This window comes from Balaenoptera acutorostrata, chromosome 15, assembly GCF_949987535.1.
Source record: "Balaenoptera acutorostrata chromosome 15, mBalAcu1.1, whole genome shotgun sequence".
Classification (NCBI taxonomy): domain Eukaryota; kingdom Metazoa; phylum Chordata; class Mammalia; order Artiodactyla; family Balaenopteridae; genus Balaenoptera; species Balaenoptera acutorostrata.
The window spans coordinates 81,939,138-82,003,128 of NC_080078.1; the positions used below are offsets into that span (position 1 = coordinate 81,939,138).

The 63,991-nt window shown below is 43.2% G+C and overlaps 2 protein-coding genes across 3 annotated transcripts in view; one reads left to right on the forward strand and one right to left on the reverse strand.

Annotated features, from left to right (window-relative positions):
• Window positions 1–2,136, reverse strand: part of LOC103015403 (1,25-dihydroxyvitamin D(3) 24-hydroxylase, mitochondrial) — an 18,564-nt gene extending 16,428 nt beyond the window's left edge. Inside the window, exons 1-2 of the mRNA XM_007185278.3 lie at window positions 1,446–2,136; window positions 1,037–1,227 (exon numbers count right to left, since the gene is read on the reverse strand). Coding sequence (XP_007185340.1) covers window positions 1,037–1,227; window positions 1,446–1,703 — 449 coding nt within the window. The 5' untranslated portion in view covers window positions 1,704–2,136. The remainder of the gene's footprint in view (window positions 1–1,036; window positions 1,228–1,445) is intronic.
• A 26,819-nt stretch (window positions 2,137–28,955) lies between these two features.
• PFDN4 (prefoldin subunit 4) lies at window positions 28,956–38,369 on the forward strand. 2 transcript variants are annotated; one of them, XM_007185277.2, is made up of 4 exons: window positions 28,956–29,184; window positions 35,262–35,369; window positions 36,198–36,338; window positions 37,978–38,369. In XM_007185277.2, exons 1-4 carry the CDS (start codon window positions 29,161–29,163, stop codon window positions 38,107–38,109), a joined length of 405 nt encoding a protein of 134 aa, XP_007185339.1. In that variant the 5' UTR covers window positions 28,956–29,160; the 3' UTR covers window positions 38,110–38,369. The 2 variants fall into 2 exon arrangements, with proteins under 2 accessions (XP_007185339.1, XP_007185338.1); XM_007185276.2 differs by lacking the exon at window positions 28,956–29,184 and adding an exon at window positions 30,222–30,351.
• Window positions 38,370–63,991: the final 25,622 nt, after the last annotated feature.

Below are 63,991 nucleotides of genomic sequence, written 5' to 3' on the forward strand. Positions count from 1 at the left end.
AGTCTGCGCTCTAGAGCCCGTGAGCCCGCTAGCCACACCTAGAAAAAAGCCGGAGCGCAGGGGCTTCCCTGGTGGCGCAGTGGTTGAGAGTCTGCCTGCCAATGCAGGGGACACGGGTTCGAGCCCCGGTCCGGGAAGATCCCACATGCCGCGGAGCAACTAAGCCCGTGAGCCACAATTACTGAGCCTGCGCTCCGCAACAAGAGAGGCCGCGATAGTGAGAGGCCCGCGCACCGCGATGAAGAGTGGCCCCCGCTTGCCACAACTAGAGAAAGCCCTCGCACAGAAACGAAGACCCAACACAGCCATAAAAAAAAAAAAAAAAAAAAAAAAGCCGGAGCGCAGCAACGAAGACCCAATGTAGCCATAAATAAATAAATAAATCCAGTAATTATATATATCCTGAAAAATACGACTATTAGGCATTACAATTTGGGGGTAAAAAAAGTGCTAACTTGTTAAATGCTAACAATGTAAAAGCCGAGGAATCATACCACATTAGAGTATTTATCTCTCCAAAATGTAACCTCCACACCCCTCCATACCAGCTTTCCAAGTAGGTCTATCTCCTAATTCCCACCGTTTCCTTTACAAAGGAAGGTCATAGGAAGGTCATTGTCCAAAGCAAAAGGAGTTAACTTCTGGCGTTTGAGCTACCAAGGTGGGGGGAGGGGGGTGGTGAGGGGCGGGTCGCAGAATTTTAAGGGATAATTTTGTTTGTATACATATTTGCCTGGCACGCTAACTTGACAATCTCATTCCACCCAAGAGTCCGAACATCATAATTCGCGTAACCTTTTTGACATTTCTTTGACGGAAAGGCCGGGCCCAGCCCACTTGCCAGAAGGAACACAAGTGTTGCGTACTCAGCCCAGACGCCCCTCCACCCACTCTAGTCCGCGCAAGAGCCCGTGACGGCAGCAGGTAGGGGCTTCCGTGTTCTCCCTGCATTAGAAGGGTCCAACCCCAGGGAACCCCAATTCCCGTCCCTTCCCAATTTCCAGCCGCCGAACCCCATCCTGCTTCCTGGACTCACAAGATCAGCAGTCCGTAGCCCTCCTCGCGATAGTCGCGATAGGCCTTCCACGGTTTGATCTCCAGCCGCTGGGGGTACGCGCTCTCCGTGCGGTAGAGCGCTTCCAGCAGACACGGCGAGCCCAAGTGCACCGAGTCGAAGGAACCCAACTTCATGCGGAAAATCTTGCCATATTTCTTGTGGTACTCCGCCTGCAGCGGGCCGGGCAGGGTGCGAAGTAAGCGCGCATCCCCTGCAGTCCCAAGAGCGCTTCTCCCTCCTCCCGCCTCCTTCCTCCGGGGGACCGGGGACCGCTGCAGTCGGGACACACACCCGAGCGCACCGTGCGCCCGAACCGCGCGCCTTGGGGAGGGTTTGGAGAGCAAGGCGGGGAGCAGAGTGGGAATTGGGGGCGCGACTAGGCATTCACCAGCGTGTCGTGCTGTTTCTTGAGCCCTCCTTTCCAGAGAATCTCCAGCAGACTGCCCAGCAGTGGCCACTTGGTGGGACCGGGCAGGGCGGCCGCGTCTTGCGCCGCGCCCCGTTCCATCATGGGGCAGAGGGGCACCTCCCGCGGTCGACGGGGCGCGCACGCCGTAGATGTCACGGGTCTGGGGGGCTGCCCCAGGCTGCGCAGCTCCTGTAGGAAGGCGGCAAGGGAGCGGCCCTTGCTGATGGGGGAGCTCATGGCAGCGGGGGAGACCGGGCGCTTGGGAATGTGCGGGCGCTGGGAAGGGCGAGGTTGCTAAAGAGGCGCCGGCGAGAGCTGGGGGCTTGACGATTCTGCGGAAGAGAGGCAAAGAGGGGCAGCAGGTGTGATGGAGAGGGCGGAAGGCGGACAGAGAGGAGAAAGGAACTCGGCGAGGATGCTCGACGCTGCACCGCGCGGCAGCCTCAGGGAGCTGATGCCCGCCGAGCGCTGGCCGCAGGGGCTGGAGGAGCGCAGCCGGGAGATGGGTGGCTCTTGGAAGAGGAAAGGAAAGGACGTGAGTCCGCCTGCTGGTGGCAAGGCTGACTTCCAGCTCTGGAGTAGCGACGTGGAGGTGTCTAGGAAGGTGGAAGAGATGCTGCTGGCGCTGCGCTTGCCTCCGGTCCCTCTCCATGCTCCATGCCCGGGGACCATGTATTTATGGAGACAGGGCAGGCCCTGGGTGGCCAATGAGCACGCTAAGTGGGGCGGAGTGGGTTAGGGCTGGCCAGGCCCGGAGGGACGCGGGACCCGGGCTTGGGGGTGGTGCATGGAAGTAGGATGGAGTCAGCGAGGTGAGCGAGGGCGCCGGGCCTCGGGTGACCGGAGCGCGGCTCTCCGGGAGGGAACGCCGCGGACTCCACCCTGGAGATAATCCCCCAGGGAAGGCACGCTCACCGGAGTTCACTGGGCGTGCGCCGAGCACGCCTCCCCGCCCTCCCCCGGCGGCCGGGAACTGCAGCCCCGCGCTGGCACAATCGCGCCGCCGCGCTGGCGAGGTCTCCGAGCACGACCCCGGGGAGGCTGCCGGCGCCTGCCGGAGCCCGAGCGCCCGCGCGTTGCCCGAAACCAGTTTTTTTGCCAGCCGGGACGGAAGTGTTTTTGGAGGAAGGTTGGCTTTCTGCACCTCCCAAGGTGGGGAGGGTTTGAGTCTTAGTGAAAGGCACCCGAAGAGGGGATTTCATCTTAGAGTCTTAACTTGGGCAAGGAGGAGCCGCTGAATTTGGAGAGTTTTCTCCCCAGCTGCTCCATTTTGGTTGTTATGAAGATGTAATGAGTGAGTGCAGGTAAAGCGCCTACAACGTTATCCACCGTCAGTACTCCACCTGATGTTGCCATTTTAGCTGGTTATGAAATGAGAGGCAAAAGCAGGGCTTGTGGTTGAGACTGGGCTGCCTCTCCCCGGGGCATCTGCCCCTCCCTCCATCTGGACACCGACCACCTCGTGCAAAAGCTAGGCACCTGCACCTTCGAACCGCGGCCCCTACCATCCCCATCCATCCCTACAAAGTCCATCTTACGCAAGCGCGGGAGGGAACACACCATACACACACGCGCGCACACACACACACACACACACACACACTTCCTAGAGTCCTCGTGGCTGGCAAGGGTAGAACTCTCTGTACTAACGGAGGAAGAGAAGTTGGAGGTTTTGCTGATTGTTTTGAAGTGGTTCGTATTCCTTCGTTCTGATCCAGTACAAAAACGACCGCCAGCCACGGAGGAGGTGAGGGAAGTTCTGTTTCCTCTGAGGGCTTTTCAGTCATGTGACTGCGTCATTTTGACCCTGGTGTCAAATCCTTCTCTCGAAAGTTTATTGTAAACTTTCAGCTGGTTTTTTGAAAACCTTTTGCAGGCCGACTTGAGCTTGAACTCTGTCATTTCAGATTTGTCTTGATTAAACGTTAATGACTGTTAATGTTAATAAAAGTAATAGCTATATATGTATATAATTCATACATAATGTATTATATCTATATAGATATCTATATATACACTATATAGTACATATTCTATAGCATATGCTATAGAATATATACTATATGTAATAGACACTATATCTTATATACCGTATGTTACTTAGTGTACAAATATAAAGCTTTCTAGGGCTTATGATAAGCCAGGCACTAAGCTAGACATTTTACGTAGAATTTCCCATTTCAGCCCAATGGCAAAAAAATAAATGAATAAATAAAGTTAAAATTTAGAGAGTTCTATAATTTGCCCTGTGTCACAGACCTTATCATAGGGTCATGTGGAAGTCAGACCCAGATTTTCTGATTTTGGCCTTTACTATGTACATTCATATACAACATGCTATATTACATCACCTTTTCTTAAACCAGGAATATCTCAGAATATTGGAAATGTTCCTTAAATGGAAATATCTCCAAAACGGAGGTGGGTGGGATCAGTATATGTGGGGCTGTGTGGTGCAAATGTTGTTTTATGCCTCAATGGTGGTAAAATAAACAAATAAAAAGCCCCAAACAGAAGAACCATTCAGTTCACCACCGTGTGCCTTTCTTCTGGCACGGTGCTTGACACATAGTAAGTGCTCAAGAAATGCTAAATCCTACTGTTATGTCAGCTATTGAGTTATCTGACCCCCTCCCCCACTGTGTTTTCTTTTCTTTCTCTCTCTGCAGGTGTGCTTAAGCAGAAAGGAAAATAATTTCAGATTTGCTAGGTTTTCACATGAGTTTAGCATCATTTTGCTTTATAAACTCCAAATAGATACTTAGAAGTGCAGGCAGTCGTTAGTCTCATAATAGCCAGCAAGAAAATTCCTATTTCAGAGAAATTGTTTTCTCATGTCCAGTGGAGAAAGTCCCGGATTGCAGAAGAAAGCAGTGCTAGTTCTTTAAAACTTGGTTGACATCAACACATACCCATCTTTGATGAGGTGCAGCTAAATGCAAAATGACTAGTTTGAGCCCCGTCCCAGAAACTCACTCTTCCTCCCTTGGCCTCCTCTGTCGCCCATTACTGGGCTCCTGTGAGTCATCCCGATAGGGATGTTGCTGGGAATTACTAATGAGAGATCTTGAAGCGCCTCGTAAATGCCCACCATCATTACCGAGACAGGCCCAGGCCCTCTGTTTTGTTCCGGGAAATCTTACCAAGTCCTGAATGGATAATTATACTCCAGCCCTCACACCAAGCGACCGCAGATGACAAAAGTCTGTGTGTGGGGGGACTTCCCTGGTGGCGCAGTGGTTAAGAATCCGCTTGCCAATGCTAGGGGACACGGGTTCAAGCCCTGGTCCGGGAAGATCCCACATGCCGCGGAGCAACTAAGCCCGTGCGCCACGACTACTGAGCCTGCGCTCTAGAGCCTGCAAGCTACAACTACTGAGCCTGCGTGCCACAACTACTGAAGCCCACATGCCTAGAGCCCGTGCTCTGCAACAGAGAGAAGCCAACACAATGAGAAGCCCGCGCACCGCATCGAAGAGTAGCCCCCGCTCGCTGCAACTAGAGAAAGCCTGTGTGCAGCAACGAAAACCCAACGCAGCCAAAAATAATAAATAAATAAATAAATATTAAAAAAAAAAGTCTGTGTGTGTGTGTGCATGCACACGTGCATTTGTGTGAGCTTGTGTGATGAGGGTGAGGTTGAGGGTCCCGAAGAGGGCAACAGCTGATTTCTCTGTGCTGAGAAACACAGCGCTCTCTCAAATGTATCAAATGTTAATACACAGCTTTGTGCTTCAGAGCTTCGGCTAAACTAGCGGGTGTGTTGTACATCCACTTACTGATTGTGGAAACTCGAAGGACTTACTTTCCACATCTGTCGAATGGGTGGTGTTAGAACCAACCACACAGTAAAGGTCAAGTCTCCTGGAAATAAGAGTAATACAAATAGCCAATCTCGTGGGGTTGCTGTGAGAATAATACATCTACAGTTCTTAGCACAGTAAAATGCTCAGTGAATATTACCTACAATATTACTCTATTGTATGCCATGGTTTTTGCGAACTACATACAAGAAAGGCAACATAGATGTCTCAGTTGTTATACCGAGTGTTCAACTTAATACTGTAGTTTTGACTCAGGAAACTGTATAATTGAATAAAGCCAGAGGAAGACCAGCAAAGAAATGCTGGTGAGTTCAAATCCCAGCTCAGCCACTTAGGAGCCAGATCAACCAGGGATAATTTACTTTTATCTCTGTCAGGCTCAGGTAGCTCATCTCAAAGTGCTGATAATGAGAGTACCTACCCAACAGGGTTTTTCTGAGGATGACAAAGCACTGAAAGTCCTTGGCATATAGTAAAGGTTCTAAAATGTTTATTGTTAACATTAATAAGAATTAACAGGGTTTGGGCTCTCAAATAATGAAGGTCATAATCTCTGTTGCATTTGTTTTGGGGTTTCCTGCCTAATTAGACACACACACAAAAATCCTTGAAATTACAGACATTGTCTCCTTTTTTTTTTTGTCTCTCCTAGAGCAAATGACACAGTGCCATTTACCTTGGCCAGCATCCAATAAGCACATAATAGGCAATTGATCATTGATGATTTCCTCATTGCCAAATGAAAATAGAAAGATTTGTATCAATACATTCTTTGTTTTCTGAGGAAGAGGTCGTTGGAAAATCCCGGAGGGTTTTATTTGAGTGTCATATAGGAAGCAATTCTATATGACAAAAAGAATAGCTTGGCTTTCAACAGCTTGGGTTGAAGCCAAGGCTCTACCACTCACTAGCTGTGTGACCTTAGGCAAATTATTTAACCTCTCTGAGCCTAGTTTCCTCATTCATAAAATTGGGGGTTACTATACTTATGTCTTAGGAAGGTTAAGATGAATATTTGAAATATCAGCTGAAGTGCAATCAACCACTGTCTTCACAAACGTCCATTTGGCCCCTGTATATGCTTGATGATTTCTGACTAGAATTCAGCCCTGTTGGTAAAGTATACTATGAAAAAATGTAACTTAAAGCCTCCAAAATGCAGTTACATGGAGAGAACCTTTGTAAAAGTTCATTAAAAGAGCGGGTTCATTTCTAAGGAGATGAAAAACACAGGTATACACTCAAGTTTATAAGTCATTTTACTATTACTACATGCTATTTATTTATTTATTTATTTATTTATTTATTTATTTTGGCCACATCATGAGGCATGTGAGATCTTAGTTCCCTGACCAGGGATTGAACCTGTGCCCCCTGCAGTGGAAGCGCAGTCTTAACCACTGGACCGCCAGGGAGACCCCCAACAAATTGTAATTTATTGAAGAGCTACTATGTGTCTGCCAGATATTTTGTATCTCTACTCACACAATTTGCAAGTTAAGTGTTATTTCCCATTTTGTGTGAGTAAACTTGTTTCTTGTAGAGTTTAAGCCAGATCTGAGTTTGAATCCACCAGGCTACATATTACCAAACTTGTTCACCTTGTCCTCATCTGCAAAATGGGACTAATAATAGTGGCTCTTATATGTTATTATAACACTGTAGTTTTATTTTGTAACTTGAGTTCTAGCTTGCTTCAGGAGGTCCCTGACGGCAGGAAGACTGCCTTCTGCTGTATTCTTAGTACCTATAACTATGCTTGGATCAGTCAAGGTGCTCAATAAATAATTGTCAAATAACATATCGCAAAATAACAAAGATTAAATGCCTTACGTGCTACAGCTGTACTTGTTCTATTTGGTTGATTCTGTGGTTCTGGTGAAATACAGTTCCTGTGTTTAATTACAAACCTTATATATAAAGAGACATTTTGTTTCCTTTTTTCTTTTTTCAGAAATGTCTGGGGAAATCGAGGTCTGTATGTAGATGCGCCCTCTTTAAAGTAATAGAGCATCTCAAAAAAAATGGAGAAAATCAATTAAATGAGTTAATATTTTTTTTTTTTAATTTTCTTTTTTTTTTTTTAATTTATTATTTATTTATTTATGTCTGTGTTGGTCTTCATTTCTGTGCGAGGGCTTTCTCTAGTTGTGGCAAGCGGGGGCCACTCTTCATCGCGGTGCGCGGGCCTCTCATTATCGCGGCCTCTCTTGTTGCGGAGCACAGGCTCCAGACGCGCAGGCTCAGCAATTGTGGCTCACGGGCCCAGTTGCTCTGCGGTATGTGGGATCTTCCCAGACCAGGGCTCGAACCCGTGTCCCCTGCATTGGCAGGCAGATTCTCAACCACTGCGCCACCAGGGAAGCCCCTAAATGAGTTAATATTTTGAATAGTGTTTTTTACATGGTAAATACTCAGTAAGTATTAGCAGTTACTATTGTTATTATTAGCAGTAGCAGTAGTAGTATTAATTTTGGAAGATCTAGATATAACTGTCTGGTCCAGAGTCAAGCTAAGCTGCCTAATGAAAAAAATCCATTGATTTTGAAAAATTCCATTGGTGCTGATAAATGGAGTATTTATAAATGGAATATTTCCTGCCATATCAATAAACAAAGGATGTCACAGTCACCAATGATTGCAGCCCTCCAGCGTGAGCTGGTGAGCCCTGAGGAAACTCAGGGCTGAAAAGAATACCTGCCATCTAGCTGCCTTCGGACTGCAGCCACTCCCCGTGGTGAGCCCTGAGGAAACTCAGGATGTGAAAATACAGGCCCCAGACAGCTAAGGTGCATATCAAAGGAATGGTTTCAGTGAGCCCAGACTCTTGCATCTTCCCATACATAGAAAAGCGCTAAATTCCTTAACTTGAGATATCTGGTTTTCTTTATTTAACCATAATCTTTCGATGTTCCCAATTACCTGCTCTTTGTTGCAAAACTCCTATATATCCTGGCCCCTCCCCTCGCCTCCTCGGAGCCGTTTCTCAGAGCTATCTGAAACGCTGTCTCCTGGGCTGCAGCCCTCATTTTGCCCCAAATAACTCTCATGTTGTGCTTATAATGTTTTTAAGTTAACAGTACCATATACGTTTCCTAATTAACTTTTAAAATTACATCATCAGGGCTTCCCTGGTGGCGCAGTGGTTAAGAATCCGCCTGCCAATGCAGGGGACATGGGTTCGAGCCCTGGTCCAGGAAAATCCCACATGCCGCAGAGCAACTAAGCCCGTGCGCCACAACTACTGAGCCTGCGCTCTAGAGCCCGCGAGCCACAACTACTGAGCCCGAGTGCCACAACTACTGAAGCCCGCATGCCTAGAGCCCATGCTCCACAACAAGAGAAGCCACCGCAATGAGAAGCCTGCACACCGCAATGAAGAGTAGCCCCCGCTCGCCACAACTAGAGAAAGCCCGTGTGCTGCAACAAAGACCCAACACAGCCAAAAATAAATAAATAAAATAAAATTTTTTAAAAAATTCATCATCACATGGGTCCCCATTCTATGCTTTCTTGCATGATGTAACTTGGCTAATTCCATCAGGGTGAAAATCAGGGAAATTCCATGACAGGATTATTATTGCTAATTATTTTGGACCCAGAGTACATTCTGTTTCGTTCCTGTTTGTCAAGAGCCTGCCTTGACATATCTTACTATGGCTGTTGACTTGGATGAAGGATTATTGAGCTCTGGTTGTGTTTTGCCAGAGCTTGAACCACTACATGTGTACTTCCACACTGGATTGGCACCGTAAACGGAACTGATGGAAAGTACCTCCATCGTCAGGGTGAGTAAACTCCAGAAAGAATGGAAGTGGATATCCAGTTGTTTGTCAATATTCATGAACTGGGCCAGGTGAGCAATTCTAAAACAAGGAAACTCTAGAAGAGTCCTTTTATCTTTGGGGGGAAAAACGTTTAGCTAGCAGAGTACTTAGTCAGCCTATATGTAGCAGCAAATGCCAAATAGCCCTCACCGTTCAGATCTCATTACCTGATTTTTCCACCGAAAGAGAACAGCTATGCAAATTCCTGTATTCTAGTTCCTGGTGATATCAAATGACAGAGTCCAACCTCATTGCAACTTGGATAGAATAGTCTGGGCTCTTGTATGTTTACATGAACACTGAGATTCCTCCAGAATAATGGGCTTTTCTGCTAAAAAATAATTTAATGTACATTTCCGGTCGTCTCTTGTTTTGTTTTTTACTCTATCCAGGTAGAGTGGAATTCTTTGGAAGTGGAGTTATTCCACAAATGGTTACTGAGCACCTACTATGTGCTGGGCACCATTCTTGGCACTGGAGATACAATGATGGATAACATAGACAAGGCCTCTGACTTCTTGGAGCTCACATGACAGACAACACACGTGTAATCAAAGAAATCGAATCATTTCAGACAGGCACAAAATAGGGAGATGGGATGGAGATAAAATGGGGTTATGTACGGTTACTGTGCTCTGGTTATCCGCAAAGGCCTTCCTAAGGAACCAACATTTGAGCTCAGACTTCAGTTATGAGAAGTAGTTGACCTCACTAAGACCTGGAGGATCAGGGACAGGTCCTTCACAGCTAACAGCTGAAGGAGACCCACACAGATAATCACACAAAGAATCCTGATCAGAAACACAAATATATTTTATTCACCCTAAAGACAAAGGGACAGTATTTCCTACTGTCATCTCTAAACCTAATTATCAAATGGTTCCTGGTTGCCATGCTCTAGTATTACAGAGGCGTTTTATTATTTCAAGGTTTTGTTTGGTGGCACAGGTGTGAATGTTAAAATTATTTAAATAAACACGAGTTGCTTAAAGTAAGAATTAAACTGAATAATGCTATTAGGACCATCTTCCATACTTTCCCCAGTTCACAGGCGGAACCAGCTTCTGTAAGGCAAGTATCGGGAAGGAGTGAACTTTGGTCAATTTCTCAGGTCCTGAAATGTTACACATAGAAGTTATCTGTGAGTCATTTGATCAACCAAACGCTGCACAAAATGCTCTTGAGCGCTAAGTTTAGAGGCATGTGGCCTCCTGTCTTCCAGCTCCTGAGAAATGTAATTGTTCTGAGGACATGTGTTTAAAAAGAAACAGAGCTGGGATCAGCGTGATGAACTTTTATGGGTTTTGAACCCAGCATCCGGGCTGCCTTCTGACTTCTCTTGGAGGTGTTGCTTCTCCCACCAGCACTCTGTATGGTTATACAGGGTTATCTCATACTCCAAGGGAGGGAACACGATTTAGGACCAATCAGCATATTCCATCCCCTTGGGTAAGATGGGGTGCATCCATCTGGAATGAGCTCATGATTCAAGTCAGTCAAGTCAGTGAATCCTGGGACTTTTGCTGGAGCAACTGGGAGAGAGAAGACTTTCCACCGGGAGGGGTAGCTGAGAGCCCAAAGTGGCTGGGTGCCACCACGTAGAGAAGGCTGCCCTAAGGGCAAAGCCAACTCAGAGGAAAGCAGAGCTAAGAAGTGGAGGTGAGGGAAAGGGAACATCAAATCCTGATGGTATCGTTTGGGACCATGTATCCATCCATTCCTGATTTTCTGTTCGGGGGCCAACACATTCCTCATTTTTGCTAATCCCATTTTGACCTGGGTTTCTCCTCTTGCATCTTAGAAAGTACTGGCTAATACAGTCATACTAAACATTATGTTGCTATCAGACCTTCTGAGGTTGTATTTTGTGCCCCAACATTGTCTTTGCAATACTCTTGCCCCCATCAGCACCTCTGCCAACGCATCTCGATGGGCTGCTTAGTGTAGTGGTTACAAGGGGTTGATTTAAGCCAAGTTGAAGTCCAGCTACCCTACTTCCTGGCTGTGCAACCTTGAACAGACGGCTCAGAATCTCTGTGTCTCAGTTTCTTCATCTATAAAACATGGATTGTGATCATACCTACCTCCTAAGTCTATTAAAGTGATTGAGTTAATTCATGGAAAGCACCTAGAATAGTGCTTGGCAAGCAGGAAATAAATACAAAATAAATGGCTCTTTATGTGTTTTCGTCATGTCTCATGCACACTCACTCTGTTACCCTTTCTTTTATCCAAATCAACTCTCAGAAAGGAAGCTGAGGGTGCTGACCGACCTCATTCTGAATTGGTTTCTCGCACAAGCGTATCCTCAAAGGAAGCCCTTTCTCTAAGGGACTGAGAAATCCCTGCTAAGGGAATCTGAGGCCTCTGTAGAAGGTCAGAGTGTATTTTCAGGGGCAGAAGAATCTCTACTCATAGAGCTCAATGAGAATTCCACCTATGCAGGGGCAAGGCATCATGTGAATGTAGAAAAATTAAATTCAGACTTGGACAGGGGTCCAAAGGTATGGGGATGGAGGGAAATTATTTTTCATTGAAATAAATAGCCATTTTATGGAATGAACAAGAGGACCCCCACCCCTCGCCCTGCTCTGAGACTTGTGAGCAACGAGTCCTCGGTGTTTCATCCACAATAGTGTCCCCGGGGTGTCCGTCCATTCACTTTTACTTATACAACATTCACAATCAGTTAATCTCGCCAACATAAATGAATATAGTATCCTCATGCCCGAGCTTGTGACTTGATTTAAAAACCATTCCATCACATACAGAGCTCCTCATGTGTTTTTGCTCCATGAAGCGTAAGTGGCTCAGATATTTTGTTATTCAACAGGATGAGTACCATGACGAGGCCACAGGGCTACTGACATTTTCTGGGGTCTAAAACATAAAACAAGTAGTTTAATAAAATAACTTTTCTCTAAAATGAAAATGTGTGCATCACTTCATTGTCCAAATCCTTGTCTTTATCTTAGAGGAGAAAATTGTTTGGAAAATAGACTTGGGCATCAGATGTACTTGGGTGCAAATTTCAGCTTCAGAATTCATCAAGCTCTATGACTATGGGCAAGTGGAAATACTTTTTCCAGCCTTGGCTTCCTTATCAGTGAAAAGGAGGATATTACCAAGCTCATGGGTGGTTGTAAGGACACCACTTAGACTATTATTGGCACATGGCACATGGCAAGCAGGTAGTATAAGGCTCTGTTTTGCTTCCGGCTGGAACTGCATGCACAGGAAGATACCACACTCAGATGGGGGAGCATGGTCTCTCTTCTGTAGGAAACCAAGGGTGAGGGAGGGAAGAATTCCAACAGAAGTGCTGTTTTTTGGCCCCCTTTTAAAAGCTGCACTCTGGAAAGGTAGACTGTGTTCTGGAGCAGATTCCAAATGCAGGTTCACTGGAAGGTTTTGCTGGGTGGTCTATTGCTTTGGTGGCCTGGGATTTTAAAAAGTTGGAACAAGTTTATCAACTTTATTGGGAAGGATTGTTTTTTATTCTGTTTCTGCTCTTTTCTTTTATATGGCAAAGTCTTTGCTTTTATGTTTTTGGTTTTAGATTTAATCTTCCTTGGTATTGTGTCCTTCCTTAGCAAAATAAAAAGTTGGCAGCTCTCTGATGCTCCCCAATCCATATTTTAAAAAATTTATGGGGATGTGAAATTCAAATTTTTGAGAACCACTCGTATCAGTGTCAAGCACTTTTCCCTTTATCCCCAACTACAATATTCTTCTGTGTCCCTCTGTTACCTTAATGCCTATGGCCCACGAGATATAAATAGACCAATTCTTTTTTTCACATCAGGTACAATGAACCAGGATATTTTAATTAAGACAGTGAGTGAAGGCACATAAGACCAAGCCCGCTTTCTAAAGTGACTATCCCCTACCGTTTTATTTACCAATGAATATTCAAGAAACTATCTTTGCACCATTTACAAAATTATGGTCTCTGCTGTCTGACAATCTTATGAAACACCCAAAGAGGTGCATGCCAGGAACCAGGCTGTGACCTCAGATCCCAAAGCAGAGCTTCCCAAAATCATGACTCAAGGAAGCCCATGTTGAAAGACAAAAAAGTGAGCGAGTGTTAAAAACCAAATGGTAAAGACAGTAGAAATGCTTCAAGGGAGACTTCCCTGGTGGTGCAGTGGTTAAGAATCCGCCTGCCACTGCAGGGGACACGGGTTTGAGCCCTGGTCCGGGGAGATCCCACATGCTGCGGAGCAACTAAGCCCGTTTGCCACAACTACTGAGCCTGTGCTCTAGAGCCCACGAGCCACAAGTACTGAGCCCCCGCGTCTAGAGCCCATGCTCTGCAACAAGAGAAGCCACCGCAATGAGAAGCTTGCGCACCGCAATGAAGAGTAGTCCCTGCTCGCCGCAACTAGAGAAAGCCCGCGTGCAGCAACAGAGACCCAATGCAGCTGAAAATAAATAAATAAATAAATAAATAAATAAAATTAAAAAAAAAAAAAGAAAAGTATTGGGGCATGGAAAAAAAATGCCATATTCACTTTAAAAAAATGAAGAAATGCTTCAAGGAAAATGTCACTTATGGAAGCCCTACAAAAGTAGGAAGGGATTAAACGTGCACAGATTAATGTGATAAAGGGTTAGGAAGAGCTTGGGAAAAAAAACTGGAGGTAGAGGTGAAGAGGCAGAGAAATTATCTGGGGTTACATTTTGGAGAGCAGGAAATCATTACGAAAGTAACCACGGCATCTTGGATGAAGGGGTTCCTTTGGCAGTGTTTGCCAGCCTGTGAAGGGGCACATGTCTGCCCCACTGTCTGGAAATGGTTTTTCTCACTCACCCCCAGGCCTGGGCCCTTGGCAGGCATGATGGTACAGCGTGACAATGGGTTCTGGCCATCGACTGACCAGGAGGGGTGGACAATAGACCCATGCGGGCCATTTGGATTCTTACTCTGAAGCATTGATTTGGGATTTTGGAAACAGCCCACCCACCCGTGCAAACCGGTCTCTTGATCAGAAGTTATGGCGGGGATCATCTTCTGCCCCGCCATATAACTTGAAGCAGAGGAGGAAGCAGGTTTGCAGAGATGAAGAAAGTTGAAGCAGCTGATCAGAGAGCAGAAATGAAGAAAGAGCCCTGATGGCCTAACAGTTCCTGGTGGAGAATACACTTGTGGATTTGGTAGCAGTTCAGAATCTTTGGGTTGTAAGCAACAGAAACTGGCCCTGGCTATCCTAATCAATAAGGGATTTATCTGGCATTGGACAGGGGTTTGAAAAACAGGCGGGATGGCCAAGCTTGGGATGTGGAAGGATTCCAAAACAGAAACCTACCACTAAATCATCGTCAGCACCAGCACTGCAGGACACAATGACCCACAGTGGTACTCAGAGTGGTATCATTTGAATAGCAGCACAATATTTGAATAGTATTCTTGCTTTCACATTCTTAAGGCTCAAATCGCTTAGGCATTTTTTTTTTTTTAAGATTTATTGATTTATTGATTGATTGCTATGTTGGGTCTTCGTTTCTGTGCGAGGGCTTCCTCTAGTTGTGGCAAGTGGGGGCCACTCTTCATCGCGGTGCGCGGGCCTCTCACTATCGTGGCCTCTCTTGTTGCGGAGCACAGGCTCCAGACGCGCAGGCTCAGTAGCTGTGGCTCACGGGCCCAGTTGCTCCGCGGCATGTGGGATCTTCCCAGACCAGGGCTCGAACCCGTGTCCCCTGCATTAGCAGGCAGATTCTCAACCACTGTGCCACCAGGGAAGCCCCCGCTTAGGCATTTTTATTTCTCAAGCAGCTATTGGATTACACATTTTCATACCTCTCTGGGGCATCTGAATTTGAGACCCAAGATTGTTCACAAAAGTCACCCTGGTTCTCATTCAGAATAAATGACATCCTGCAGATGGATACTGATGACCCCATAGATTTCACCTCCCATGTCTACTCCAAACTTCTTAGGGAACCAAGACAGAGGAAATAACTAAATGGAGGTAGGTTTATGGTGAGTAAGCATTTTTCCTTAAAATGGTCTCAGCTAAATTTCCTTATTTTGTTCTGGGTAACTTGAAAGCTTTTGAAACTGGTTTCTTTTGCTCAGGAGAACATGTTATCTCCCTGTGTGGGTTGAAGTAGGCAGCTCCTTTCTGGTCTGAAGAGCATTTGTGCTGGAGCACCAGGTGGATAATATTCCTTTTATCAACTACTTATTATGTGATCACTGATTTTGGAGGAAGTTTTTTATGTGGGATTCAGAGAAAGAATTAAAGCTTTAGCAGCTCATTCTTAGCAGTTATGAAATGCAACATAATTTAAAAGAAGCCAACAAAAATCACCTGTGGGCTTCCCTGGTGGCACAGTGGTTGAGAATCTGCCTGTCAATGCAGGGGACACGGGTTCGAGCCCTGGTCTGGGAGGATCCCACATGCCGCGGAGCAACTAAGCCCGTGAGCCACAACTACTGAGCCTGCGCGTCTGGAGCCTGTGCTCCGCAACAAGAGAGGCCGCGGTAGTGAGAGGCCCGTGCACCGCGATGAAGAGTGGCCCCCGCTTGCCGCAACTAGAGAAAGCCCTCGCACAGAAATGAAGACCCAACACAGCCATAAATAAATAAATTAATTAATTTTTTAAAAAATCACCTATAATCATATCACCCAGAGGAAAAAAATAGTGGAAATTGTTTAAAAATAAAACTTTTCTTTAAGTATAATATACATACAAAAAGCAATCACTTTTGAAATTAAAAATATCTACTACTTCATCATGAACTATCTTCAGTATAAAGCATTATACTTTTAGGTATGAATTAGAGACTTTTAAAATGAAATGTACCTTAGGTTTCCTTTTTTTTTTCTTTTGTTACATTTTAAACAGAATTGTTTTGCAGCATTTCCAGCAGGTGAAGATGCTCCTTTAGGATTAAGATTTTCAGAGGAGGATACCTACAATTTTAATCAATAACTTACTGAACCCATCATAACATAAACTAAGGTGAAAGAGCCCACAGGTAAGAACATGGTAGGCGCAATTCATCCAACCCAGTGATGGGAAATACAAATTCCTGTAATGTAAAGAGTGTTATCCACGGAGGGGGGGCGGGCAGGAACAGGAAGTCCCCGACTTAGAACACCTGAGTCAGGAATGGTACTTCCTGCACCTGAGCCCATTCCCCACCTCCCATGGCGGCACCTGCCCTTTGTTCCCAATTCAGGAGAACTAGTCGGGACTCATGCTGGTTCTGGAAGCTCTTGTTCCCTATGCAGATCCTGGCGTTTGACAAGCTTTTGAAGCTGCAGAGAGATGTTCTCTGAAAAAGCATGTGAGGAATATTGTAAATATTAGTGGAGGAGTATCAAGGAGTTCAGCGGTCCTGGACTCAGAATCTTTGGAGCCTGTGCGGATGGGGTAGCTATGTTACGTGCTCAGGTCTGAAGGCCATAAGAAGTGGTGGGAACGTCCTACGTGGTGAGCTGGGAACTCCATGGAGTCACAGAAAACTCAGCAGTTGGGTTGTAAATCAGATTATAAATCAACTGCTGCTAATGTTAAAACTATACTTGACAATCCCTTAGGAAGCTGCTCCTTGGAGACCAACGTGCTTCCCAGAGACACACCTGACCACCCTTGACATAGCCATCTGTGCCCACAGCCCGCACTGGAATGGATCAGTGATTCTTCATTTGGGCTCCAGAGGTTTAGGGAAGAGGCTGCATGGAAAAGTATTTAATTACTAGAATCAAACTCACTATAGCAAGGGCTCAAACTGTGAAAGATACCCAGGAAAGGATCCTGGTGGAAGGAACAACATAAATCCTAGCCTGGACTTGAAGCCCCATGAGGACAGGTGCCATATGTGCTTTGTTTGCCAACATATGCCTGAAACTTTGCACAATGTCCGACCCACAGATGACATTCAGGGGTCACGTGTGCCCCGTGCAGTCACACAGCGCCCCTCATTCAGAAGATTCCCACACTTGGTTTAATGCTCTGCTGTTGCCATATTGAAATTCTTAATAATGTTTGAACAAGGGGTTCCCCCATTTTCATTTTGCACTGAGCCCTGCAAATGATGTGGTGCATCCTGGTAACATTCAGTAAGTATGTGGTGAATGAATGAGGGAGTGAGGAAGGCCAGGATCACTCCTGCTTCCCTCATCTCCTTAAACTCTGGGTCAAGGTGAGAAAAATAAGGTTTTTCTTCACCTGATCTGAAGTTGACCTCCCTCGCTCTCATTTGTCAGATCCAGGACCATCTCTTCCAGCGAGGAACGGCAGTGAGGCCATCCATTCATTTCAGGGGAAAGCCCACTTGTACGCACACACACCTGGTCTGACTCAGTTCTGCAACAGAACAATTCCCTAAGACTTTGACCCCTAAGATCAAACAATTCCCTAAGACTTTGGGAAACTTCCCAAAGGGAATTATTTAATAGTCTTAGGTAACAGTGGTGGGAGACATCAATATTTAATCCTGGTTGGGCTCCACTGGATTCAGCCCTGTTTTTTTCTGGGCTCATAAAAAATGGTAGAGTCCAATCTTAGAGGACCAATGTGTCCTGCTGATAACTGGTATTAGTAGTGTTGGGTATCTTTAATGCCTTGTTGTATTCTCCTTGACCTGTCTTTTTACTCCGGCCATTGAGCTGACAGTGAGCTCTGCACAGGTGTATCTTACCTCAGCTCTGCCTCACCTCTTGGGGCTTTTCTGTTGGCTACAGGGTACAGGGAGCTCTCGCAGCCATTACAATGTAAGAACAATCCTGGAAGTGCAAGGGAGTTGACACCGCAGGGCAACCCTTGACCAAATAAGGATGGGTGGATAAATGCCATCTCTAGATGGCGAGAACAATTCTGAGACACATGGTGCACGATTTCTCCAAAGAGTTCCCAGGAAGAATAATCTCCAGTTACCCACAGGGTAACCAGCTTGGTGACCAGCCCTTGGAAAAGCTTCCCGTCCTTGCCTTTTAACATTTTCTGAGCCCCAGCTCCTACCTCCTCAGGATCACCTCCCCAAATCGACTCCCTGCAGCAAGCCCTTGTCCCAGGCTCTGTTAAGACACTGATGTAGCCAGGATATATCATTGGACACTCTTTTGATTAGAAATCACAGAGATCTAAACCAAAGTTTCATAGGCAAATAATGAACTTGTTGACTCATGTCATCGAAAAGTTCAGGAGGAGAGATAGCTTAGCTCAGTTTGAGCAGGGAAACACTTTTTCAAACTCAGGCCCTGTGTCATCTCTCTTCATTCCTCAGCTTCACTTCTGTGAAGACACTTCAATGAACCCGCTTTAATTTACATGCACATCCACAAGAGCAACTCACTCTCAACTACAGTATTATGGTATTTGTTCTGTGTTTGGATTTGAATCTGCTAGAGGCACCCTTAATTCTGAGCAGTGTATTGGAGAAAACAAGACTGAGTCTGAAGCTTTCTTTTTTTTTCTAATGAAGTATGGTTGATCTACAATATTGTGTTAGTTTCAGGTGTACAGCAAAGTGATTAAGTATATAGAAAGAATAATATATATTCTTTTTCAGATTCTTTTCCATTATACGTTATTACAAGATATTGAAGACAGTTCCCTGTGCTATACAGTAAGTCCTTGTTGTTTACCTATTTTGTATGTATAGTAGTGTATCTGTTAATCCCATACTCCTAATTTATCCCTCCCTCCACCTTTCCCCTTTGGCAACCATAAGTTTGTTTTCTATGTCTGTGAGTCTGTTTCTGTTTTGTAAATAAGTTCATTTGCATCATTTTTTAAGATTCCACATATAAGTGATATCATATAATATTTGTCTTTCTCTGACTTATTTCACTAAGCATAATACCCTCCCGGTCCATCCATGTTACTGCAAATGGCAAAATTTCATTCTTTTCATGGCTGAGTAATATTCCATTGTGCATATATATATCACAACTTCTTTATCCATTTGTCTGTTGATGGACACTTAGGTTGCTTCCATGTCTTAGCTATCGTAAATAGTGCTGCTATGAAGTGTTCTTACAAACAAGAGAAGAGTTATCTACTTATATCTATATCTTTACATCTTTCTTTTTAATATTGGGCTAATTATTAAAAGTTCATAGATTTAGTTACAGGTTAAGTTGGCAAAGTAATTTCTTATAGCAAACATATTTACAGATTAAGTGAATAAATGTAATTTCTTTTTTTTTTTTAATAAATTTATTTATTTATTTATGGCTGCGTTGGGTCTTCATTGCTGCACACAGGCTTTCTCTAGTTGCGGCGAGCGGGGGCTACTCTTCATTGCGGTGCGCAGGCTTCTCACTACGGTGGCTTCTCTTGTTGTGGAGCACAGGCTCTAGGTGAGCGGGCTTCAGTAGTTGTGGCATGCGGGCTCAGTAGTTGTGGCTCGCGGGCTCTGGAGCGCAGGCTCAGTAGTTGTGGCACATGGGCTTAGTTGCTCCGTGGCATGTGGCATCTTCCCGGACCAGGGGTTGAACCCGTGTCCCCTGCATTGGCAGGCGGATTCTTAACCACTGCGCCACCAGGGAAGCCCCCTGTAATTTCTTATAGCAAACATATTTACAGATCAAGTGAATAAATGTAATTTCTTAATAACAATCATGTTTTATGAGATTTTTGCTCATCACATTAAAGATTAAATTTACAGAAAAATTTTAAAAATGTAGTTAACTGTTTAATATCTCAGAAAGCTTCTTGTTCCTTCTCAGAAACTCAGGGCAATAAAGCTGAGAACCTATTTAGATTTAAATCCTTTGCTTCTGATGGTTGAGGTCCTGTGATTGGTGGAATGTGAGAATTACCTAACCTTTTTTATCTTTATTGAGAAGGTTAATAGCACAGTCATGTCTTTTAAAAAGAAGTTTCCCAAGTATTATTAAAGTGATCATAATCATTAAATGAAACCTGAGAAAGTACAAATAAGAAAAAATAATTGCATTTCATGTCACCACCTGGTGACAACTACTGAGAATAATTTTATACATTTCTTCCTATGTATTCTACCTATGGGTAGATTTTAAAATTCTAGTCAGAATCACCCTATGTCCATTTTATAGCTTGCTTTTATCACTTACCATTACATCTTACATTATTATGTATCAGCTAATATTAATATTGACTTCTACATGAATATAAGAGTAATCCACATTCACTTTCAAAAATTTAGAAACTATAGAAAATTGTAAAGATGCAAAGTAAAGTCACCTTTAATCCCTGACACCTAGATATCAAATCACTATTATATAGCAACATTTTTATGGGTTTCATTTCTATATTTTTCCAAGTATATCTACCTATATCTATAAGATATGTTTTTAAGAATAAAATTGGAATTGGAATTTTGCATCCTACCTGGTTTTCAGCATGGTTTTCCATGTCACTACTTTTCAAAACTGTCATTGTGATAAATGCATGTCACTGTGGGTATCTTATAGGCTGAACACAGGGTAGTTCAAATGCTTCATTTTTATAAACTAACTGCTTTAATACCACTCTTGTACAAAGAGTCTATTTCTGGTTGTAGACTTATTTTCTCAGAATAGGTGGCCAGGAATAGAATTATTCTTCAAACAATAAAAGTGCTCATTCATTTTCTTAAGCTGCTTTCTAAGCATTTCTAAGCATCCGTCTCTCTTCCCAGGTGGCCATGTATGAGCATAAGGGCAGGGGCTGCTTTTTTGTTCCTCTCTTCAGCCTTAGTGCCTGCAAAGTATTTTGCTCCGAGAAAGACTAAAGAGACATCAATGATTGACAGGAATGTTTGCCATGACATCTTCCATCTTATCCTTTGCTTATCGCCAAAAACGAACCAGGTTTCTCCAAAGAGATTAGTCATGCTGCTTTTCGAGGCTTTATAAGCATTAAGCAGCAGCTGAGGTATCACTTCTCTCTCTTGATTGTTTTTTCTGTTTACACATGTAACCCGTATAGCTGATTGTTACGTGGTAGTGGTGGGTGGTGTGCTGGTCTGGGGGCTTGCGGTTGACTTTGTGTGGTTTTGTTATCCCCTCAGCCCTGTCTCTTCGTTAAAGTCTGTGTTAGTGTGACACAAATGCAACCTACAGGTTACTTGAGTGACATATACGATAAAAAACCTTAAAAGTCAGCACAAGGTCCCTGGCTGTAATCGGCGTACGCCAACAGTTTTTTATTTTCAGATAGAATTTCACCTGTGTAGTTATCACATCAGCAGCACCGCAAAACAGCCTAGAGAATATTACAGGCTTTTGTCTTTCCATCCCTTCATGCTTGTCTTGGCTGAACTCACAATAACAAAGGAATAACTTTTCTCTAAAGATAACATCTCTTTAGTTTTTTTGTGGCAAGTAACATAACCCCTGTAGTAGATTCAGCAGATGGAGAATTTGGAAAAGGGGGTCAGAAGGCACACAGACTCTTTGTAAGGGCAGAGGAATCCACGGTGGAGGCAAACATCTAGGGACGACATTGAAATGACCTTGCAGGACTGCTGGCTGCTACAATCTCAGCACCTCTGAGCCTGAGTCACTAAGGCCAGGGCTTCTACTAGGACTGTCTTCCTGCTGCTTCAGAGAGCCCCCCGCTTCCTCTGCAGGACTACCCTCATCACCAGGAGTGGGTTCCCCAGGCACCTGGCACCTCTTCTCATTGGTCCTCTTAGAGCAAAATCTCCCACTGGTGAGTCTGATCGGCTGGACCTAAATCCACAGACCTGCATCCTAGCTTAAGGAATGCTAGGAAATTGAGTTCTGACTTCTAGAATGGAGAGTTGACACCCATGACCTGGAAATTCCCCCAAATATAGAGAAACGTATTCAAGAGTTACCAGATGGTCACAAATACGTAAGGTGCCCACTTCATTGCAAAACAGATCCTTTTATGAGCAGCATCTGTGTGAAGAGTTTGCCTGGCTCAATGCTAAGGGCAACCCAGGTTCTGGGCGAATCCTTGTTGAATGAATCACACTAGGGAATTTATATTTTAATTTGAAGATATGCTGTGACTGCTCTTTATAACAAGTTCTGACTCCTTTCTCAATATCAAGATCGCTATAAGCGTGTACCCTCGAAATAAACAGTTTGGTTCATGGCCTATTTTATAAAGGCCTTAAGCCAGTGCATACACTGGAGGGCTCTGGAAAAATGTTAATGCTTTTTTTCCAGTAAAAACTAAGTTGAGAATTCAAACTAGCGAGAGGTGGTTATATTTTGGCCCCAAGACAGAGAGTGTTCCTTGCTTTTGTGCAATCTTGCTTTGTGGAGTGTAGACGAGAATGTGGACAGTTCCTGAGGGTTTGCAAAGAGAAAAGTAAAAATGTCAGATTCTGGAGTCACAACCCACCTGGAGGAAAGAGCTATTCAGGCAATGAGTCCACATGATCACAATTTGTGAGGTATGTTGTTTTACTAGATATACTAGCAAACAAAAAAAAGGTGAGTGGAAATACTCTATGGACTCTTGTACATTGTTACTGAATTAATTCATCAACAGCTGTATTGTATTATATATTACTGTATGAATTCCTAAATACATAGTCACTCATTCATACACATATTTATTTATTCATTAGCTAATATTTGTCAAGCACCTACTTCCCTGTTGGTGTTGTGATTACAGAGATGAAGGAACAAGCATGGTTTGTTTCCCTTGGTGCTCCTAGTATAACGAGGAGACAGAGTTCAAAATGAAATGTGCTGGGGAGGGCTACAAGGGTGCTTAAATGGGGGATACTACTCTTTCTGGGTGGTAGATGTGTTAAAGGAGAGCTTCCCTGATGGAGTGACACAGAGGTTGAGTGTTGAGGATGAGTAGAATTTAGCCAGGTGAATAACAGGAAAGAAGGCCTGGAGGGCGGCAGGACTAGCAAGGGCAAAGGCTCTGAGGCAGAAGGGACCAGACGGCATTCACAGAACGGAGGCCCAAGGGGATGGAGAATAGTGAGTGAAGGGAAAAACAGTATGAAATGAGTCTGAGAGGAGGCTAGACCCTGGTAAGAAAACTATAAACTAAGAGCAACGAGAAGGCAGTGAAGATTTCAAGCAGGGGAGTGATAAAAGCATTTACAAAATGGCTTAGCCAAGTCCAAACTGACTACATTACCCAAGAAGAAGATTCAAAAGAAGTACAAGACAGAGAAGGTAAGGCATATACGGTGGTAGCTTAGAAAAGTACCAAATCGTGGAACAAGTGCAGAATTTATTTTTTATTAATTTATTTTTTTTAAAAAAATCAAGATTGTGACATTTTAATTTTTTAATTTTTATTTTTTTACTTGGCCACGCCAAATGGCATATGGGATCTTAGTTCCCTGATGAGGGATCGAACCCAGGCCCTCGGCATTAAAAGCGCAGACTCCTAACCACTGGACTGCCAGGGAATTCCCAAAAGGGCAGAATTTAAAGATGGAAGAGGTTAGCAAGAACCAAGGAAGGCTTTAGGAGTTGGATTAAATCTTAAGATAGATTTAAAGACATCCTTGGGTGTCAAGAGTCATGCAGGGACACAGGAAGTTCATGATCACAGAACAAAGCAGGAAGGAGGTGAATTCAGGAGAGAGTAATCAGACAGCCTAGGGAGGACATTTTCCAGTAAGAGATGGAGTCCCTGATCCATGAAAATGCATTTAGGGATGGAAAATCTGGTCCTAAGAACATTCGAGAAGATGTGCACCTGGAGAGGTTTACCAGAGGTCACAAATGGGTGGGTGGCCTGAGCTCTCCATCTGGTTGGTACAAATGGAAGTTTAGAATTTATTTGAAAAGAGATTTGAGTGAAGAGTTCAACATCAGGAGACCACGTAAAAAAAAAAAGAAAATCCATATTTCTCGTAAAAAGGGGAACTTCTAGTGGCGTTGAGTCCCCGTGGATGGAGTGGTCCCTCCCTAACGGGCTTCACTCAATTTACATTTCCTGCCAGGTCCCTGTGGGCCTTGGGAGCTGCTGCCACCCCCTCGACAGCGGGGGGCGGGGGGGGGTGGCAGGGAGGAGGGGACATCTTGCCTCCCCAAGGGATTAGGGCCAAGCATTCGAGAGGCCTAGAGGTGGAGAATTTAAGGAGGCACTCACTCTCGAGGCAGCCCTGGCCCTAGTTCCCCTCCACGCTTCGATCAAATCTCAGCTGAAAGAATTTCTTCCGAGCCTCCCAGAGTGGAGATTTGCTTAAGATCTGCTCCTTTAGCAGGTGAAACTGGTTTTCACTTTAAGTCAGAGATGTTTAAATGCCCTTTTAAAATATATTTATTCTAAATTTTAAAGACAGATTATTTGTTTAAATTAAGAAAAAAATTAGTTCTGTTGGTGTTTTGGCATAAAACTACCACGGTGGACTTGAGTGATTCAGGTCTGGGGAAGGCTACCACGATCCTCGGGCGCCCCCTGCAGGCAATGAGTAAATTACCACGTGATCACAGGGGTTGCCTTCTCTTTGCCCCTCACTCTTCTCGGCTCCCCGTGGAAGGCTCATCCCATCAAGACTTCCCTTTGAAGTCTAAGAACCAGGAGCCTGGCACGGATGTTTCAGGTTTTGGAGGGCACTCATGCACGTACGGCTATGAAATGAGCTCATTATCGCTTTGTGACAGAATCTAAATTAAGCTGGGACGTGTCTGGACAATTTTGTAGCTTACATGTCAATTCAAATAGAGGTTTTTGTTTTTTGCTTTTCCCCCTCAACATACTTGCCGTTTCTATCCTTGTATCTTCCTCATGGAGTTTTCATACTGGTAGTTACATAGTCTTTTATTATTATTTTATGTGTTCTTGTTATAGCTATTAAAACCACATTAATAACACCTTCTAACATACTGTATAACGTACTTACATATTTTGAGCATGGTCTGTCTCCCATCACTAGAATGTAAGCTGCATATAACAGGGCATTTTGTCTATTTTTTTCAGTGCGGTAGCCCCACTGCCTAGCACCTGCCCTTATTGATCAGTTCCAGAGGCTTCATTGGCTGCTCCAGCCAGACACAAGCTCTCCTTCCCCAGGACCCTCAGCGTGGTCTCAGGGCTGCAGCCCCAGGTGCTCTGATCTGTGGCGATGTACGTGTGCCAACTGTAAGCTCCCTGCTGCAGAGCACCTTGTTGGATTCAGCTTTCTTTTTGCAACAGCATCTAGCATGGGACAGGTCTCAAACAAAGGCACGCACAAACCCCCTCATTCAGATCTGTTAGAACAGAAGCCTGGGGGTAGCCAAGTTCATATGCCTGGAGGACCTGACAGGGAAGCACACAGATGAGGCAGGTAGGGACCTGTGGGGACCCTGGAGAGGGCCTGTGAGCTAAATGGGCCACGTCCAATCAGCACCAGCAGCTGCTGGCACGCAGGAATGGGGGCTGAAGGTCCCCGGGACGCTGCTTTTACAAGCTCGAGCAAAATAAAACTCTATTTATTATTATTATTATTATTTTAAACTTTTAATTTTATATTGGAGTATAGTTGATTAACAGTGTTGTGATAGTTTCAGGTGTACAGCAGAGTGATTCATTTATACATATACATGTATCTATTCTTTTTCAAATTCTTTTCCCATTTAGTTTGTTATATAATATTGAGCAGAGTTCCCTGTGCTATACAGTAGGTCCTTGTTGGTTATCCATTTTAAGGATAGCAGTGTGGGGCTTCCCTGGTGACCCAGTGGTTAAGAATCCACCTGCCAATGCAGGGGACACGGGTTCGAGCCCTGGTCAGGGAAGATCCCACATGCCGCAGAGCAGCTAAGCCCCTGCACCACAACTACTGAGCCTGCGCTCTAGAGCCCGCGAGCCACAACTACTGAGCCCATGTGCCGCAACTACTGAAGCCTGCGCACCTAGAGCCCGTGCTCCGCAACAAGAGAAGCCACTGCAATGAGAAGCCCACGCACCGCAACGAAGAGTAGCCCCCTCTCGCCGCAACCAGAGAAAGCCCGCGCGCAGCAGCAAAAGACCCAATGTAGCCAAAAATAAATAAATAAATAAAATAAATTTTAAAAAAAATGTATATATAGCAGTGTGTACATGTCAATCGCAAACTCACAATCTATCCCTTCCACCCCACACTTCCCCCCTGGTAACCATAAGTTCTCTAAGTCTGTGAGTCTGTTTCTATAAAAACTCTAACATTGTTGAGTGAAATCTCCTAAGTTTCAAATGTTGGTTCAATTAAAAAAAATACTGTATGGGTCAAAAAAAAAAGCAACCGAAAACAACCCATATCTTGCATCCAGTCACTGGGTGGCCAGTTTTCAACCTGGTATAAGGGAATGCGTTCATTCATCCCTTGGGGATAGTATTTTCAAGTGCTTATTGGGCTTTACCTTTCTGGCCTGCAGTCTCCTGTTGTTTTCATTTGTACCCCAGGCTTCTTTCTTTTGTTAGTCCAGACAAGTATGGACACACACTCAAGCTGGAGAAAAAAAACAGAAGCAAATGTTGGAAACAGTCAATATTACGGAATGAGAGGATGCTTAGTAGAAGACTTGAAAGTCCCCACTTGCACGTGCAGCACTGGTTTTCCTGCAGGAAAGGCGATTAGCTCAAAGGATACTGTGGGCTGGGGAGCCAAGGGGGTAGGGATGGCGGGAAACGGAGCGAGAAGGAAGACTTCCGAAGCAGAGGAAGCCAATTCAGCACTAAGGTTGGGGGCGGTTCTGCCCACCGTCCATCTGTCCAGGTTCAATGACGCTCTCCTTATCTGCCCAGCCCCTAGCTGACCCAGCCCTTTGAACAGCCCCATGATGACTGAACTCCCAAGGAGAGGACACTGTTGGCCGCCAATCCAACAACCCTTACTTCCTTCTTCCCCTTCCTTGTTTCCAGAAACCCAGCCTAGTTTTCTTTTTCGGCAGCCATATTTCCAGCCTCGAGGAATTAGTCCTCATTGTTCAAGGTAATCATTAATACTGTAGCTTTTGCCAGTGATTGAGGTGGGTGTAAGACAGACATAAAGGCAAGGGGGCTAGGAGATTCTGGGAAATACATTTCTCCTTGAGAGCGAGAGAAAGCAAGAGTGAGAGAGCACAGGACAGCGAGTCAGAGGGAGCATAAGCTGACGTGCATAAGGTACGTGCTGACCCCTTTTCCCTCTGCCTGTGCACCTCTTGGATAAAGACGTGACGCTTGAGGATGCAATAGCCATCTTGTGATGATAAAGGGAAGGCCAAGGACGACAGCATATCCAGCTGGGAGCCGTAACTTCTGCTTTGGTCTGAATGTTTGTGTCCCTCCGCACTCCCCAGATTCATACCTTGAAATCCTCATGCCCAATGTGATGTCTTAGGAGGTGGGCCCTTTGGGAGGTGTGGAGTTCAGGAGGGTGGAGCTTTCAAGAGAGGGATTTAGTGCTCTTACAAAAGAGACACCAGAGAGCTCCCTCGCCCCTTCCTCCGTGTGAGGACCCAGCCAGAAGGTGCTGGCTGTGAACCAGCCCGCACCTGACCATGCTGTTGCCCAGACCTCAGACTTCCAGCTTCCAGGACTGTGAGAGATAGATTTCTATTGTTTATAAGCCACCCGGTCTGTGGTATTTTATTAAAGAAGTCTGAACACAGGAAGACAACGTCTTTGACCTGTTGACCCAGCCCAGGTACCTCCTTCCTCCATAAGAGACCCCTCCTCTCCTCTCTTCCTCCCATTCTCTGTTCACTCAGTGGCCACCTCCAAAGACCCCTCGGGACCACGCGCTTCTGTTCTTCTCTGTCTCGGCACCTCATCTGTTTCCCCCGTCAGGTGCTTGGCACCATTTGTAATGATTTTGCCCTTTTGTGTTCTATCTCCCCCTCCACTGTCTGTTTCTGCAGCGCCTTTAAATTTGGCTAGTTAGTGATCTTTTAAATGAATGAGTGTCATTGATGGAGATTCCACTCTAGGCCAGATCCTGTGAAAAGATCCAACCCTGAAAAAAAACATAGTCGTTCCACAAATATATATTGAGCACATATGAGCTGAGCACAGGGAAGACCTAATGCAAAGGGCTTGGATTCTGGAGCTGGGACCCTGACGGAGCAGGCCATGCCACGTGGGGCTAAGGGCTGTGGCAGAGAAGGCAGGGTGTGCTTGCTATAAGGCCCCCTTATCCTCACTTCCCGAAGAGGAAATTGGGACTTCGAGAAAGGAGACTTGTCCAGAGCAATTCTCAAACCCCTGGGGTCCCTGAGATCTATTCAGGGGATCCCCGAGGGCCTCCCTTTTCCAACGACTTATCTACGTGAGATCAGATTTTCTTCATATATAGCAATTAAACAACGTATTGCAAGAGATTGAACGCAGAAGCAGGTATGAGAATCCAAACTTCCATTAAGCCAGACATTACAGAGATTTGCAAGAATGTAAAACTGCCATTCTTCTCAATATTTTTTTTGGTCTTGGAAAATATGGTTATCTTTAATTTTAAAATGTTGCTTACAATAACATGAAATGGATTTTAAAATTATAAGTTAATAAATACATTCAAAAATTCTACTTCTAATATGATAAATGTTGAAGAATATACGACAGAAATTCTTCAGGGTCCTCAAAAATTTTTAAGAGTGTAAAGGGATCCTGAGACCAAAAAAATTTAAGAATTGGGAGGCACATGCGTCAGAGTATACAGTAATTGCTGAATAATATTGTTGAAAAAAATTAACTACTAGGAGTACTTCCTCCTTTTTATCATCTGAATTATCAGGGCACATACATCTCTCATGCTGTTGCCAAGGTCATTCGTTCTTAGCTCTTTTTTTAGGGAGGTGCATTTCTTACCCGGTTCGTGGGATGGGTGGAAAGGAACGGCCCTTCCGCCCGCTCGCGGCCCCGCCGCGCTGAGCGCCCCCTGCTGCCCGCTGCTGGAGCTGCGGTCGCTCGCCACACCCACCCCAGTTTCTGTCGGCCCACAGGGAGTCGCCTGTCCCTTTAATAGGCACGTACCAAGTCCTTCCAGGTTACATGTCCTCCCCGAGTCCCAGACCTTAGGAATCACTGATCGAAGATCCAATCGGAGGGAAAGTAGAGACCACTTTGTGTTTGGAGGGAGTCCTGCGTCGTCGGGGAGCGAGGGAGGGCGCGGGGCCGAGGCACACCTTAGCGGCCCTCCCCCGCCTCGGGCCGTAGTCCAGTCCCAAGATGGCGGCCACCATGAAGAAGGCGGTGAGTGGGGCGCCCGGGGTGCGGGATGCCCGGCCGGCGGGCGGGGGTCGGCCGCGGGGGGCCGGCCGCGGGGTGCCGGGGGCGCGCAGCTCTGAAGCCCGGCGCGGGGCTCGGGGCCGAGACTCCCGACCCTGAGGGCGGCCCCGGGCCGAGGCCTGCCCGCGCCCGGCGTCTTGGGGTCTTTCTGGGCCCCCGGCTGGCCGTGGGGGCACCCCGGCTGGGACCCTTAGAGGGCTCTGGGTCGCCTCTGGCGGTGCTGAGGATGATCCTGGAGAGTCTGAGGATCCCGCTGCCCAGACCTTGTCCTTGGGGTGTGGGAAGCCTAAGGGTCCGGTTGACTCCGGTTGGCCATAACGCAGGTGCTTTACCTGGGTCGTCGCGTTTAACCCTTACAAGTTCACAAGGGTGGGCGCTCTGGTACCCTTCTTTGCAGGCAAGGAAGCTGAGGCCCAGAGAGGTGGAGTCACCTGCCCAAGGTCACTCAGCTGTAAGGAGCAGAGCAGGAACCCGCATCCCCGGATTATCTGGCCCCTGAGCCACTCAACTCTACACTCGGTGCCCCTGCGCTCTCCAGGCTAAAACCATCTGTTATTGAGGATAGACGATGGGCCGGGGCCCAGAAGCCGTCCGTTTATTATTATCCCGGATCCTTCCAGCAATTTAGCAAGGGCACGTTTTCCCCCCACTTTACAGACGGAGAAACTTAGAGCGGTGAGCGGCTTCAAAGTGACTCAGCTAATAAGCAGAGGTGGAGTGCAAACTCAGGTTTTATTTTGTTTTTCCCAAAGCCCACCTTTTATCCTACTGAACAAGCAGAACGCCTCTTCAGGGCTTATAATTCGTTAAGTCTACCCAGATGCTTAAAGAAATCTAGATAGAAAGAAAATAAAAATGGAGAGGGGCAAGGAAATAATAACATCTGATATTTATTGAGGCTTTACTGTGTGCTGGGCACCGTTTTAAGCACATTGTATACATTGTTTATTTTAATCTTACACTCCTTTAAGGGTGATGCTGTGTTTCACCTTATTTTACAGATGAGGAAATGGAAGCACAGAGGCAAAATTAGGATATAGAGAAATAAACATGGATGTTCTGCCTCCAGAGCCTGTGTTTTTAACTTCCATGCTGTCTGATGAGAGTCCCCTGGCTGAAGGGATTTGCTCTGTAGGTCTCGTGTGTGTTTCCTTTCATTCCACTTCTAAGACCACATGGGAATGTGCTTCCGTTGCTTTCCTGCTCAAGGCACCTCATAGTCTAAGCCACCTGCTCTTGCTGTAGGGTGACCAATCCCTCCAGGTTTGCCTGAGATGGAGGGAGTGCTAAAACTGGGAAAAGCCCCAGGCAAACTGGGGTGAGTTGCTCATCCTACTGGTCTGTCATCCACAAATTCTTAATCAGGTACCAGAGTAGGGTTTAGGGCCATGACGATTCAGACAGGAACTATGTGAGAGTCACTTGGCCTCTGTTTTGTTTTTATATTGGGCCCTCTGTCAGGTATGGCCTTTCACTCCATGGAAGATACTAGCTGTGATTCACCCTCATTCGACAGATGTAGAAACTAAAGTACAGAGAGATGAAGTAGACGTTGAGGAAATGGTGGAAGAATGGTTTGAACCCTGGGCTTGATCGCAAAATTCTTGATCACCAACATTTTTTCCTTTCATTCATTTAACAAACTTTTTGAGCATGGTCTACGGCGCAGTTTCAGTTTTAGGTGATGGACATAAGAATGGTGAACAATAACGAAGTTTTTATCCCCTTGTCCTTATAGCACTGTAGAACTTAAGCTCTTGGGGAGAGGCAGGCGTTAATCAGTAGTCACACAGAAAACTGTAAAATTTGCAGCTCCAATAAGAACTATGAAAGAAAGGGGCTTGTGAAATGAGCGCCGGAATAAGGTCTGCTTTGAGGTCAGGGGAGGCTTTCCTGAGAAGGTGTGATCTGTAGGATTCCATGAGGAGCAGAAAAGAAAGTTGGAGTACCTCCTGCAAAGGCCCAGCATGCATTTAATAAAAGGAGGGCCAGGATGACAGAGAATCGGGGTGGGGGGCAGGTTGAACCATGGTGGTAAAATAACTTATAGAGGGGTAGGTGGCGGCCAAAACATAAGGTTTTCTTCTTTATCTTAATAAGACTCTCACAGACGCAACATCTTCCTGTAGGGGTTTCCAATGCTGTGGACAATTTCTGATAGGTTAGCGACATGTGCCTCTTTTCTCTGCCGACTGTAAGAGAAAACAGAGGCATGCCGATGTGTGAGAGTGAAATATCACAGGATAGCCCTTGGAGTTTAAGAAAAATTGTTTGCAGTCTGGAGTGCTTTGTAACCCATTACCTCCCAGTGGGTCATGACTTTTTCTGGTGAGAAGTTAAGGTGAGATGATTCAGTCCTGTCATCTCCAGAGTTCTGCTTTCTCAGACCTGGTTCTTGGCCATGAAAGGTACTACAGTCCGATTTCTGTTTATCGTCCTGAGTACAACTGTCTCTTCCTCAGAGAAGCCACCTTTGACCTTCCCTTCACTCCCCAGCCCCTCAACACTTCCACCCCCTACACTATTTTGCTTTCACTGTCACATGTATCACTATCTAGCAGAAACGCTTGCTTTTTGCACACCTCTTCCATTAGAATATAAGCGTGCCAGTATTCTTGAGGCGAGGACTCATGAATACCCTCCTTCCACAGTGCCTCGTACATACGAAACACCAAGTAATTATTAAATGAATGCCTGTTCACAGGGAAGGTGAGTAAAAATACAAAGCAAAGTTTTATATTGTAGAAACTGGGTAGATAACCTTTAAAAAACAAAAATAGAAGCAGACTACAATTGGTCGGAACCTCCTCCTAGGTTTTTAGAACCTGAGGGACCCCGCTGTGGGTCCAGATGGTGCTGGTGAAACCCAGAGTCAGCGTGGGCATGACTGAGGGTGGGTCGCTGTCCTCCCGGGGTCCCGTGAGGGGCTGATGCTCCAGATAAGGGTGCAGTCACAGTGCAGGGAATTTTAACTTTCACCTTGAATCTTGGGCGGTCATATTTCTCTTAAGCCTAGCAGAATTTTCCTCTGGGTCTGGGTCTGTTCTTCTTCGTAATGATTTTCGGTAAACGTTATTCAGGAAATAAAGCACTTGGCTGTCGTTTATTGAAAGGCGACTCCATCTCCAGGCCCTATGCTAGGTGCTCGTTTTATCCCCTCTGCAAGGTGGGAATAGCGTCCCCATTTTACAGATGACAAACCTGAGTTGGCTCCAGAGAACTGAGCAATTTGCCTAAGGTTCCTGCTTGCTTGGATCTGAATCCACTCTTACTGTCTCCACCACTCTGGTACCACTAAGGAACTCCTTCCTCCTTGAGTTACTTTGGCTTCGTGAGCGGTACTAACTACATCTGGCTTCTCTCCTAACCTTCGGGGGCGTGGGTCCCTTTAAGAATCTCATGAAAGCCATGGAGACCTTTCCAGAAGAATGCACATATAATACACAGCGTTTTGCATAGTTTCAGGGGTAAATGGACCTCTGACAGTCGGTGCGCTCCCAGTTTAGAATTACTCCCTCCCTGCCAAATGGAGCTTCCAGCAACATAGGAGTGTTCTAGATCAGTGAGATTAAAACGGAAGCCACCGCTGTAATCAGGGAGGGTGCTGACTTCTCACTTTCCACAGTAAACAGCCCTCCCCTGGGTGGCACGCGGTTTAACCAGCGCTTGTGTTTGCCTCACACCCCGACTTGAGCCCTTAACCCCAGGGAGAGAACCACCATTCAGGAAATGAACTCCAGGGTGCAGCGTGTGCTGGGGGCTGCCGTTTGGTGAGGCTACAGCAGGAAACTCCTGCTTTGGAAAGATAGAAGGCAGGTGGCCAGACTCTCCACAACTTTTCAGAAACCCTGTGTCGGTGAGTCTGATGGAACATGATTTAGATTCAAATTCAGAAACAATGGATTAAGGCTCAGTTGTGTTTCAGACAGCCCTGTGCTGGGTGCTTTCATGGGGATTACCCCGATAAAGCCTCACCATGACAAGTGCATCTATAAATACATATTCAGGCTTTCAAGGACTCAATATTTAAATTCTGCAGGAGCAGGAACTCTAGAATTCTCTGTTCCCTGTTGGCTTAGAGAGTTGAGACTTCTTGTGCAGGCAAATGACTTGAATGCCAACATATCTGCATATGGACTTTGCTTTGGCTTCTGTAGCATAGCTCAGTGTTTCCCAACTTCCATATATGTAAAAAGTATGCACCAGGGTGAACATTCAAAGCTATACGTATATCCCACTGTAAAGGATTTTTTTTCATGATATCTGCTGGGTGTCTGATGATGGGGCTGATGCGTGTTTATTGGGTGATGAGAGCTTGGGTCAGAGGAAGGCTGAATTCTCGGTGTCTGCATTTATATTCTGATCACCAAGCTCCATACTGCTTGAGACAACAGGTTGCCTCAAATAAAGGAAATAAAAGTCAATTGTCATGAGAGACCGGGTGAAAGGATGGGGTGTGGTTATTGTGAACCATTACTGTTATTGGCAAAAGAGCCCTAAATAGTCCTTGTTGAAGCTATATCTGTCTCTTTCCTGCTTTAAATTATCATCAAGTGCCCTTGTTCCTCTTTTATAAATGAGGGGAAACTCTAAGGAAGTCTGTTATTTAAAAAAAGTGTTTTAAAAATATATGGTCCCTTGTTAATCAACTATATTCCAATATAAAATTTAAAAAAAAAATGAAAAGGGGAAGGAACCAAAAAAAAAAAATGGTCCCCCTTTGAGAATCTGATTAAAACCAAGGACTTCCTGTTCCTCTTCTAGATATGCATGATTGTGTGTATAAACACACGTGCGCGTGCGCACATACACACACACACACACACACACACACACACACACACACACTTCTGCCTTTAATTTGCAAGAGCTCATGGACCTGTCTGGACTCTGGAGCCAGATTACCTGGGTTGAAACCGAGCTTTACCACTTACCTGCTATGTGGCTTTGGGCAAATTATTTAACCTCTCTGTGCCATGCTTTCTCCATCGGTAGAACAGTGGTACTAATGTTCCTACTTAATAAGACTGATTGGAGGATTAGCAGAGATAATAAAGTACTTAGAAAGTTCTTGGCACATAATAAATGCTCAGTAAATGTTAGCTGTTATTTATATGGTTTCATAGATACTTTGTCGTCTAAGTAGTCTAATTTTATTTACAAATTTAATCACATAGTTTAAAAATATTCAATTTTTATCATTTTACAGGGAATTACACCTTATTCATAATTAAGACACATAAACAAGTTCTGCATTAAACATAATTTTTAATGTGTGTGTGTGGAATATAGTCACTGAAATGCAGAGTGACCCTCAAGCCAGTATATCAGTTACATTACAAATTATAGAAACAGACTTCTGATAGCCTCAATAAACTTAAGCAAGTTTTAACTCTGAGAGAATAAACTAGTGTAAGGCATTTACCAAAATTATCACATCACTTTTGTTCCCTGGGCTATCTTAAAAAATTCTGCTCTAGGCCAAAAGTTGACTGACTTGATTCAGGATTTATTCTTTTTTTTTTTCCCATGGGTTTTTATTTTGTCCCATGCAGCTCGAAAGTTTGAATTGAGTTATATTTATCTCCAGAAATGGGTACACTCCTGTTCTTGTCACTTCCTTATTACAAAGCCTGCAGTCCCTGGAGAGTAGTTCCTCTCAAGATTTCTTCCCTGTTTCTGATTTTCTGGTACAACCCTCAGCAGTCTGTGGAGGCTGGTGGAAAATAGTTTTAAAGGTAGTGCAGTTTTGCTCTGTGTCGATTCAGGACTTATTCTTAATTGTTATTTACATTTGAAATGTTTTTGCACGTTAGGCATTACTCCATAGCATATCAGAAGAGGTTATAGATTTATGAACAAATCTTAAGCTTGTGGAGCAGAAACTTAGTAAGGCCTGTGTTTGTGATACTCTGTACCTCTCGTGATTCTGGACTCTGAGGGCAAGTAGTTTATTGGGCTATTTCAGAGTTATATTAAAAGCTAACCTATAACTTCTCCATTAAAATTAATTCTACAAAAAAATGTATATGTTTTTTCAGGCTGCAGAAGATGTCAACGTTACTTTTGAAGATCAACAAAAGATAAACAAATTTGCACGGAATACAAGTAGAATCACAGAGCTGAAGGAAGAAATAGAAGTAAAAAAGGTATTGAAAATACGGATCTTATTTAAGAAAAATAAAAGTTCTTCATGCTATAGCTTTTTAAAACTAAATTCAGTAATATGTGATTATATCTGTCTGGGCTCTTTGTTGTAGATGACAAAATACACTCTAGTTAGTTTAAGAAGGAAGACGTTGGTTAAGGGAGGTGAGATAGCGTACAGATTGTTGAGGGGTGTGGCCCTCGGCTGAGGGTCCAGGAGCAGGTCCCAGAACCAGAGACTTGGCTGGTGATGGAGCTGCTGTTGTCGCCACTGATCCCAGAGCCAGCTGCCCCCTCCACCATGGGGACGCTGCCCCTCGGTCCTCGGAACACTGGGCTGCCGCCGTGCCCAAGCCTGTGTGTCAGAGGCTTGTGCCCAGCCTCTTCTCATGCAGCTCTCCTGAGTTGAAGTCCAGTTCAGGTGTCTTTGATTAGTGGAATTTATGTTATTATTTGCTTTCATCCTATCATCAAGCAAAGCTGAGAAATGCAGGTTTGTGTTTGTGTTCGTGTTTTTATTCTGCTATAGGAAGGCGGAAGTCACAAGGTGGGAAACAAAGTAGGAGACATTTTGAGTGGCCATGGATACCTCCACTGTCCATCACAGGGGGCTTATAGCAATCTGGAACTATCTAGAGGACAGTGTGTTAGTGAGCTACGTGCTTCCTTATGAAATGCTATCTAAAAATGTAAGAAACTTATTTTAATGTGATGATACCTGTGTGAAAGAGTCCCTCAAAGAGTTGAGGTCCCCAAATTAAAATTGGCTTTTAGCCTCTATTAGGGATTTTGAATACATTCTTCATTGCCGTTCACTTTTGCATTTACAGAAACAACTCCAGAATTTAGAAGATGCTTGTGAGGACATCATGCTTGCAGACGACGACTGCTTAATGGTACCTTATCAGATTGGCGATGTTTTCATTAGCCATTCTCAAGAAGAAACACAAGAAATGTTAGAAGAAGCAAAGGTATGTTGGAGTCTCTCCCTGGGTGATGAAGTCTAAGTCTTAAATTAGGATTTATGTCATTATAAAGAATGTGTAAGTATAGGTGTAGGGAAAATAAGGGATGATAGCTAATATTTCATGCATTCTTACAATGTCCCAGGCCTGCTCTGAATGTTTTGTAAGCATGATTTTGTTTAATCCTAACGATGACTCTGGGATAATACTGGGAATCCCAGTTGAGAGTTGAAGAAGAATAGAGGCTTAGAGAGGTTATGGGACTTCCTCAAAGTGACAAAGGGAATGATCTTTGACTCCAGAACCTGTGTTCTAAGTTAATAGTATTTAGAAAGTGCAGAATATTATAAAGTAGAAAAGTCACCCGTAATCCCACTACCCAGAGATAATCATCCATAGTAAACATTTTCATGTATTTCTTTTATGTTCTCTCCTCCTCTTTCTCTGTGTACTTTTGCTTCACGTTTTGGTCGCTTAATGTCCTAGTTGGGTATTATCTTGTTCTATTTAATGTTCATTTATCCAGCAGATCTTCACTGGGAGCCTGTTCTAGGCCAGCTACACGTGTTTTAAAAACATCAATTTTGATGACTGTTTAATGTCATGTTGGTGGACATTGATTCAGCCCACTGTCCTCCTGTTGTTACATTAATTTGTTTTTGCTGTTTTCCTATAGGAGTATTGTGGTGAGCGTTCTTAAACCTAAATCTTTGTTCATGTGTAGGAAGTTCTTTTAAGGAAATAATCAGAGAAGTGTAATTCCTGGGTGAGAGTATGGATTCATTGACAACATTTGGGCTTGTTATAAATTCAGATCATTGAGCGCAACCCCAATAATTTCTAATTCAGGAGGCCTGGAGTGGAGCCCTGGAATTCATATTTCTCACAAGCTTCCAGGTGATCTGGGGGCCACCCTTTGAGAACCACTGGCCAGATTTCTAAAATAATAACGTTGTCAATACTAGGTATTCTTTTGTTCCTGATATTAATGGGTACATATATTATTTGTGTGATTCCATTTTTTTCTTTGTCATGTTTAGGAAAAATCCTTTTGATCCTGGCCAGGAAGGAATTTCTGACATTCCATGCATTTTGTGTGGCAAAGCTGCTCTTTCATAAATGAGGCTCTCATTACTGCTCTTTCAAAGTCTAACTCCAGGGGCCTTGTAGTTAGGGAAATTTCTGCCAGGTTTTGACGATAAGTTGTTACTTTTAATTATTGGTGAGTGTGTGAATTTTTATCATTTCCTCTAGTTCCATAGTTATTTTTGTGGAGAGTTGGAAAAGGCTGTGTCAGAAGCCAGGCCCGTGGTGAACTGTTTACCCTAAATGTTTGAATGTCATTCTTTCTTTATTAGGATATGATAATTTAGGAATTAATTTTCTTTTATTTTATTCTGTTTTTTAAGTCAACCAAAACTGAGAAAAGCTTGATTTATTCTATAATAAGCAAATATAGATCATGAATGAAAAATGCCCCACATTCAGACTTTTGGTTTAGATTTAATTATCAGTGTTATTTAGCTGCCTGTCCAAGTTTAGAAAGTTTTTGACCTAAAATTCTTCCCAAATATTATTTCATCCACAGATGCTCAGAAATCATCCAATTGAATAGAATTAATTTAAACTAATTTTTTTTTTCCAGAAAAATTTGCAAGAAGAAATTGATGCCTTAGAATCCAGAGTGGAATCAATTCAGCGGGTGTTAGCAGATTTGAAAGTTCAGTTATATGCAAAATTTGGGAGTAACATAAACCTTGAAGCTGATGAAAGTTAAACATTTTATAATACTTTTTTTAATTTGTTTAATAAACTTGAATATTGTTTAAAATGATAATTTCCCTTCTTCAAATGATATGGAAAGCAAAACTTTTTTTAAAATTTTCATTTATTTAATGGAAACTTGCCTATTTTCACATGTCTTGCTTATTTATTTTATATTTTTAAAAGAAGACAGTATTCATCTATGTATTTTGCATAACAATTATATCAAGTGTAGGGGCTTTATGTCATGTTATTAAAATCAGTTAAGCAATCGTTTACGTTTCTATATTATTTAGAATATATGTGAAATTTTTATTATAAGAAAATTTAACAGTTAACATGTGTCATGTTGTTCATCTACTATGTCTATTTCAGTTGCCACTTAGAGATGGTAAAAGCACTACAGAAAGATCCGGTCCTACATCTGTCTACTCTTACTCACTTCACAACTAAAACTTTGTCATATACTAAAACATATGTATATATTTTCTTTAAATATGTGTCGTATATATTACATCTGAGCATATGTATTTCACATATAGATCTTGGTTTGAGAGTCCAGATGATGCTGAGGCAAGTGAGGCATGTTGAACTTCATACACGGAGCAGAACAACAGAGATACACCAATAGAAAGAGATGTTTGGGTTTTTTTTAAATTATAAGTTTTACATTTTATTTTAGTGCTTTGTAATTAACTGGGGTTTGTATTGATAATGATGTGGAAGTTAAGCAGCTGTGTGTTTAAAAATAAGGCTTTTTTCCTTAAAGAGTACATTTACTCCCTACTGCCCCCACAAAAGATAACCGTTTTGGGATTTAGAAGACCTAATTGTATTAACTTTCCAGCAGGTGGCACTGATACGCCAAAATACCAATGGAGGAATCGTAATACCCAAGTGAGGATACTTCGAGGATTAAATGTCCATAGTTTTAGAGGAAATGTCATTTTTTTCACTTTCAAGACTAAGCATTGCATAGGTATTGTTTTGGTTAAACGTTTAGAAACAATTCAGGCTTAAAGGTAGAATATATAATTCTAAAATTCTTCACGACTTAAAGGCAAACTTTTAAATTGCTGCAAATTTTCCCAAAGAATGATATTCAAATTCTAGAAAATGACTCTTAGAAGGATATTTTTTCTTCTGTGCATTTGGTTAGAAGTGTGAGACTGGGGAAATGTATTGTAGCAGGAAATAGGTAACACCCTCAAATTAGAAAAGTTGGAGAAAATTGGAGCCAGGATTCCAAAGGTGGAGGGTAAGCGCTAGGAGTGTTTTGTACCCACAGAGGCTGGCGGGGAGGGAACCCCCACCCAGTTCACTCTGGAACCCAGGGAAGGGCTGCCTTCCTTTGAAGAGGGGCACAGCCAGCCAGGGACATCCCTGCAGTGACAGAGCCAGGGGACTGGACACCCTGACCTCATTCTCTCTCCAAAGCCCAGCTGGTGTCCACCACTGGCCAAACCCATTGGGAATCCAGAGGTAGTCCATAGAGGTCGGTCTTTTGCGGGGCCCAGTGGGAGGTGAATGGATGGATCTGGAGGGCCAGTTGGAAGATCCAGCAGAGGCTGGCTAAAATTGAACCTTTTAGAAATGTTAGCAATGAAGGCTCACCTGACTTATGTGCCAGAAACTGAATTGTATAAACTGGCCAGGACTGAAAATTTTGTAACCACATTAGCGAATAAGCCTAATACAAAAAAACACAAACATCTAATGGGGGGAGGGAGGGGGATACATTATTGCTAACTTTATACCTTTTTTTTTAAAGTGTACCTGTGAAGTAAACTTATGAAGGATGTCAGAAATATTTGATTCCCATCTTAAATTCATTCCTAAAGTGTCCGTCAGCCTTTTCTTATTTTTATTAGTAAATTAATTGGGCTAAGGTGAAGGCTGTGAACTGAATGTACTGCATCTGATAAAATCCAGCCATGTAGAAGTTTTGATCTGGATTTGTCACCACTTTTTTTTTTTTTTTGGACAGTAATCCTGATTTTTATATACAATTACTAGTTTTAGAAAGTGCAACTTTTTTTTTTTTTTTTAAAGCAATGCAGGCTAAACGAAAGATATTTGTAGAACAAAATTGACCATCAGGCTGCTGGCTTGCAAACTCATGTGCACAATATGCTACGTCTTATCCAGGCATTGATAGGAAGTAAATAATAGATAATTTGCTCTGCAGTGAGGGTCTTAGGAGCTCGTGCTGCTGACTTTAGTTTTTAAATACTTCTCAAATCTGTCCATTTCTTTCTATCTCCACAACCACCACTAGGCTTATCCAAGCCTTAAGAGCTCTACTCAAAACCACGACTAATTAGGGGAGGGATGGGAAGTTGGAGGGTGTTAGGGAGGGATGCCATTTGATACAGAGTTTTGACAGCTGGAGGCCAGGGGGAATTTCTCAAGGGCTTTGAGTAGAAAGGTGGTATATATGATTGGATATTTTAGAATAATTTGGCAGTTGTTTGGTGGGTTTTACTACAAAGTGATGGAGGAAGGGATACCAGATGTTACTGCACTTTATTTGGTGCATAGATCCAGTTGGCAGAGGAAAAGAAAGAAAAGTAAGCTAGGACCTGGAGAGAAGGTGAGAGATGTAGGTCTTGACAGTGATTGGAGAGATGAAGGTTCAGGAAGGAGGAGAAACCAAAGAGAACTTGGTTTTGAGCACAGGCCAAGTACAGCCTGCAATAGGTTTTCTTTGGCGCTCCTAGTTAAAAAAAAAAAATTTTTTTTTTAAGTGTCTTGCCACAATAAAATCAGGAGCTCTCACATGAATGGAGTTTGGCCAAACGTTGGGACCACATTTCCTGCTGGCATCTTCAGCTGCTCACCCATTGGACAGAACGGCTCTCCAGTTCGCCCCGCCCACTCCCCTCATTTGCATACTTGCCGGGCGCCCGCCCACGCTCGGCTTTGCTACTTCCGGAAGCCTGTGCGCCCCTCGGAAGCCTGCGGCACCCCTGGAAGCCTGTGGAATGGTTAACAAAGGCAGGAAAGTCGGAAGTGTCTGGTCTATCCAGCAGAGAAAAGGGGAGAATGAGAGAAGAGCCCGAGTTTGGCTTTGGACACTTGGAGTTGCTAGGACGCCAGCCCTGTGCCGATGTAAACTTGGCTGTTGGGAAGGTGGGTTGAAACTTCTTTTTCCCGGGGCTAAACCCGAGGCGCTGCTGCCTCCCGGTAGAGCCGCCCCTAGACAGCGGCAGAACGCTAAAGTTGGGAAGACAGGTGGGCTGAGGTCGAGGCCTAGGGAGCCAGAGTGGGTTTGGGAACCCCTGCCTGCAGCGACCCGTCCTGGGGCCTGCGGAAGACGGCTGACCAGGCCCCGGCGGCAACGCGCCGTCGGGGCTCAGAGGGGAACAGGCCTATAGGATACAGGCGGGAGTCTGCGTTTGAGCCCCTACTTCCCAGATTCCACGTGAGCCTGGGGCCGTCTCCACTCCATGCAGGACTGGGGAGATATATTTTAGGACTATTTTCATCCTAGAGAAGCGCTTCTTAACGTTTCAAGTACACACACACTATTGGGGGATTTTGTTAAAACGCAGGCTCTGGTTCAGTGGGTTCGCGCTGGGTCCTGGGACTCTGCATTTCTAATAAGCTTCCAGATTATTCTGATATTGCTGGTCCGTGGGCCATACCTTGGACAGCCCAGGTAGCTTGTCATGGAAGAGAAGAGGACTTAGGAAAGAATGCAGGTGGGAGAAAAAGAACCAGCAAAGGAGACAGAGGCTGCAGTAGTGAGGGGGTTGTAGAATCTTACACATCTTACAGGTGCAAAGGTTTTCGCAGGACTAAACCCTGAAAAATCATTTTCTCCGTTGGGCATGATGCTGAGGGAGATGACGGATAGAATAGTTGCCTTCAACAACTATTTATAGAAACTGGGGGTGGAACCCAGTGTTTTAACAAGCCCTCCAGGTGATTGTGATTCAGCTAACGAACTATCCCGGCTCCAGTAATTCAGTCTGTGTGGGGTTGGGAGGGAGAAACCAAACACCAACTGAGAATTCTCAATGCATAGTTTTAGTGGGGAAAAGAGTAACAAGATACCGGAGCATCAAAGAAGACTGACCCATCCTGCTTAGGGGTGAGGGTAGTTAGAAGTGTCCTGCTTGCTGGTGGTAAGCAGATTATAAAAGATTAAGCAGTGGTGATTGAGATTTGGAGGCAGAAGTGAAAAGGATCTTTACAAGAAAGTTAACAGTGGAAGGAAGGAGATGGACTATCATTTAATGCCATTACTGTGTCGATGGAAGGACGTTTTTTGGGTTTGTTTTCGCTTTTAAGATCAGGGAATATATGAGTCCATGTAGGAGGAGATGGCAAGGAATCCAGGAGAGAAAATGATGGAAAAATCAAGGGACAAGAGATAAAGAAGCACAGCAGGGGAAGGGTCCATGTGAAGGAAAAGGATGACACGGTGCTTATATGAACAGTAAACCGGGAAAACGCACAATTCTGTTTACATTTTATAAAAGCTCTTCCTCGAGGAATAAATGATAGAAAAAAGATTCAGAATAGTGATTAATTCTGGAGAGGGAAGAAGATATGACTGGGGAGGCAAAGACAGGAGGCTGGGTCGTGGGTACATAGCTGTTTACTTTCAATATGTTATATTCAGTGTGAATCTTTCATGCTAATGTGAAATCACTCACAATCACAAGTGTTTATAAAACTGTGTTAGTTACGGAAAGAAGTGTGTGTTGTGAGGTTGTTACTGATATTTAACTGCATCACTTTCAACATTTTTTTGTGTCATTTGACATAGAACTTAGTATTGTAACTCTCCATTTTTAAAGGTAGAAAACCAGTAACAACTAAAACCACAATTCTTTATTAAAATTAGATACGCACAGATACACAGACACACAAATGCACATGCACATACACCCGTACTGGGCAGAACTTGAAATTCGGTTTAAAGATTTGGTATAAAAGTTTTGGAGGACAGTAATTAGGACTTGTTTGTTTGTAGGTGTTTCTCAGTAACTAGTTCTCTTGTAGAGCCTGCATTCTGATGCCTGAGATTAATTCTAATGATACTAAGAACGAGCATTGAGGGCTTATATGCTGACACTGTTCTGAATGCTTTTTATGTATTAATTCCTTTCTCACAATAACTCTTTGGAATAGATTCTCTTATTACCCCTCATGGTACAGGTGTGGTAAAAGGTTTATAGAGGATAAGCAATTTGCCCCAAGTCTTACAGCTTAGCTAGCAAATGGGCTGTTAATGAATGCATAGACTGTACTGCTGAGACTTCTTTTCTTTGGTGATTTTGTGTCCTTTTACTGATGAAAAAGACTTTCAGATAGCTTCTCAAATGTTCGTGTAAATGTATATGTGTATGTATATATAAAATATAAACATAACATTAAAAGAAGAGGGAAAAGAAAGAATGGAAATGAGTAAGAAAGAGAAAAGTAAATAAATTGGCCCAGAATCCGCACGTTAGATTAACATGCTCTGAGCTTCTGGCAGCTAAGGCAAAGAAAGAAAAGTGATGAGTAAATACCACGTTAGAAAGAGTGATACATACCAGTATCTCAGGAGAAAGGAAAAAAAAAACGTTTTTCAAAGGATTAAACTCTGAAAAAAAATTTTCCCCTATTGGTCATTGACTTGGAGCAGTGGAGTAGATGTTAACTTCAACACCTGCTTCAGAAGAAATGCAGGAGCAGAATTCACGTGGCCAATTCTTGTAGCAACTTAATAGTTAACCTCAATCCAGTGGAAGGAAATCAGAGAGAGGCTGATGATAACCAGCCAACATCATAGGCATGGTCTGAGCACTTTATGTGTGTTCACTTAGTCCTCACAACCCTGTAAGGAACAGGCTTTTATTCTCACCGTCTCCATTTTACAGACGACAAAAAGGAGGCCCAGAGAAATTAAGTGCCCTGCTCAAGGCCTCACAGTCTTTAGTAGGGGAGCCAAGACTCAAGTCCAAGCAGTGGGGCTTCAATCTGTGCACCTAAACACTTGATTGCAATCCTGATATGCAAGTGTAGAATCTTCCAGCAGTCCCTCTAGATCCAAGGACAGCCCATAGGTAAGTTCAAATTCAGAATTTCCCCTAGAAATGGGTAGGAATTAGAGAGCAGAGTAGTGATGGCCTTGGTGTATGAGCCATCGTAGAAGACCCATTTCAGTGGGAACCCATTTCAGTGCAGTCCTGTAAGGTGAAGGAAGGTCTCTGGTTATGCCTGTAGAACATCTGGAATCTTGAACTTGGCCTTGTGCACCACTGTGCACAGTAATATTGGGTACATGGGGAAGGGTCATTTCTGTTGGAAAGGGACAGTGAATGCTAGTCATAATTTCTCATTTATTTTGTAATAATATGTCTAACATTCACAATTGTATCGCAGTTTGTGGTAACATTAGAATTATTGGTAGAGTTTGTCTGGTAGATGTCAACAAAACCCATGAGGGCACAGATGTAGATGAGCAGATGTACTAGGAAATGGAATTAAATCCTCCTCAGGATGTGATTGCAGTGGAAAACAATTGGCAGTGGAAAACTTGGATTTAATGAGTAATCTACTAATTATTATCTTAAACCATTCAGCTCAAATTTATGAAGTCCCAATTGCAGTAGCTGGCAGTGGCAAAAGGACTATAATTAAACTAAACTAGCCCCTAAATATGATGAAACTTGTGTCCAAGCTGACTCTTGATTTGGTCCACATCTCCATGGTGGTCTCTACCACCTTGGTCCAGTGGCCATGATCGCTCATGTGGACTATTGCTCATTCCTTCTAATGAGTCTCCCTGACTCTGTCCTTTTTTTTTTTTTTTTAAAGTATTTGTTTATTTATTTATTTATGGCTGTGTTGGGTCTTACTTTCTGTGTGAGGGCTTTCTCTAGTTGTGGCAAGCGGGGGCCACTCTTCATTGTGGTGCACGGGCCTCTCACTATCGTGGCCTCTCTTGTTGCGGAGCACAGGCTCCAGACGCGCAGGCTCAGTAATTGTGGCTCACGGGCCCAGCTGCTCTGTGGCACGTGGGATCTTCTCAGACCAGGGCTCGAACCCGTGTCCCCTGCATTGGCAGGCAGATTCTCAACCACTGCGCCACCAGGGAAGCCCCCTCTATTCTTCTTGACACACTCCCTTCTATTCATTTTTTTTACCCAGTAGCCAGATAGATTTTTTCAGACTACAAATCTGATTCCCCTCCCCTCAAAAAAAAAAAAAAATCCTCTTCTCAGTAAGAGTCATAGAAAAGAAAACATCTCACCTGGCCTGCTTAGTGTGAACCCTACCTGCCTCTCCATTGCCCCTCACCTCTGCACTAACCACACTGGCCTTGTTCCAGCTCCCCAGGTTTGTCACGCTCCCTTCGGTCATGGGACCCGTACCTTCGCCAGATCTCATCCCCCCAGTTACCTTCACAGCCCGTGTGCCTCTCCTTTGCAGCACATGTGGCTAAAACATTGATAGTTATCTGTGCAAATTGTTGGTATGTCTTCCTCATTAGATGAAGTCAGGGACCACTTTGATCTCGTGCTCACTCTTGTATTCTCAGCCCCACCCACCATGCAATCTGGCACACCCTAGTGCTCAGTCTTTATTATGGGCCAGCAATTCCGCTCCTTGGTAGGGATCCAATAGACATGAGAGTTTGTGTCCATCAAAAGGCATATACAGAAATGCTCATAGTGACTTTATTCTTAATAGCCAAAACCTGGAAACAACCCAATTTCCATCAACAGGAAAATGGAGACATAAATTATGGTCTATTCATACAATGAAATACTACACAACAATAAAAAAGAACAGATTACAGTGACATGCAAGAAAACTGATGAATCTCACAGACATAATGTTGAGTGAAAGAAGCCAGACACAAAAGAGTATGTTGTATATGATTCCATTGATAGGAAGTTTAGCAATGGTGGAGGGTAGGGGAGGGTCACCTTTTAGAGAAGGATAATAATAAGAACCACTTAGGGAGCATTTACTAAACCACAGGCGCCCGATAGAGCCCTTGACATGCCTTAACTAGCACACCCTCCACAAACCCTGTGACATTGATTCTTTTATGATCCCCATTTGTCAGATGAGGAAAGCTCTGGGAGGAGGGACCCCTTGCTGAGACCACACTGCTGGTAAGTGCAGCGCCGAGTCCACTGCTGTTCCGCGTGATCTTGTTCTGTCCTGACAATTATATTAGCTGCTGCATCACAACCATTGCCTGGGGCTGCTGGGCCAAAAGATTGCATGAGATAGCAAACGCCAGGCATTCCCCAACACGCCTGGGACAGGGTAAAGACTCAATAAATAGTGTCTATTATGATTCGTCCTATGAAAAAATGGAGGGTCAGAGTGGTTGCTCAAGGCCATATAACTAAGTAACGTTGCATTTGTACAGTTTTGACCGTGAATTCTATTGTGTGGATTGATTCTAAGTGACTTCCATAGTTACCCTGAATGCAGCACCATATAGTGATTTTCACGGTCGCTGAGCACTTTTGCCTTCCTGAACCTTTTCCTCCATAAGACATATTGAAAAGTATATTTTATGAGCTCCTTGGCATAAAGACAAATGTAACTCAAGCTGGTTTAGTACATTCAGTATTTTTTTTGATTTTAAAAGAAATGAAAATGTTTTCATGGGCTCCTAAGGTACCGTATGGGCCCCAGGCATTATGTCCACTGGGCCTAATGGAGAAGTGGGTTCTGTTGAGTGCAGATGGGATTGTCAGGTGCTAGTGATGAAGTTGGTGGGTTTCTCTGGGGGAGTGAGGGAGAAAAATGCACTTGAAGACAGAATTCTTTTTTGATGGGAAGAGATTCTACTTCTTTTTTTAAATTGCCATGGTTACTGTAAAATATTCAGCCATCAGCATGACATGACATTTGAGTTCAAATGATAGTGAAGACTTTTTGATGTAATAAAAAAGCAGAAAACAATCCAAAGAAAAAAAAAGAGACCGCCATTCACAGAAATGGTGTTTTGTATCATTTTATCTGATTTGGAATGGGGTGGGGAGGAGGAATTGATGAAATGCTATAAAACACTAGAGTTTAAATAGGCCTTGATGTAAATAATGAGTCATGCTTTTAGCCTTTCAAAGTATAGATGCTAGTTTCAGGTTAAATAATAGTTTATTGGAGCCAATATAAATATGTAGGGACTGATAGCATCAAGTATCACATAGAATACAGGTTTCCCTGAAAGTTTTAAATTACCTATTTGCCTTGAGTCTGGACCATTCTAGAAGGCCTTTGAAAAGCCATGGAAGGAAAAAAAAAATCCCTCAAGCAACTTAGATGGTATTTGTCCATGGAATTTGAATTGCTCTTAACTAGTAACTGGTGTTTGTAACATTTTATGGAGGTCTTTAAAAGGAAACAAACACAGGAATGGGGCAACTAAAGTAAAGCACTGCACAAGTTCTAAATTTTACACAACAGGGTGCTTACACATCTTCATTCTGTGCACTTAATGACAGCTGTGTGCCGCTGCAGGACAAGGGGTAAGTGTAAAATATGGGTTAATTTCGGCATTACAGCTGCTATTAACATAAAACCAAGACAGCACAAAGACAATAACGTACTATTCTGTCAAGAGTGGCAGGTGTAATTGCTCTAAGGACCAAGTAATGTGAGAACAGATGAACGTGAGACCAAGAGGAAAGCCATTGTGAAGGCAGAGAAAATGGGTTAAGCCATCACGCAATTATCTGATGCCTTTGGTCCTCATCATGGTGAATGAGATAATCCTACCCTGAACCAAGGTGTGTTCAGACCAGAAATGCTAGGCCTGGGTCTAACCCAGATGTCTCCCTCCCATGGAGCTCCCACGAATGAACAAAGCAGGCTGGGCGAGGAGCAGCTGCCCTGGTTAGACGTGGCAGTACTCCCTACTTCACCACAGTTTATTGTCTCCTCAGCGGTCAAGTCCCTGAGGCTTTTATGGAAGAGGGATTTCTAGTCGTCTTTCGTTTTAGGCTAACATTGTAGTTGTTAGAACACTTGGGAGGTGGGGAGGTGTCAGTGACAGTCAAGGACGTGCCCCATGTCAAGGAAGAAATGACCCTTGGCTTCAGCCAGCAGTTGTCATGTTGGAATTTGGGCAAGAGTTGCTGAGGCTTCGGATTGTCCAGAAAAAGCCAGAAACTGAATTTCTTTCAGCTTGAAGTCTTCCAATTTTAAATGTTTCCAAATCATTCAAAAATTTAAAATCCGTTAAGAACAGAACAATAAGGCACAAACAGCCAACATTTGCAAACCCCAGTCCACAGACCACCAACTTGTAGCCAATTCATAGGGGAATGGAAACATCAATTAGTAGGGCTCTGTGAGGGCTGACAAAAGCCCTTTAACTAATAGTAGAAAAGAAAATCTCATCTTTTCCTTTGGAGGTTTACACTCCAGAGTTTGGACACTCTTCAACAATGTGTTCCCTTTCTTCAACCGGAAGAAAAAGTTAGTAAATATATATGGCAGGGATATTTTTTACAACATCACTAAGTTGTTTAAATGTGGTTTTAGTTTTGGTCTTAGTTTCTGTGATGGTTTAAAAGAGATTTCAATACATTGCTCAAAAAATGACATTTCTTCAGTAGATGAAAAAGCAGTAGCAGACAGAGTTGTTTTTTTTTTTTTTTAATAACAGTCAAGAAAACATCTAAACAATCTTGAATACCACCAGAGAGTGTTCACCAGTAAGTCAATAAAGCAAAAGGGTTATTAACCTCAAGACAGGTGCTGTTACGATCACAGAAAAACCATCTGCCATGCACCAGTTTTTTATTGACACTTCAGGGTAAACTAATAAAACTCTCCATTTCAATTAAATTTTGGAAACTCATGTGCCCTCTTTCTCAAATGCTGCAAACGGGCATAAAACTGCAGCAGCCACTTTTTTTTTTTTTTCCTCCAATCTCCTCTTGCCTTAGGCCGCAGAGCCTAAGCACATTCTAGCATTTCCTTCACCGCAGTCCTTGACACAGGAGTCCATGAGATGTGATGTTAACAGAAGGGAGAAAGGTTAAAACCTTTTTTTATTCTTGCAGGTGAGCTTGTAGAGCTGTTTTGAAATTAAATGTGGCTTTAAAGTGTGCTTTCTGTTTCTTTTCAAGACCTCCTAGAATCATAGGTTGAGCTGGAAGGGATCTTGGGGAATTTTAATACAGCTTTTATGGAGAAGAGAATCAAGGTGCAGAGCAGCTGACTCAGTCAGGGTCAAAGAGCAAAACAGAATCCATTTCAATTCCATGTCTGTGGTAGACAGCCTTCTAAATCGACTCCCAGTGACCCCTGCCTCTTGGTATTCATGTTTTTGTGTAATCCTCTCTTTTTGAATGTTGGCTGGACCCAGTGCCATTCGTCTAATGAATAGAATATGCCAGAAGTGATAGGATGTCACCTTTGTGTAGGTTACAAAAGACTGTGGCTACCATCTTGCTTGCCCTGTTTCTCACTGGTTCTCTCTCTGTCTCTGTCTCTCTTTCTCTCTCTGGCTCTTCTCACATGCTTGCTCTGATAAAGCCAGCTGTAGCTGGGCAAAGAACTGAGGGAGGCCACTCACCAACAACCAGTCAAGAACCGAGGCCCACAGGCCCATAGCCCTGGGACTAAATCCCACTAACGTGAGTGGACCTAGAATTGGATCCTTCAGATGAGACCCACATCCTCACCAACACCTTGGTTGCAGCCTCATGAGAGATCCTGAGCCAGGCGCCCAGCTAAGCGATGAATCCCTGATCCATAGAAACTGAGAGGTGATCTCTGTGTGCTATTTTCAGCTGCTCAGTTTTGGGGAAATTTGTTACACAGCAATAGATAACTAATACAATGTCCCAGGGCTCTTGACTTTTAGGCCACAGTTCTTAGTCCAGTTGGCTGCCTTTCTTTATATTCTTTGTGTATATTTTTTCAATTATTTTGTCCACATCCTATTATCGGTCACTGGCAGGACTCTGTACTGGGCAATGTCCGAAAAACAAAGATGAGAGTGTCAGAGTCCTTATTCTCACAGAATTTTGCTTCAGTAATAGGAACCACATTTTTAAATGGCCATCTTGGTGGGAAACAAAAAGACTTCTGTAAGGACCAATAAAGACCAGTTTCTTTGTTGGGAAAATGAATATAATGATGCCTACATTGTTGGACTGTTGTAAGAAACAAGAAAAGTTAGCAGAAGTAGTGCTTTATGTGTGCCAAGCATTGCACTAAGCACTTTGTGGATATTAACCTATTTAGTCCTCACAACTTGATGATGCAGGCAGTAGCATTAGTCCCATTTTCACAGACAAGGAACCTGAGGCACAGAGATGTTAAACAAGGTCACACTGGTAAAAATCGGCAGAAAAATGATTCACGTCTCAGGTGTTTGGGTTCTCGAGTCTGCATTTTAACTACTTTACTCTCCTGTTCCTAGAGAAATGAAGAATAATGGGATGACATATGTAAAATGCTTGGCACAGTATCTGGTATTTTTAAGTGCTCAATATGTGGTTGCTATGGTGATGATGATGATGATGATGATTATCAAAGATACACTTCTGTTGCTGCATTAGCTGGCAGCAGCAGATCCTGTATCTAACAAAGATTTTATGAGTTTTTGGTGAAAGCTGACCCAAAGCACTCAAATCCTTTAGGATGTCTGTCAAGTGAAGGAGGTGAATATTTTTTAAATGTTTGTACCTGAAGGTATTAAGATACTTTTCTACTGAATATGATATTAAAAAAAAATGCAAAACAAATAACTGGCCCCAGATTTCTCCTCTAAATGGTTTCAGCTGAAAAGGAAATTTATTGGTGTGTAATAACTGAGCATTCAGAGGCAGGATTGGCTGCAGGCAGGCTGGATTCGGGGCTCACACAGTGTCACCTGGATTTATCCCCGATGCCGTCTTCTGTGCTGGCTTTATTCTAAGGCTCCAGGCAGTGGTGCCCAGCATCTCCGATGCATGCTCTTCTGTCATCACGGAGAGATGACCTCGGTGGCTCCAACTTCATATCTTTACAGGTTTAAGCCACTGGGGAGAATAAAAGCCTTCTTGGTGGCACTCACGAAAAACAGAGATTCACTCTGACTGGACCAGCTTAGGTCACATGCCCGTCTCTGACCCGAGTCAGGGAGACATGGTGGTTTGATGGGCGAGGCCTAGGCCACGTACTTTGTGCTAGAGCTGCAGGGGAAGCCACATTCAGGTCCATGAACTGAGAACAAGAAGGGGAATACTATCCAAAGATGTGGGAATTTTTTTTTTCTTCCAAGTGACTTTATTATTTTATTTTATTATTTTTTAAAAAAATTTATTTACTTTTTACAGTAGGTCCTTGTTGGTTATCTATTTCAAATATAGCAGTGTGTACATGTCAATCCCAAACTCTCAATCTATCCCTCCTCCCCACTCTTCCCCACTGGTAACCAGAAGTTCATTTTCTAAGTCTGTGAGTCTGTTTCTGTTTTGTAAATAAGTTCATTTGTATCATTTTTTTTTTTAGATTCCTCATATAAGTGATATCATATGATATTTGTCTTTCTCTGTCTGACTTACTTAGTGTGTTAATCTCCAGGTCCACCCATGTTGCTGCAGATGGCATTATTTCATTCTTTTTTATGGCTGAGTAATATTCCATTGTACAAATGTACCACATCTTTATCCATTTATCTCTTGATGGGCATTTAGGTTGCTTCCATGTTTTGGCTATTGTAAATAGTGCTGCAATTAACATTGGGGTGCATGTATCCTTTTGAACCATGTTTTTCTCCGGATATATGCCCAGGAGTGGGATTGCTGGATCATATGGTAGCTCTATTTTTAGTTTTTTAAGGAACCTCCATACTGTTCTCCATAGTGGTGTACCAATTTACATTCCCACCAACAAGGTAGGAGGGTTCCCTTTTATCCACACCCTCTCCAGCATTTATTGCTTGTAGATTTTTTGATGGTAACCATTCTGACTGGTGTGGGGTGATACCTCATTGTAGATTTGATTTGCGTTTCTCTAATAATTAGCGATGTTGAGCATCTTTTCATGTGCCTCTTGGCCATCTGTATGGCCAAAGAAGTGGCAGTGGATATCAGGGAGGCCGATGGAGGTTGCTCACTTCAAAGTGGTGAAGCCTTGAAATATCTACAAATTCCATAACCAGTCCATTTAATTAATTTATTTTAATCCATTTTAGACAGAGAGTAAATAGATGAGCCTTGCATCATTTTGATCCTTCCTTTTGTTCTGTGTACTCTCTTTCAAACATGAGTTTCAATAGTCAGCTTTCTTATACAACTCTACATTTACAGTAAGTTATTGTAGCAAATCTTTTCTTAAATATACCTGTAAAATAAGAATTGACTGCTTTTTCTGGAAATGTGCCCAGTGCAGACATGTAGACTTTATAATTACCCCTTAGTTTTCTTGTTTAACCTTTTCAAGTGTGTTACAGCTTTCTCTCCTTCTGTATTTATATCTCTTTGAAAGGAGAGAAAAATGAGATGAATTCTTGGCCTCAGAAGGAAGTGAGTACCTAACAAAATTGCATCCCTTTGGAAACCAACTCAGTGGATAACCACACTTTGGCTTATTCGTAGTTGAATCCTTTGTACGGTTGACATGTCTTGGATATCGTATAAGGGATTCAGTTACATCTTGTATTAGTTATCTGTGGCTGTGTAACAAATCGCACTGAGACGTAGCGGCTGGAAACAACAAACATCGATTGTCTCACAGTTTCTGAAGGTCAGGAATCTGGGTGCAGCTCAGTTGGGTGCCTCTGGCTCAGAGTCTCCCACAAGACTGTGACCAAGGCATCTACCCAGGGGTATAGTCATCACAGGGCTCGATGGGGGATGGGCCTGCTCCCAGGCTCACTGACGTGGCTGTTGTCAGGCCTCAGAAGGTCTCCTCCATGCTCACTCACATGGCCCCTGCACTGGTCTGCCTCTCAACGTGGCACTTGGCTTCTCCCAGAGCAAACAGTGCAAGAGAGAGTGAGAGAGAGCACCCGGTATAGAAGACACAGGTTTTTGTAACCTAATCTCAGAAATGACCTCCCATCACTTCTGCCATTTTGTGTTCCTGAGAAGCAAGTCAGTGAGTCCAGCTCACGCTCAAGGGGAGCACATTACCTGTGGGGAGAAATACTGGGAAACCAGAAGGTAGGCTCCCTGGGGACCATCTCAGAATGCTGCCCATTCACCTCTGTGTAAGAGGACTGCATTATAGGACAGTTTAATCTCGAAGGTAACGAAAGAACCTGGCTTATAAGGTGAGTACTTTTATAAAATTCCAGTGTTGACTGTGTGAGCATTTATTTTTCAAAATGGAATTGACATTTTTTTTCTGTCTGGTGCACCATATTGACCCAGTTTGAGTTTAAAAAAAAGGACTAGCTGAATTATTGATTTCCTTTGAAAAGACTTTTTAGTATTTGGTGACTTCTAGTTATACTTTGGGAGCAGAAAAAAGAGACAACTGTGGATTCACCTACTGAAGAAATGGCTTTCAATTTCATAAGATTCACTTTATAGCTTTATACAAATAAGGTATCTTGAAGGAAAACTGAAAGGAAGCAACCTGGAAATGTCTGAACAAATTAACAAAGGCTGTACAATTTGAGAAAAACTTGTGTTTCGTGTTATAGAAAGTGGGGTTATAGAGATGAAAAATGCTGTATAAATGGGTTAACACATGGCAACTGTACCATTTTTCACTTTGGCATATTAACATGCTTTTGATTCTATTCAAAGTCTGACTTTTCTAGGAAAGGAAGGAGTAAGAGGAGCTAGAAAGTTATTCATTCTTATTTATGCTTAGGAGTCAAAGAAAATGTGTTCCTCTTCCTAAAAATGTGTGTGTGTGTGCATGTGTGCGTGTGTGTGCACTTTCCTTTTGATTGCGGTTACTTATAAGGCACATGGAAGTAATGGAATTAAATTTCCTCCTTTTCTTAAGCTATAAACCTTTATAAAGGTTGCTATAAATGTCATAACTACTTTTGTTTCCTGAAAAGTAATTTTCCTGTCAGTCTGATCAGTTCCTTGGAGATACCATATTATTAGTCTGTGATGATTTCTTTAAAGTGCATCAAAGTATATGCTTCAGTGTACTTTTATCATTTCACTGCCTTACAGTGAATTTTTCACTAACTTCAAGGCTTGTTTCTAAGTCACTAATTATTCATAAAGATGGCAAAATTGCTTTATTTTATCCTCCAAATGCAATGCATTAAAGTTTAAGGAAAACCTTAACAGAGCTTAAAATGCCAAAAAGAGCTTAGGAAATGGAAAGTCATCCGCAGCTAAAATGTGAATTTAGAAGGAGAAGGAAGAGGTTGGGGAGGGGGATGAGGAGAAATGGGGGGAGAAGGAGGGGGAGGAGACAGACTGTGCTTAGAAATGGTGATGTGATGAGACATGTAGGGAAGTAGGAAGAAGGAAAAGGTAAAAAGAAGCTATGGTTGAACATTTATCAATAATTGAGCATTATCATCAGTGTTCACAAGGTACATTCGCAAACAATCCCAGAAATGAACAGAAAGGTCAGGAAGGCAACAGGGATTGTCATGCTCTTAAAACAAAACATCTAAACCATCACTTTCTTCAACACATCTCTGATGTCAGGAAGAATACTCCCTAAGAAGGAGACACGATGTGAGGAAGAAAAATCTAATGTTTTTAGCTGTCCATCAAGAACTGATAGGCTGGAGCTCACAAAATGCAATCGTATTTTATTATATTTTCTAGTTATTCAAGGTTCAACTATAACAATCTTTTAAACAACACATTTAAACAGAATGTGAGTGCGTTGTATTACACAGTTAATGTAATTGACTTAGAATCCATAAGAAAAACCAATTTTCCTTTTTTTGTGTGTGAGACATATTGATGTAAGACAAAAAGCAGTAACTGATCATATCTTCGGAGGGTAAAGGTTAACTGATGAGAGAGGAAATTGACCGGGAGAGAGTGGGAAAAAATACATGAAAACGATCTGTACATAAACATCTATATCTGAGATTTAATTTCTTATCTCCAAGTTTTATCTTCCCCAAATGGTTATCTTCAAGGAACAGAATTCATTCAAATTCAGATACACATACACACGCAGAGAATCTGTATGTATACCACTGGGGCTGAGCCCCTCTGTAAAATAAACAAGAAACATAGGGCTATTAACAAATTAGATGAACCAAGAATCACAGGCGCGAATGCACCATCCTGTCTTTGAATGTTTACACTGAGTTTTCGTAAGCATTGAAAACCTTGAAGGGGTTTTAAGGTGCTTCATGGTGCCATTTGTCTAATTGGATATCGAGGAATGCGATGACTTCTTAAAGAATCCATTAATGCAGAGAAAACTAGAAGTTATGTGTAATTATAATGAGTAGGTTTCTCTGCCTCCTTTTATTTATTTATTTATTTATTTATTTATTTAATTGACCAAGTAATGTTTATATCAGGAATGCAAATTTGGTTTTACATTTGGAAATGCATTTCACCATATTAACAGAATAAAGGAGAAAATCCATATCGTCTTAAAAAAATTTATTAATTTTATTAATTTATTTTTGGCTATGTTGGGTCTTTGTTGCTGCTCATGGGCTTTCTGTAATCGTGGTGAGCAGGGGCTACTCTTCTTTGTGGTGCACGGGCTTCTCATTGTGGTGGCTTCTCTCGTTGCAGAGCACGGCCTCTAGGCGCATGGGCTTCAGTAGTTGCAGTACGCGGGCTCAGTAGTTGTGGCTCCCGGGCTCTAGAGCACAGGGTCAGTAGTTGTGTCTGCCTCCTTTTAGAATTGATGATGAGCTTGCTGGCACAATTCCTCACTGTATGCATCTTTATCTCTCTTTTAAATCTCCTTCATTATCTCCTTCATTATCTGCTATTTATTTTACTAAAGGTAATCACTGCTTGACTACAGTGGGATTTGAAATGAGTTTATTTGGACTGTAAAAAATCATGCCTGCAGGTAGTGGCTCCAACTTGGACCTCTTGAAGTTTTTCTTATCCCCTTGACTTCTATTAGAACTTCCCTGCGCTCTTGAAATGTTCCATGTGCCCTTGAAAAGAATGTGTATTCTGTCGTTCTTGGGTGGAGTGTTCTGTTATGTCAGTTAGGGCCAGTGGGTTGATAATTGACCCAAGTCATCTGTATCCTTACTGATTTTCTGTCTACTTATTCTATCAGTTTTTGAGAGAGGGATATTGAAATCTCTTACTATAATTATGGATTTATGTCTCCTTTCAACTCTCTATCAGTTTTGCTTCATATATTTTGAAGCTCTGGTACTAGGTGCATTAACATTTAGAATGCTTGGGTTGAAGGTCAGCTACCCATACAGAGCCAAATTACAAGTAGTATACTAGTCCCCCCTTCAGTTCCAAGACCCTCAGTGGATGCCTGAAACTGTGGATAGTTTCAAACCCCATACATACTATGTGTTTTTCCTATGCATACATACATATGATAAAGTTTAATTTATAAATTAGGCACAGTAAGAGATTAACAAGAATAACTAATAATAAAATAGAACAATTATAATAATGTACTGTAGTAAAAGCTATGTGAATGTAGTATCTCTCTCTCAGAATATCATATTATAGAAATTGAATGCCTTTTCCATTTTAACTAAGTACTTACCACACAACGTGGCTGTGACTTTTGCAGTTTGAGGTGCAACAGCAAAACTGGCACGAATTTCTTTTTCCTTCTTCACAATTTCACGGATAGAATATTTGTTGTCTACACAAGTAATCAATAAACAATCTATAATAGGGATAGAAAAGAGTTTTATTTGAGCCAAACCAAGGACTATAGCCTGGGAGACACAGATTGAAGAGCACTTTAATTATGTTCTGCTGGTCTACAAAATGGGGGAGGCTTATAAAGACAAAAGCTGCAAGATTACAGCTAGCTTCATGAGTTGTTTAGCAAGAATTATAATTGCAGCTGGTGAGAAGTAAGGGTACTTGTTAAGTAAGGGTCGGTTGGGGTCTGAAATAGTTGCATAGTTACAAGGGGAGACCTTGAGACCATAAGGTTGCAGCTGGCAGCTCCTGGAAGATATTGTTTTGAGAATGGATGATAGTGTCCAAGAGTTTGATACATTTCAGAAAATTCAAGTCCTCAGTGATGCAGGAACATGTCTGAAACCACATCCACAATGGCCACCTTGCTCCATTTTGAAAGTAACCACAGTTACTCTATTTTAATTTATAAATGCATTCTCTTCTTTAGTAGGTAAAGCAGATGTACAATGCATGTTTGACAGGCCATAGACAGGCTGTTCTAATTAGCATCAAGTTCAAGGCAAATCACGTATAAGCCAGAATGACTTCCCCATACCGCAATATGTAGAAAGAAATGCAAGGAAAAGGAATATGAAGAAAGAAATGGGGGTCTGAATTCTAATGACAGTGGTGACATGGAAATTGCAAGGCAGGCTGAAATGGGTTGAGGCAAGAGCTCTAGAAGACTGAAGATAGCAAATATGACCCAGAATTTGATGTTTCATGTGGAAATAGCCTCTGATACAGCAGTTGTAAAAGGGCAAGCAAGGCTGGACATCTTAGTGGTGTAGTGTATCAGTCTTTTGCCCCTCCATGTCCCCCCAAGCAAATACATGTCATATTAACCTATCACAGTGGTATTAGGTATAAAGGATTGATCCCAAACACACACACATGGTTCTGTCCTCGTGGAGATTTCAGGTCAATGCGAGTGGAGAATAGATGTTCATGGAGCATTCCCACACATCATAAAGAACGATGAAGGAAAAAGTCAAGGTTCAACAGAGCATGTAGCTGAAGGCCCTTCTCTAATCTACTGCATTAAAAAAAGAATTTTTAAGGATTAGCTTTTTAAGTTGAGATTTAGAGGAGGTTTCTGCATCAGCTCAGGCTGCTGTAATAAAATACTATAGACTGGGTGGCTTCAACAACAGAAATTTATTTTCTCACAATTCTGCAGGCTGGCAGTTCAAGATCAGTGCTCCAGCATGGCTGGTTTCTGGTGAGAGCCCTTTTCCTGGCTTGCAGACGGTCCCCCTTCTTGCTGTGCCTTTATATGGCCCGGAGGAAGAGCAAGCTCTCTGGTATCTCCCTTTAGAAAGGCACTAATCCCATCCTGAGGGTCCCACCCTCATGACTTCATCTAACCCCAGTTACCTCCCAAAGGCCCCACCTCCAAATAACCACGTTGGAGGTTAGGGCTTCAATATATGAATTTTGGGAGGACACACACATCCAGTCCGTAACAGGGCTGAAGGGAGAGTTTTCCAAGAGGGAAGTCTGTGCTTTCCTCTCTCCCCATCATCACTCTCCTCTGACTGTCGCTGAGATCAATTTCATATCTCAAACCCAGAAATGACAACACACAAAGACACCAGCCTCCCCCTTCATTCCCCTCCACTGTGGGTACACCCACCTGTCCTCCCACTGTGCCCCTGCCTCCATCCCTGCCCTCAGATAAGGAAACCCGGGACCTTTGGACACATCGAAGAGTATGCTTGGGTTGAATGGCAGCCGTCCATAGAGAGTGAAAAATTTCCCGTGTTTGGGCTTATTTTTTTTTCCATCTACCTTATTCTTTGTCTCCATGGTGTTCAGTGAAACCAGAGCATGAGCAGACAGATGGTCTGGTGGGTGAGTGTTTTAGCTTCATTCCCAAACAGTTGCCGTCTCTCCCACCCCCTCTTCCTCCCTCTCAGCTTAAATGATGTCACATCTCCCCGGCTCCCTGGCAGACTTTAGAAACCACAAGGGGACCTTTCCTAGTACCTTTTTTTTTTTTTTTTTGGCCATGCCGCGCAGCTTGTAGGATCTCAGTTCCCCGACCAGGGATTGAACCTGGGCCATGGCAATGAAAGCCACTAGGCCACCAGGGAACTCCCCTGGTACCTTTCTGAGAGATCAAGTGTATGAAGAAAATCTCAGAATCTACAGATCTTTTCCAGAAGACCCTTACCCAGTTAAGATCTCTTGGATTGATAATCTCTTGATGACATTGTGAAATGACACAATAATGACAGCAATAACAACAACTAAAACATTTATTGAATACCTAAGTATCAGGCGCAGCGCTGAGTACTTTTCGAAGATTCTATTCTCACTGCCACTCGGTTAGGTAGATGCTTATAGGCTTATTTTGAGATCACAGTAACTTATAGCCAGCTAGTATTTTAATTTATGTGTTCCCTCCCTCCTTCTCGCAAATGTTTATGAAGTATCTGTAACAGGGAAGAGCCATATCTGACTACATGTTCCATCTGTTTCTTTCACTTTAACCTTTGCTTCCTGTTGCTTTTGTTCACTAAAAGGATACTGTCTATACATAATGGCCTGCCTCGGGGAGCCCTGCCCCTCTGCCTGAATGTTAAACCGAAGTGCCTTTGTTCAGGGAAACATCGGGACCCTGTGCACCTGTGATTGGCTGCAAGAAAGAAGAAATTAGCACATCCCCTCCCCGAGGCTGGCCATTCCAGGGGATATTTGCAAACCTTATGGCCTTTTTACTTTACTTCCTCATCTCCTCCCCTTCTCTGTGCTATAAAAGAAACTGGCATCCAAACCCTGTAAGATGGTTATTTAGAGACATTAGTCTGCCATCTTCTCCGTCTGCTGGCTTTCTGAATAAAGTCGTCTTCCCTGCCTCAACAGCTCGTCTCCGATTTATTGGCCTGTCGTGCGGCAAGCAGAGGGAGCTTGGACTCGGTAACACATCTACTGTACCTAAGGTACAGTATGTACAACTTGTTACAGACTTTTGAGGAGCTTTTAGCCTTAAGTAGGGAAGAATTAAAACAACAACTAACATTTATTGAGTTCTTACCATGTCTCAAACACTGAGCTTTTCAATCTTTAGTTACTTAATGCTTTTGACAATCCTCTGATATGGATATAGGTTCTGTCTTCTGCCCCATATTCCTCAAACAGGGAAACGAGCATACGAGGTTAAATGAGATGACCCCTCCAAATCGCATGTTTTCTAAGTGGTAGAGTTCAGATTTAAGCCCTGGAAGCCTGTCTTTGGATCTCTAAATCCTGCATACCTAAGCACGTGCCATGCAGGCCTAGTTGACATTTTAAATGTACACACACACACAGACACACACACAGACACACACACACTCGTCAGCTTCTACAGTCAGAGAGTCGCAGTCATCTTTGTCCTCAGTGCCCTACTGCAGAGATTCAGGGGCTACTGGTGTTGATTTTGTTCCCCAAGGAACATTTGCAACGTCTGGAGACATTTTTGGATGTCACAACTGGGGAAGAGGGGTGCTACTGGCTGCTAAATATCCTACAGTTCCCAGGACAGACCCCACAGCAGAGAATTACCAGCCCCAAATGTCAGTAGCAGTGAGGCTGAGAAACCCTGCCATAATATAAAACTTAATACAGTGTAGGTGCCCAATATATATTTTGTTGTGTGAATGTGAGCTTCAAATCACATACCAAGAACCTCCACCAAAGAGCAATTCCTAAAAGATAAACTTCCACTTATCTTTCAAAACCCAGCTCAAGCATCATGTCTTCCTGGAAGCCCCTCTGACACCCTCAGGCAGCTTTTCTTTCTTTTTTTTTTTAATTCTAGTAAAATATTGGCTGATTTTACTGACTTTCCCTTTCGCCACTTGGCTATTCAGCCCTGCTCAGTGAATTCTGATGCTAGCCTAAGAATGACACAATCGGGCCAAAATATGTTTCTTAAAAAGTTATAGGATACATTTCAATATCTGTGGATTTTCCATGGCTCTGTAGGTAGCAGGATGGGATTTAAATTGTAAGTTTCTGACCATAAGCAGTTATCCAGCTCTTAATGAAATGCAGACCCTCTATCCAGTTGCTGAATCTCATGAAGTGGTTTCTGCTTTCTTTAGTTCTCGGTAGGGCATTTTTAAATTTTTTTAGAAGTCAGGTTTATTGAGGTAAAATTTACACACAGCAAAATTCACCCTTTTAAAGTACATAGTTCTATTCATTTGGACAAATGTACGCAGTGGTGCAACCGTAGCAAAACCAAACTAAACACACACAGTTAACAGTGAACCTTTTATTTTTTAGCGTGTATTTTAATTTTTTGCAAGAAGCATGTATTAACTAGTATTTTCTGTCTGATCTATTGAGGTATAATTTACAGACAGTAAAATTTATCCTTTGCAGTTCTAAGAGTTTTGACGAATGTTTGGGATCATGTAGTCACCCACAGTCATGATAAAATTTCCATCACCTCTAAAAATCCCCTTGTGTCCATTTACAGTCAACCCTCTGCCCTCCCCACACCACCAGCGCTGGCATCTCCTGGTGTGATTTCTGTCCCTGTACTTTTGCTTTTTCTAGAATATCTTATAAATGAAATCCTATAGTAGTAAGCGGCATTTTGTGTCTGGCTTCTTTGATGTAGCCTGATACTTTTGAGATTCATCCGTGTTGTTCAAGGTATCAGTAGTTTCTTTTATTGTGTTTTGTTCCATTGTATGGGAGGACCACAGCGCTTTATCCATTCACCATTTGTTGGGTATTTGGGCTTCTGACAGTTTTTGGAAGTTGCGAGTAAAGCTGTGGTAAGTATTACATGCAGGGTTTCATGTGGACATAAACGTTCATTTTTCCTGAGTAAATGCTAGTAGTAGGATTGCTGGGTCATGTGGTAAGTGCGTGTTTGACCTTGTAAGAAACTTCAGAACTGTTTTCCAAAGTGCTTGTGCTATTTCATTTTGTCTTCCCACTAGCAATGCATGACAGTACCACCTGCTTTTAGTGTCCTTGACACTGAAATTGTCAATTTTTTAAAGCCATTTTACTAAGTGAGCTGTGGTATGGCAACACTGCCAGCACATCTGGCCCAGGTTTCAAGAGATCAACTTTCCTAGGCTGGTAGGAGGCGGTTTGTGGAAGGTCCCAATCTCAGAGTCCAGGCTGGAGGATTTAACCAGAGAGGTGACAGTTGCCAGTATCTCAGGTGGGAATTAAGGGATGGAGGTGTGAGGTTAATTGCAAAGTGTTCAAAGATGTCAAAGCAGGAGAGCAGAGGAGGTGAAAGAATTGTGAGGATCACAGCTGATTTTGTTTTGGGGAAGAACGGAGGCTCTGGCGTTGTCGAGGAAGATTAAGGTGTGGGTGACAGGGGTGTGTTGGAGGGAAACCCAGAGAATCCAATCCGCTCAAGGTGACCCTTTCTTTTGTCCTTTTACGATTAAAGCACAATAGTACATACTGGTGGTTAAAACCGTCAACAGAAAAGGGGAGTAGAAATTACAACATAAAAGTCCTCCAAACTTCCCCGATGCCCCAAGGAGAATTAATAAGATCTTCTTTGTTTGATTCCAAAGAGTTTTCTGGGCGCATACAACTATCTGTCATATGTGTCCAAAGATCAGGCATTTTTTTGTTGTAGTTCCCCTCACCCCAGGGAGTCATGTTACTTCAAGTCCTTCCAAAGTCTCTCATATTTCAGAGAGCTCATTCCCTTGTTTTATTCTGAATAACAGAGAGCTCTTTGTTGTTCACCTTGGTTGCAGATAAAGATCACCTGGGAATCTTGTTCTGTTTTTCAATGACAGAGGCTCAGGCCCCACCCCCAGAGAATTTGATTCGGTCTGATGGGTCTGAGGCGTGGCCTGGACATTGGAGTGTGGCCCACGTGATTCTATTGTGAAGCCCAAGTCAAGTACAAGTGGTTTTCAAGCCTGATTGTATCAAAAGCACTTGATTTTCTTTATCTATGGCTGACTAGGCCCCAGTCTCACGGAGTCTGATTGATCATTTGGGGGTGGAGGCAAGGAAGTGGTATTTTGTCAGTGCTCCCCAGGTGCAGCTAAGGTAGAGCCTCCCTGCTGTCTGAGATGTTTGCAATCAGTGCTAGTGGGGTGTGCATGGAGACGGCACCCGTCATCATAGGTATAAAAGGAGGCAAAGACATGGACGCAGGCTTGGTCATTATTCTCAGTAGGCGCTCACAATTGTAATTAGTGGCCGCTGTAAACAAGCCACTTAACGATCGCTTTAATAGGCTGTGGTGCTCGTGCAGGATGAAAGAGAAACGTGACCTCACTAACGGTGTGTGATTGGTCACTTAGGGCTCCAGATCCCACCTCGAGGAATAGCATCCCTCATTTGGATAAAAGTGAGGATCTTCTGCTCTGGGTCACTACGTTCAAGCAATGCTTCTCAAACTTGAATGTGCACAGAAAGCATCTGGGGATTTTATAAAAATGATGTTTCTGATTCAGTGGGTCTGGGGTGGGGCCTGAGAGTCTGCATTTCTAAGAAGCTCCTGGGGGATTCCAAAATGGGTCCTGGGATGACACTTTGAGTAGCAAGGTGTCAGATCACCCAAAATATGACTCTGATGTGGGAAGAGTTTGAGTTGTTTTGTGTGATCAGAGAGTGGAAACTATTTCAAGTTGACTTTATTATTTTATATAGATGATTTCAAATGCTAACATAATAAACATAATAAATGAATAGATATTGGATCGTTCAACTAGATACTAAGTTTATATTCTGGCCCCAAAGCTTTTTTACTTAATTTTTAACTCTTTTCACTAAGAATAGTTTTGCATTATTTGGTGGGGTGGTCCTGTGATGTCCTGGCACATTGCGTATCTCCTTCGGGGATTAGCGTCTGTAGACCTGGATGATGCTCTGTAAGTACTGAACAGATGGCAGAAGGAAGTGAGAAGTCAGTGACTGAGAAAAGTCTGGGCTGCTTAGTAGCTGCCTCCATCTGAAAAAATGGGGATAATATGAATACTTGCCTCAGAAGATTGTTGTGCAGATAAAATGAGGAAATGTGTGTGCAAAGCACATAGCACAATGCCTGCTTCATAAAAGGCCCTGGAGGTTTGCTACTTTCATTATTATGTTGTCAATCATTCAGGAGGGTGTGGGCTGTTTAGAAGCATGGTTGGTCACTTT

What these genes read in the sequence shown, in the direction of transcription:
- PFDN4 (XM_007185276.2), top strand. Translation starts at nt 30,271, where the DNA reads ATGGATGTTCTGCCTCCAGAGCCTGTGTTTTTAACTTCCATGCTGTCT. An exon ending in TGGCTGAAGGGATTTGCTCT is followed by an intron (nt 30,352 to 35,261) that starts GTAGGTCTCGTG and finishes ATGTTTTTTCAG; the next exon opens with GCTGCAGAAGATGTCAACGT. An exon ending in AAGAAATAGAAGTAAAAAAG is followed by an intron (nt 35,370 to 36,197) that starts GTATTGAAAATA and finishes TTGCATTTACAG; the next exon opens with AAACAACTCCAGAATTTAGA.